Source organism: Haliotis rubra, unplaced genomic scaffold (assembly GCF_003918875.1).
Source record: "Haliotis rubra isolate DU_JTF1 unplaced genomic scaffold, ASM391887v1 Scf27, whole genome shotgun sequence".
NCBI classification, from domain to species: Eukaryota; Metazoa; Mollusca; class Gastropoda; order Lepetellida; family Haliotidae; genus Haliotis; species Haliotis rubra.
In genome coordinates, this window is record NW_025766780.1 from 2,939,004 (window position 1) to 2,995,853 (window position 56,850).

The 56,850-nt window shown below is 38.5% G+C and overlaps 3 protein-coding genes and 2 long non-coding RNA genes across 8 annotated transcripts; all 5 read left to right on the forward strand.

Annotated features, from left to right (window-relative positions):
• Positions 1–3,343: 3,343 nt before the first annotated feature.
• On the forward strand, positions 3,344–13,716 carry LOC124280576. 3 transcript variants are annotated; one of them, XM_046716551.1, is made up of 4 exons: positions 3,344–3,424; positions 11,510–11,571; positions 12,053–12,943; positions 13,174–13,716. In XM_046716551.1, exons 2-4 carry the CDS (start codon positions 11,517–11,519, stop codon positions 13,308–13,310), a joined length of 1,083 nt encoding a protein of 360 aa, XP_046572507.1. In that variant the 5' UTR covers positions 3,344–3,424; positions 11,510–11,516; the 3' UTR covers positions 13,311–13,716. The 3 variants fall into 3 exon arrangements, with proteins under 3 accessions (XP_046572507.1, XP_046572506.1, XP_046572508.1); XM_046716550.1 differs by lacking the exon at positions 3,344–3,424 and adding an exon at positions 7,004–7,141; XM_046716552.1 differs by lacking the exon at positions 3,344–3,424 and adding an exon at positions 10,639–10,730.
• Positions 13,717–22,499: 8,783 nt separating this feature from the next.
• Positions 22,500–26,953, forward strand: LOC124280585. Its single transcript, XR_006899717.1, has 2 exons — positions 22,500–22,892; positions 23,050–26,953. It is a non-coding gene; the product is annotated as an uncharacterized LOC124280585 (long non-coding RNA).
• Positions 26,954–27,152: 199 nt separating this feature from the next.
• On the forward strand, positions 27,153–33,908 carry LOC124280582. 2 transcript variants are annotated; one of them, XM_046716561.1, is made up of 6 exons: positions 27,153–29,778; positions 30,588–30,663; positions 32,030–32,079; positions 32,190–32,279; positions 32,531–32,561; positions 33,252–33,908. In XM_046716561.1, exons 2-6 carry the CDS (start codon positions 30,649–30,651, stop codon positions 33,363–33,365), a joined length of 300 nt encoding a protein of 99 aa, XP_046572517.1. In that variant the 5' UTR covers positions 27,153–29,778; positions 30,588–30,648; the 3' UTR covers positions 33,366–33,908. The 2 variants fall into 2 exon arrangements, with proteins under 2 accessions (XP_046572517.1, XP_046572516.1); XM_046716560.1 differs by lacking the exon at positions 32,190–32,279 and having other exon boundaries at positions 27,157–29,778.
• Positions 33,909–37,096: 3,188 nt separating this feature from the next.
• On the forward strand, positions 37,097–38,742 carry LOC124280589. The gene is made up of 3 exons (XR_006899720.1): positions 37,097–37,235; positions 37,553–37,641; positions 38,698–38,742. It is a non-coding gene; the product is annotated as an uncharacterized LOC124280589 (long non-coding RNA).
• Positions 38,743–43,054: 4,312 nt separating this feature from the next.
• On the forward strand, positions 43,055–54,393 carry LOC124280575. Its single transcript, XM_046716549.1, has 10 exons — positions 43,055–43,169; positions 45,289–45,354; positions 46,014–46,133; positions 46,705–46,944; positions 47,864–48,043; positions 48,391–48,519; positions 50,367–50,501; positions 51,563–51,700; positions 53,001–53,118; positions 53,672–54,393. The coding sequence occupies exons 1-10, from the start codon at positions 43,157–43,159 to the stop codon at positions 53,748–53,750; spliced, it is 1,218 nt and encodes a 405-aa protein (XP_046572505.1). The 5' UTR covers positions 43,055–43,156; the 3' UTR covers positions 53,751–54,393.
• Positions 54,394–56,850: the final 2,457 nt, after the last annotated feature.

Sequence of the window (56,850 nt, forward strand, 5' to 3'; positions counted from 1 at the left end):
ATCAAAAGTGCAATATTTTGTACTTGGGTTTACCTCCCTCGAAACGAAGCAGCCGGGATACCGAACCCAGTCAGAGCGGGTGGGTGTGCACTCAAGTGTAACGGCTGGTTCATTTGCAGATGCCGCCTTCACGGCTCATTGTGTGTGTAAATATAGAGATGTTGGGTTTTGTAAATACATGCTCATTTTTTGTGTATAACATTTTGCAATCAACAGACATCATAACATGTCATGTGTTCAAGTATCACACCTGCCTGTCTGTGTAATTACATAATGTGACAGAGACCAAACTCGGGCCATAAATCAATGCGTTTTGTTTATGGTGTATAGCCTGATTGGTGTTAAGTTCAAATTGCATGTGGTCAGTGATCGAAGTTGTGTATTGAATATTGTCCTTAGCAGACAGGCAGGCAGACACACAGGTGTCAATAAAACAAGACATTGAGTTTTGTCTGTGACAACGACATATCTATATCACAATTAGAAATTGTGTCAACGCTAAATAATGACATTGCTTCTGAGTATCGAACTGAGAAAGTGACTCGGTAAGAAGAACGTGTGGTGAAATAGACAAATGAAATTATATAAACAGTTTATTTACTGTCATAACATATAAAAAGCTCGCGCCTGTGAGATATCAACAAAACATTATGAAAATAGCTCACACCAAAGCCTTCACCGAGTATTCACCAGACAGCCCGCTTCTAAGTTGCGCGAACCTATTTCACTGCGCACATGCTATGAGCGCAACCCACTTGTTGAGGGGAAAAATTAGTGGGGGAAAATTAGTGAATCGTTTGAACTCCGATTTCGCGCGGTTTTTTTCATCGCGTTATTTTTCAACTTTATAACTTGAATTTGCATTTTTGATGATTTGTTTCGGTACGTCCATACCGAAAGGTATCAGAATCTTCAAAGTTGTGTTTTACGTTGCATGTGACCTTTAACTTACGCACTCTGGTAATACTCCATTTACACTTAAGTTGATCATCGCGTTTCTCTCGATGCAATAATTGCAACGTATCAACAGATGAGATTTCAATCACCACATAAATGAAACAACATCTCTTCAATTACATATGAGGCGCATATGGCGTACAATGTCAAAATCTCTTGGTTGTTGAACCTCTCCAAGTAAAGGAAGTGATAACTGATAATTTCTTACGGAACAAAATTAAGCGATGACATTGCGGGAGTAACTGGCTGCCCAACTCTTCAAAGTTTGATGTTTTGACTGGTGTACTAACATTGTTATGCTCATGTAAGAAATTTATTGTTATTTGTTAAGTATGGGTAATAACACGACCTTTCCCATTTTGTCAGCATTTCCAGGTCATATGTCAGCAACACTGACGTGTTCTGTCGTAGCGACAACACGTTGTAACTTGACTGACACTTTTACGTCACAAACTACGGCTAACCAGGGATTTCCGAAGAAATAAAAGTTGATGTCTCATATTGGGAGCCATATTCACTCGTTCTCTGATCCAATGGAAGAGGTCAAGAGCTGTCGACTCTATAACGTGATGGAATAACCTCACCATTGTGCAAAACCCCGAAAGAGGCCGACAAGAATATTTTGAAGGTATCTATGGCCTTACTTCAGGTTTTATTTGACATATTGATATGCTTTTGGTAACCGGACAATTCAGCAATAATGATCAACATTTTATCGTTAATTTAATCAGTTGAATTGTGAAATCTCCACCATCTCGATCATGCTGACGTATGATTGACGTCATCAAAGAAGATGCACTGTGACTGATGACGGATGTGAACCCAAAGTGACGCAAGTTGACCGAAGGAATTAGTTGTAAATAGAACACTGGAACACCCATGCCCAGTTCAAGAGACTGAACTGACAATTTGGATTTACCATCTTCAGTGAACAGTTTAAGTCTGTTGGATCAAAACGTCAATGGGACGTCATAGCGGAAAATAATTTGAAAGCTCTCCTGCATTTTCTGTGTTACAAAGACGTTGATATTAACATATTGTAGAGCTCTCGGAAAGTAACACATTTTTGCACTTGAAAAATGCAGCCATGCCTAGTGCTGACAATATATGACACCAAAAAATAACTTAAACGTTTAGTTGCTACTGGTGATTGCGTTTGTCTTATCCTCAGTGTACATAAACATGACGTTAGCGACAAACATTTAACGAAAAATGTAGTTATTGAGTTGAGTTGGGTTTTGCGTCACATCGGCATTATTCCAGCCGTATAGTGACGAGAACAAGTTTGCATTAATAAATATTAATAAGCATTGCCATGAAGGTGACATAATCCCACGCCGCAAATAATCAAATCAAACTTAAAAAGTAATGAAAGTGAGTTAGTTTAAGATGAAGTTAGATGTCAACAAAAGCATGACCAGTCACCCTGCACCTTCCCAAAATGATGCTTTGTGTCAAATATGAAGAAAATACAGTGAATAGTTTGTATGATGTATCTCTGATAAGGTGAACATGTACGTTAACAAACTGAAATCTTCAAAGTGTCGCCGTGACCTTGAAAATTATGTGAAGGTCACCAAGATCGACTGGGCCCTGCATCGTACCTAGATACAGTTTGGTGTCAAATATGAAGAAAATCCAGTGAACGGTTCTTGAGATACCTCGCTGACAAGGGTAAAACGTTAAAGTCCCATTGTGACCTTGAAGGTCAAGGTCACCAAACCTGACTGGGACCTTTCGCATACTGTGATAAACCTAGGTACCAAACACGAAAAGAATCTAGTTAACGGTTCTTAAGATATTCAAATTCGTACGTACGTACGAACGGACGGACGGACGGTCGGAGCCTAATACTATATCTCCCTCTTCTCGCTAAACTCGCGGCGGGGGATAAATATATATCTATATCTCACACATGTACTTTAGAAAGTTTGAGACTGATAAAGCATTACTTGAGACAAGCAGTATAATGAAGGTGTTGACGATGATGAGTTGGAGATTTTACGTGCGGTTTCCCGACATAATGCGTACTTCGCCATGGTACTGCCAGAATAGCATTGTCGTAGTGTTAACCGTCACTGTCACCACCACATCTTCTCATTTCCTTAAAACAGGAACACAGGAATACCTCTAAACATGTATCAACCAGAATGTTCAATACAGTAACCGCACTTACGTTATAGCAGTTACAAATTCTAAAACTGCTCATTTTACGGAAAAAGCACTGGCTGGAATGGAATACGACAGAAGGTATTACGCATTTCATTTAATCATATAACGTATGCAAACTTATTTGTAACTGATGAATCTGCCAAGAACATTATCAGCGTTTAGAGATATGTTGTCGTTCAACATTAGGACTCATTAGTCTGCGCATGACCGGAAATGTGTGAGCTGCCATTTGCTTCATCTCTCATAGCGAGTGCCTTACGTTTGAGTAGGCTTATTTCAAGAAACTCATCATAAGGTAGGAGGGTTTACAGATTAATATCATGTGCAATGTTTTTACTAATCGTCAGTCATAATCTTTACAAACGAAATCTCACACGGTGCAGATTAAATCTGATATCATATACAAATTTGACTTTCAATTAAATACTATAAAGTTGACAATGAATGAAACCATGATTTATTCAAATGGTGTAATAAGGTCTTTAGAAATTTATGTATTATCAATACTTGAAATGAAACACCCGCTCGGTTTTGGAAAATATTTATCAGTACTTGTACAACCATGAGGCAGATCTATAGCAAGCGGACAATCATATGGATTTATGAAATCACAGGACCTTTGCAGGATCATATCCACTTCACAAATACCCAGTGGAACAAACAAATCAAAAGCCAACTACAAAATAGCACAACAATGTGATTGTGATGTGTGTGTCGTTCATGAAATTGTCGCTTCTGTTAAAAAACAATGAAGACATTAACAAGATTTGTAAATAACAGTATCATAAACACATAGCCATGACACATGATAACTACAATTGTAGATTAAAAAGCAGATGTGTTTACACAGACATTACGTACAGCCTTAAGACGCCATGAGTCGAACATGAATACATCTTGTGACTGATCCCAAGACCACTTTTACTTTAAGATATTGATAACAATATTACCAACATTTGTTAGATATAGATATGGTATAATAATCATTTACTTGTGCAGTTATTTTATCAATCCAAACTAAATTCAACCACGTGGGCTTAAAACAGTCACTGACATAGGCCACCGAGCCACGTCCTTTTAAAGGCTAATAATGTTTTCACATAAACACACTGCTGTACATACCAGATGATGATTCTTCTTTTTGCACTACCATTTCAAGAAAAAGATTTATTAATAAGTTTACAATTTCTGTTTTAGAAGTGCGAGATTTATTGATCTTTCAAAATATTCTGATAGATATAACTAGTCTCGTTAAAGACTAGTTTCAAGAATTAGATGGTTGTTAACAATAGATCAAATTATGTCTCCACCATTTTCTCAGAAGTAATTGCTTCGTTGTATTTGTGCCCACCTCGACAATCGTTCTTATATTACATCAATACAGTATACACATATCTTTAATGTTCTAACCACTTCATGTATACACCTGGGCATTAATAAAGCACCATTAACCTTTTCAGTAGAAGTAAGAAAACATTACATGTCGTTGCTTATGCTTTGAAAACCAAATGCCGCTTTGCATTTTACTCTGATTTCACACACACACACACACACACACACACACACACACACACACACACACACACACACACACACACACACACACACACACACACACACACACACACACACACACACACACACACACACACACACACACAAAAATGGAAAGTAGGTAACAGTTTAATTGTAACTGGAGAGGAATACATAAAATGTACAATGCCAGGAAATGTTATTATGGAATTATTGTGTGTTTTAACATCTCTAACTCACTCCAAACCGTACTTATCTGACAAGAAGTTATGACATGAACAATATGTGATAAGTATGATAAACAGGTTGATGTGTGCATAAATCAACCTCTTTATTAATGCTGCTCCTCATAATACACATGCAGCTCTTACAGTAGCACATACCAAGCACATATGCTACATATCAGAAGCTCAAATGCTTACTGGCATAGCTTGCCATTGGTTAAAATATGAACAGACTTCTAATAAAAAGTACCTGATATTTATCATCCCTAAAAAAACGTTTATTCGGAGATTATTGGTTTTTTTTATTGAATCTAAATGATATCTTTGCCAAATGTATTTCAAATTAAAAAATTGAAAGGTGCCATGGTCATTTATAATATCTGAGATGTCTTTCGTCTTGGTTGTTTCTATTCCCAAAAGCTTCCTCCACTACAAAGACTGTTGTTAAAAAGATTAAAAAACAACAGGTTGTGACTTTTCAACAGAAAATTGGATATTTTTGGAAATGGGATAGCACCAAAAAGAAACTAGGAACCACTCTCACATGACAATGTGTCAGGAAGCAGGTCAATGACCGTACAGAAGTCAGATGGGTTTGCCATAACTGACATTACTTTGAATCATAATATAGCCATAATGATATATTGTTTGTTGTATATTTTACATATCGTTGTATATGCTTTAAAAAACCAAATTCCGCATGCTGAAATCGAAACTGTTGCACTCTGATTAAAAGGAAAGCGAAAACCCTAGCTGTCGCACAGTTCTCAAATTATTATTGTTTGTTTTCATGTATCTACCTTTGTCCAAACCGTACCTATCGTGCCATAATGTAATGACTGCATTTGTGCACAGGAAAGTAATGCTTCAGCATATAAATGACACATTTTCTTATCAGATTGGTAAATCTTCCAGCAAAATAACTCATATATCCAGGATCGAGCTGATTAAGCACACATTACTTCAAATCACAACAAAAAGATGAAACAACAAAGATACATATAATAATTAAACCCCAATGATGTAATTTCCTCACTAAGTACCAAGCTATGATGTTCGTCATGTACACAGCACGTGGTTTGATGTTAACCATGCTGTTACACAGAAAATAAGTTGTATATTTGTACATCAATGAGATAACTACTTGTCGCCACTTAACGGACAGTCTAGCAGCAAAGATGACTTGGCAGTAAATGTGAAAAACTGGGCAACTGGTCCCTACACAGCAAATAAACCCTGCACTGATATAGTAGAAAACATCAAGCACAAATAATTCCCTCCATAAACATTTTGTTACATAAAGGTCTCGCAATGCATTAAACGTAACAAAGCCCCTAAAAATAAAGTCCCCATCAGTAAGTGCTAAGTACTTAAAGCTGCTAAGTGTATTTATTATATCTTAAATGAAAGAAACAAAGTTGAATTTTTGTGATATTTTGTTTGCATATATCCTCACTCTTGGGTAATAATATTATAATGATTGTTGGCTATATATGTACCTCGCCATGTGTACAGGCATGTGTCTCATAGAGCTTAATTGTATTGGTTTTTGACTTAATAAAATCTGACACTCTTGACTTGACTTGCTCAAGACAGGATTTGTGGTTAGCCGCCGATACAGTTAACAGGTCTCTGCCTACACACTATTGTGAATGTTTGTGTGTTATATGGTCAGCTACGTATAACTATCTTTAGGCTTATATAGACAAATATATTGTTTCTTCACTTATTTATGCTGAACGTATTCAAAATATACTTCATCGTTTTGAAACGAATCCTTCCAACATGGTGACTGCAAAGACCAACACGGGTTGGATTTTATCACATCATATTTAGAGGTTCCAATCGTCCCTGGTATGGTGATCTACCTTCAGTTGTTGGCGATCTATAGCCCAATTTTATGTAATGTCCTAAATAGTATATAACTTTACGTTACATGCTAGGTTTAAATCTGTAACTGATATATACTTGTTGTTTCACTGTCTTTTGGCAACAGATTTTATAAAATATAATTATAAAGTATTTACTGTTTAAGTCACGATATGGCTGAAATATTGCTTAAGTGACACCACTTCCAGATTACTGATTCAAACAAGGATGTTGACATCACGTGATACAAGTTCTGCAGTCGACGGGTCACAATATGGCGACAAACCTTCGTGTGCAGAGTGGGCTTGGCTTCATACACTTGTAAAACATCATCGCCATTCATGTAAACACCAGGGTGAAAACCTAAACATTTGATATATCTTCAGGTAAGGAACCCTGACGTTTTGTTAACTAAATGTGTAGGTATCCGGCATGATAACCGCCATATCATTCTTCGATCTGACACACACAGGTATTATTATCGTCCATGTATACACGTTTAGGCTGCGGAACAACATTAATCGAGCAATAGTATTTTTAAACTGACCTGATCGTGAAAACCCTCGCTCAGTATTCATAACCGTGAAAATGTCGTTTACAGTGCGGTCAATAAAACAATAACCTCATTCCAAAGTCACAATTTGACACACCTCCTGACGAAAACAGTATACAGGTTCGGCGGACGATAATTATATCAATAGCATTTACCTGTAAAGCGCAAGATTAGCACTAATTATTGTTTTGTGTTTGATATGAATCAATGATACAAAAGTTTTACGTTTTCGGTGGCAGTCATGGTTTTCTTTCTGAAGTATAGATTACTTCATCGTATGTGAATTATTTGGAAATACTACATCAATACCCTAGTCCACTTTGTACACAGGTGTCAATCATGTGGATGCTTGTGATGTGTCACTTCACTCAGGCAGTCAGTCGCTTTAACTGTCGATGTGAGGATGTGTAGAGAGCTTTTCCTGTTTTGAGATGGATAACGTCAGCAAAAGAATTTGTTTAGTTTTGTGATTTTTATTCACATCCATGAACATCATTTTACAAACACAGAAAGGGATTGATATTGCAAACATTGTGATCGAATTATATTGTCCATGTATTATGTACTTCAACAAAAGAAAGCCAGTGTTTTTGTCAATAAATTATTCATTTGGTAAAACTATATGTTTTGAACAGATTCTATTTGACTTCACATCACAAAGCTGATAACGGTAGGTTATTTACAGTAACATGTTACACAAATCATGCACATGTTGTGGACAAACTGAATATATTGTTTCACTTGGATAATTATTTAACCCATGATAAAACGTTGTCAGCCGTGGCTTGAACATTTGTAAAAGAAATTGAATAACTCATTATCACCATATGTTCAAACATGCAGTTGAACCCACTGACCATATGTTCAAGCATGCAGTTGAACCCACTGTATCAACTACATTTACTGTGTGCATTTCTGAGTATCATTTCATACAACTATGAAAACCACTTGAAAACATGTTATTGTCATCATGGTGACTGATTCATGTAATCAAAATTAGAGTTCTGTCAGCAACAACTAAGTGTATCCTTTAAGTGTACAATGATGATGAATGTAATATATGTGTACATGTCTTTGATTACTTCAATAGTTAACTATATGCCCCACATATCATATGAACAAACATCCTTCTTGAGCAAATCTCGTATTGCCCCCGTAGTACATATGTGTTCCAGAATAGCAATAGTTGTATGGATAATTTCTGGATAGTTGTATGGATACAATAGATGCAGTCTTAGAATCGTCTGTCTCTTTACCAATTTCCTGGGTAGTGGCGTAAAAAAATCTGTCGAATGAGAGTTCTGTTTCATATGTGAGTGTGGGTCCTGGTACGATGCTCATATGACAATGTTATCAACCAAACATGACCTCCAGAGTGGGCACATATGGGATACATCTGTGATAATATTAATATATGGTGTTTAGTTTTTAAACCATAATAAGTAAGATGAATTATGTAAATATGTACTAAAGTAATAAGTATATGTTACACTACATTTGTCAGTGGACTAATGTGAACATGTTGACCAATAGATACTGTACTGTTAAGTACACAGTTAACATCTGTAGGATATACGCCAACTCAATGAATTACGTATGTATTCAACGTATTTGTCTCCGTCCCTCTCTTTCTCTCTCTCTGTCTCTGTCTCTGTCTCTCTCTCTCTCTCTCTCTCTCTCTCTCTCTCTCTCTCTCTCTCTCTCTCTCTCTCTCTCTCTCTCTCTCTCTCTCTCTCTCTCTCTCTCTCTCTCTCTCTCTCTTACACACACGCTGTACTTACTTGAACACTGAATATCCAAATACTTTTCATCTCAGAACGAAATAAGCCAGCCAGTAGCTTCGAGAATTTAAGGAGTGCCCTACTTGACCCTGTTTAAAATTCATGCCCCCTAAAAGCGCGATATCAAGCGTGTCTGCACAGTTATTTAAAGTATTTCAGATGCTATAGAAATGTAATCGCCACCACACAAAGATCCCGCAGCTAGTACGACTGACGGCTTCTGTATGGTTTACGTTCACTTCAAATACTCATAGTAAACATTGCAGATCAGCTACGCGTAACATATGCACCATATAGCGTCATAATTGTTGAACATCAATATCTTTAGTGCAAGGTGTAATAAACTTGAGATGATTTGTCGTTACACTATGGAATTGCCATGTATGCACGTTAACCATACCATGAAGTATATTTTATAATGTTCACTTTAATTTATTTTGGTCAGACACGATTAATTTTAAAGGGTATTCCTTGGTATTTCCATCGCCATGACAATCGAGAAGTCACATGCCAAGGGTCTGTTACAGCTTTTGGAGAGAAATACTAGAAAGTTCAACGTAGATGCAAGAAAATACATGGTCTTCATTACCTATCGAAGCAGATTCCATTTGGCATGAAGCGAATAACATAGCGGTGGAAATTAAATGAATGCATCACTGAAAATAAGTGATGGTACCAGGTGTTGGCCTAAAGGGTAATTCCACCATTCACACAATCTGCTGTAACCGTTTGTTGAAATATGCAGAAAGGGAACTTCTAAAGCGGACAAGACCATCAATCGTAATTACAAATAGCTCTTTATGTCACGAGATACCCACGATTAAAACTCCAAGTCAAGTCGTAACAAGCCACGGTTAATCATGCTTGAATAAGAAATAATTCTATATTTCATAATTCTGGAGGAAATCGCCTTTGATTCAAAGAGTAAAAGACTTCTAAACATTCCCACCCACTGGTGACAGATCAAACATATTTCCCACACGCGTTTCATTCACCAACAGGAAGTAGCACCTCAGCACCTTTCACTTCTACACAGCAACCAAAGTTCAAAATCAGTAAGTGCACTTTCGTGGCCCTGGACTTCTGCTACCCCAAGTGATCGGTTAGCCTACAGGCTACACGACAGAAGTACTGTTGTACAGTATGGGCTTAAACATATAGTACACATATTGTTGTAAGTTTGTGAACGGCGTGTGCTCCTGACAGCACAGGATATACTTATCCATTTTGCAAAAACCTGGCGTTATCACTGATTGTGTATGATCATTCACATACTTTTCGCGCTATTTTGTGATTCCCAATGAAATCTGTTTCGTCCGGTGGTTAAATATCATGTACTTGGAATAAACATTGTACACTGCACGTCAGAAAGTCAGTGATGTGGCAAGTCAATTTACATGTAGTTCCAAATGAAACATGTTTAATTGATGACATAACGACATCGGGGAAGGTAACCTGCACACAGGGATTGTATGTCTCTCTCATGGCAATCTGTCGGTTTGAACGTTGACTAAGGGAGGCTACTCTTACCCTAACCTATGTGACATCACGTTTGTTTGAATACTGGTCTCCTGTCCTAAGCTGGTCACAGGTTTACAAATTGTGGAGTCAGACGTACACACAGCGACAACATAAACCATGGTATCAAATCGGACATATTTTGGCTGAATTCAGCGGTCCAAATCTGGCAAAGGACTAGTCGCAGAGGTCTTCCATCAAATCCCGCTCGGCTAGTCTGTATCCTCACTAAATCACTTCTAAATTCGTATATCGAAAGCCTTCAACATTTGTATCAGCTATGGCCTAGTAAGACACGTATATCCAGTATATTAGACTATTGTTTTGATCGACTCGATCGCCGGTTGACACAATCACCTACACAGGCTTCCATGCCGCCAGCACAGTATCTTTGCCTCAGGCAGCCGCCATGTTGCGATTTGCCATATCTTACACTATCAAGTCAAGAAATTGTATATATTTTTCAGCTGTTTTAGTTTTGACGAGTAGATAAAATGGGTATTTTTTTAGGAAACATCCAAAAACGCTAAAACCTATTTCTGTTTGCGTAGTCATCGAAGCAGTCCGGGGAGCTACAGCGACACAGTCACAGTTATGTATAGATATGAGTCTTCCTGCACCTCAGTATCGCAGCTGTAGTAGAATAACTATAGAAGTATGCCACTATGTATTTGGTCCACCGAAAGGCTTGAAACATGAGAAATGCCCGTGATAATTGATATGCAAATTATCCTAATGCGCCTGAGTGTGGATACTGAAAGTAGTCCCTACTTGACCTTTCATATTTGCATCTCTTTCTGCTTATGACCCCAACATATGTCGCTTTATCCTTTTGCTTTATCGCAGTATAAAAACGTATGCTTATAAATATATACCTTATACTTATATGCCTTGTGCTTCAGGTAAAGCATGGCCCTACCAGAGGATGTAGACGATGCCGACAGAAATCAGGAAGCAGTGACTGGTGAGTTAGGCTACAACGTTATTTCATTATCCCGAACTTCCTTACAAAGATAACAAAATATCCATGGAGGAATTTGTTTTGTAATATGACCACCGCCTGCTTGGAGAGAGTGAATGAGTGAGCAAGTGATTAGGGTTTCACGCCGCCAGTAGCATTTTCCCCAGCACTATGCCGGCAGGGGACACCAGTATTGGGCTTCACACATAGTACTATCCACGTAGGGAATCGAACCCGGACCTTCGTCGTGACGAGTATTAATACCCAGTGCGATGTTCTTTATTAACAAAATGAAATTAACAAAACATGATAGGATCTCTGAAGGCTAAATACAATATTATCTCATGAGTTAAAATGAGCAGTGTGTCAGTCCTATATCGACGAGTTTGAATACTGATATAAGTATAAAGTACTTAATAAATGACATTTAATTCATGCTGATTACATTATCTTCCTTTCATTTACTGATATGATGTTTGTGTAGGTAATGGCACTGCTGGAGGAGCCCGAGATGGCCGTCACCCTATATCGACCACGGATGCATTTGCTGGTGAGCTGCCTGAAGGCAGTAATGCTCACACACTTTCTTGTCAGGCTGTACTAGGTTTAATTGGTCAGAGAGTAACATCTGTCACTGGTTCAGAGGACCTGGACGTATTCAGCAAGAACTCAGTCGCGCAACAACTGGGAAGCCTTAGCATTTCTACACAGGGAGCTATTACACAAAATGTTGAGAAGGACAATGAGAACGAGCATGCTAATGAAGTGGCATCAACTGTCAGAGCTAGAGAATGTTTTGCAAGTTCGACAGAAAACCCAGATGAAGCTCTAACCGCTCCGTCACTTTCACTTGACAGTTTGAAATCGAGCTTGCCTCCGGCCTCAGTACAGAGAGATACTATTGTAGTGAGGAAAGGTATGGAGGATGATTCCAAGGTCAAGGGTGCATGTGCCACAACGGAAAGAGGATTTCAGTGTGACATGAGCTACTTTGGTGAAACCAAACAGCATCAACAGCACCAACATCACCAAGACTTGACATCTGGCTATGTTAGCGAATGTACACAAACGCAAACGAACGGCAGGTTGACCAACAGCCATTGTCGGTCCAGGGAGAGCAGGGTGAACACTATTTCTTGTCGTTCAAAAGAGAGCAAGCCAAAGAAATCCAGAGAACGATGTACATCAAATTCTGAGTTCCTACAACTGTCAGCAGAAGGGGTTAAAGAGCTCTTGCTAATGTCAGGCACCCAACGTAAAGCGGTGCATAAGGACTATCACAGTTTTGTGTGGAGACTCCAGTCATTCAAAGACTTCAGTTGTGTTTACGGTGTGAAGAAGGATATCCTAGCCCTTGCAGGGTTCTTTTACTCAGGTACTAAACACCATAACCAAGTGTCGTATTTCCATTTGAATGCCGGATATAATGAATGTTTTACCCTTTCAGTAATTTTGCCATTACGATTACACCATCACATGCATATGAGCAACTAAATACCAAACACATTGATTCCAAAACACAAATCCAAGAGAATAGACAGTAGATTATCAGCCACGATGTAAATACAAATATAATGACCGATCTCTTTTCCTTCTGGATTGCAGGGTTTGGAACAGTAACATGCTATCACTGTGGGTGTTCCCCGAGGATCTGGACAGAAGGATCTGATCCCAAACATCTGCACTGGCAATGGGCCCCAAAATGTAGATTCATCCGTCCCTTTGCGAAGAGGTTCTCGTGAGATAGTTGATATCCAAACTGCTGACTATGGATGGATGCCATACAGTTTGTTTCAGACAGGAAAACAAGTATATAACTCTTTAGGGTCCATATATGGGGTTCCATGCCATTGTGAAACGACATTTACATTTCAAAAGGATACCACCTAATGATGGCAAGAATATCATAGATATTTACAATAGATATAAACTTGATTATTCCGCTTATGTGTTCTGTTACTGCTGTAATATTCTAGCTTCACTGTATGCGAACAACAATGTTTGTGAATATTGAGGAATCGTATTGCACTGTAGCTTTAACAAGATATGTTACATTTTATCTGCATGAACATTAGCCTATGGATTTGTAAGCTCGATATTCGTAATATATTCCTGTTCATTTAGCCGCAATAAATTTATTAAATTGTTTCTGTTTTTATGTTGCTATATTTTACGGGCGTGATAGTGCTTAGTCTACCAATTCGGTTACAAGCCTAATTGCATCGCTTGCAAACACATGATTACAGCCTATATATCTGGAACGAAGAGCATGGCTTTACTTTTCCTCGAAACATATCGGATACATGCATGAGCAGCAGTTCATATATTCAAATTTTTACACTCGTTCGTTTATTTGTTAGTCTGTATTACGTTCATCCGTTACTCAGAGCCACAAACTAATGCACATTTTAATGTAAGTGAGTGAGTTTAGTTTTACGCCGCACTCAGCAATATTCCAGCTATATGGCAGCTGTCTGTAAATAATCCAGCATATCTGGCCGAGGTCCAGGGACTGTCGACCTTCCCATTCAAGAAGCAGTTCTCTCGAAATTAATATGAGCAGAATAACAATGTAGCAAACCTCTACCTTCAGTGACAATAATGTAAGGCGAATTACAGTGTGGCAAATCTCTACCTTTAATAGATGGATGTATGTTTGACCTGAGGTGACAGTAATGTAAGGAGAATTACACTGTAGCAAACCTCTACCTTCAGTAGATGGACGTATGTTTGACCTGAGGTGACAGTAATGTAAGGAGAATTACAGTGTAGTAAACCTCTACCTTCTGTAGATGGATGTATGTTTGACCTGAGATGACAGTAATGTAGAGAGAATTACAGTGTGGCAAACCTCTAATTTTAATAGATGGAGTTTGTTTGACCTGAGGTGACAGTAATGTAAGGAGAATGACAGTGTGGCAAACCTCTACCTTCAGTAGATGGATGTATGTTTAACCTGAGGTGACAGTAATGTAAGGAGAATTACAGTGTGGCAAACCTCTACCTTCAGTAGATGGATGCATGTTTGACCTGAGGTGACAGTAATGTACAGACGTAATGTAAGGAGAATTACATGGTGGCTTCCCTCTACCTTCAGTAGATGGATGTATGTTTGCAGTGTAGCAAACCTCTACCTTCTGTAGATGGATGTATGTTTGACCTGATATAACAGTAATGTAGAAACGTAATGTAAGGGGAATTAGCCCTGTGGCTTCCCTCTACCTTCTGTAGATGGATGTATGTTTGACCTGAGATGACAGTAATGTAGAGAGAATAACAGTGTGGCAAATCTCTACCTTAAATAGATGGATGTATGTTTGACCTGAGGTGACAGTAATGTACTGAGAATTACAGTGTGGCAAATCTCTACCTTTAATAGATGGATGTATGTTTAACCTGAAGTGACAGTAATGTAAGGAGAATTACAGTGTGGCTTCCCTCTACCTTCAGTAGATGGATGTATGTTTGACCCGAGGTGACAGTAATGTAAGGCGAATTAAAGTGTAGATGGATGTATGTTTGACCTGAGATGACAGTAATGTAAGGAGAATAACAGTGTGGCAAACCTCTACCTTTAATAGATGGATGTATGTTTGACCTGAGGTGACAGTAATGTAAGGCGAATTACAGTGTGGCAATTCTCTACCTTTAATAGATGGATGTATGTTGGACCTGAGGTGACAGTAATGTAAGGAGAATTATCCTGTGGCTTCCCTCTACCTTCAGTAGATGGATGTATGTTTGACCTGAGATGACAGTAATGTAGAGAGAATAACAGTGTGGCAAACCTCTACCTTTAATAGATGGAGTTTGTTTGACCTGAGGTGACAGTAATGTAAGGAGAATTACATTGTGGCAAATCTCTACCTTTAATAGATTGATGTATGTTTGACCTGAGATGACAGTAATGTAGAGAAAATTACAGTGTGGCAACCTCTACCTTTAATAAATGGAGTTTGTTTGACCTGAGGTTACAGTAATGTAAGGAGAATTACTCTGTGGCTTCCCTCTACCTTCAGTAGATGGATATATGTTTGACCTGAGGTGACAGTAATGTAAGGAAAATTATACTGTGGCTTCCCTCTCCATTCAGTAGATGGATGTACGTTTGACCTGAGGTGACAGTAATGTAGAGAGAATTACAGTGTACCAAACCTCTACCTTCAGTAGATGTATGTATGTTTGACCTGAGGTGACAGTACTGTAAGGAGAATTACATGGTGGCTTCCCTCTACCTTCAGTAGATGGATGTATGTTTGACCCGAGGTGACAGTAATGTAAGGAGAGTTACAGTGTGGCTTCCCTCTACCTTCAGTATGTGGATGTATGTTTGACCTGAGATGACAGTAATGTAGAGAGAATTACAGTGTAGCAAACCTCTACCTTTAATAGATGGAGTTTGTTTGACCTGAGGTGACAGTAATGTACTGAGAATGACAGTGTGGCAAACCTCTACCTTCAGTAGATGGATGTATGTTTAACCTGAGGTGACAGTAATGTAAGGAGAATTACAGTGTGGCTTCCCCCTACCTTCAGTAGATGGACATATGTTTGACCTGAGGTGACAGTAATGTAAGGAGAATTATCCTGTGGCTTCCCTCTACCTTCAGTAGATGGATGTATGTTTGACCTGAGATGACAGTAATGTAGAGAGAATAACAGTGTGGCAAACCTCTACCTTTAATAGATGGAGTTTGTTTGGCCTGAGGTGACAGTAATGTAAGGAGAATTACATTGTGGCAAATCTCTACCTTTAATAGATGGATGTATGTTTGACCTGAGGTGACAGTAATGTAAGGAGAATTACACTGTAGCAAACCTCTACCTTCAGTAGATGGACGTATGTTTGACCTGAGGTGACAGTAATGTAAGGAAAATTATACTGTGGCTTCCCTCTCCATTCAGTAGATGTATGTATGTTTGACCTGAGGTGACAGTACTGTAAGGAGAATTACATGGTGGCTTCCCTCTACCTTCAGTAGATGGATGTATGTTTGACCTGAGGTGACAGTAATGTAAGGAGAGTTACAGTGTGGCTTCCCTCTACCTTCAGTATGTGGATGTATGTTTGACCTGAGATGACAGTAATGTAGAGAGAATTACAGTGTAGCAAACCTCTACCTTTAATAGATGGAGTTTGTTTGACCTGAGGTGACAGTAATGTACTGAGAATGACAGTGTGGCAAACCTCTACCTTCAGTAGATGGATGTATGTTTAACCTGAGGTGACAGTAATGTAAGGAGAATTACAGTGTGGCTTCTCTACCTTCAGTAGATGGACATATGTTTGACCTGAGGTGACAGTAATGTAAGGAGAATTATACTGTGGCTTCCCTCTCCATTCAGTAGATGGATGTACGTTTGACCTGAGGTGACAGTAATGTAGAGAGAATTACAGTGTGGCAAACCTCTACCTTCAGTAGATGTATGTATGTTTGACCTGAGGTGACAGTACTGTAAGGAGAATTACATGGTGGCTTCCCTCTACCTTCAGTAGATGGATGTATGTTTGACCCGAGGTGACAGTAATAGAAGGAGAGTTACAGTGTGGCTTCCCTCTACCTTCAGTATGTGGATGTATGTTTGACCTGAAGTGACAGTAAGGTAAGGAGACTTACATGGTGGCTTCCCTCTACCTTCAGTAGATGGATGTATGTTTGACCTGAGGTGACAGTAATGTGAGGCGAATTACAGTGTGGCAAATCTCTACCTTTAATAGATGGATGTATGTTTAACCTGAGGTGACAGTAATGTAAGGAGAATTACAGTGTACCAAACCTCTACCTTCTGTAGATGGATGTATGTTTGACCTGAGATGACAGTAATGTAGAGAGAATTACAGTGTAGCAAACCTCTACCTTTAATAGATGGAGTTTGTTTGACCTGAGGTGACAGTAATGTACTGAGAATGACAGTGTGGCAAATCTCTACCTTCAGTAGATGTATGTATGTTTAACCTGAGGTGACAGTAATGTAAGGAGAATTACAGTGTGGCTTCCCTCTACCTTCAGTAGATGGATGTATGTTTGACCTGAAGTGACAGTAATGTAAGGCGAATTACAGTGTGGCAAATCTCTACCTTTAATAGATGGATGCATGTTTGACCTGAGGTGACAGTAATCTAAGTAGAATTACCCCGTGGCTTCCCTCTACCTTCAGTAGATGGATGTATGTTTGACCTGAGGTGACAGTAATGTAAGAAGAACTATACTGTGGCTTCCCTCTACCTTCAGTAGATAAACGCAGCCGATTTTTAGTTTAAATCAATGTTTTTGAAAGAGGTGGAAGGATGAGTAATGTTATGCATCACATAGTATAAAACAGTTATTTGAAAACGTCGGTACACCCACACCCACACTACCCTACCCACCTCTCCCTCATTGAGATATATCAACGGGTACTGTTCGGTTTGAACTGGTTACTAATGCCTACATACTTGTCTCTGCTACAGACACCGTCTTACAGACAAAGCCTTACAGAAAACTGTTGGAAGATTAAAGAAAACAGATAAATGCTGTACGTGTTATAATATATTCTACACTTACTTGTATATCTCACGTTAATCCAAACACCATGCTTTGCATCATTAAATAATAAGCATCAGCTCTAAGTTTTGTGTGAGTATTCACAGTCACGTCCTGATTGTATTACACATGGGATCACTAGAGCGAGGCAACCAACGAGAAAGCTCCGTCTCTAGTGTAAGGAAATACCAGCTGTATCGACATGTCTTCCTGCACACTACTCTCGTTAGGTCATGCCTATCTGCATTAGGTCGGTGTGTACCGGCATAGAAAGATCATTGCATATCGCTACAATAAAAAACAAACAAACTTGCAGCTGCGTCGTGAGATCTCGGTGTAGAATACGTCATACGTTATGGTTACACACAAACTGACATGGTCAAAGTCTGTGACATGATATCAAATTCTGATCACAAGGAATTAACGCAACATAAAAATCAATACATTATTATGAGTATTAGTTGTGTCTGGATTTAAGACTGTTTGAAATGGGGTAGTTTATCCAAATCAGTATTATTTTGTTTGGTATTCAATATTCAAGATTTAAGTAGGACATGAAATGATACGTTGTACATTTAACGTCGTGATATAATTAGATTACTAAGATCATTTCCACCTCAGATAACCAGACACAAGCCACATCCTTCCTATAGCAGTGCATGGTAAATTAAGCGCAGCGTAACGTATCTTGATTCGTTCTCAACTTTAACAACAGAGTTTGACTTGTACACGTCTCTAAAGCAATAAATATTAGCTTCAATGATGATGTCCAGAAAAACATAGAAGAACTAGTTGTATCTATGAAACAGTGGCGTCACGTGACTTTCTGTCCTATCTGAAAATATTCAAATTTAGTAACGACCCGGATACTACTTTCCGTAAGCTCTGTGCCCATTCTTATCGGTATGTTATTGAAACAAATCTTGTCAAATATGAAAGCGCGTCCGAGTGGTAGTTGCGTCTTGAGTGGTTATGAGGCTACCTGACCAAATCTATGGTAACAACTGGACACAAATAAACTGATCCAAAAAGCTGTAACTTGCTTATGGGGTTCAGGATTAATCACGAAATAACTGTTAGTAAAACGCAGCAGCAGGTACGCTTCGCTTCATATACAATGGCTGGTTGTGAAGTGTTGGAAAGCCCAATTTACATCCTTGTTGAGACCAACAGTCTCAATTTCAGGACATTTCGAGGATCTAGAACGCATCTCTTTGTTGTCGAGAGGATATAGTTTTAGTCACAGCTTAAATATCTTTTTATTTCTGGAGATGTTGAATCCAAACGAATATTCTGTTCACGTGTTTCAAATTAAGCATTTTATAGCAGGTCATAAAGAAAGTCCTGTGAACGGTTTGGGCTGATACCACTGTGTAGTATTTGTATCAATACTGTTATGTGCTGAAACTAAAGCAGTAGTTAACCGGGAATCAGTCCGTAGAATAAACAATTCTGTTTCGAAATTTATACACATAAGATAGTGTTACACATTGAATAACACTACCACATAACAGTACTTAGATTGATGTGAAGTGTCATCACACAGATTACTGACTGCGTGTGTTAAAAAATAATCAACAAATACATGAATTGTTCCATTCATTATGCTTTGTTTATATCACATCTTACTTCATGTTTACTCAGGTAAAGAGCGAGTTAGTAAATTGGTTTATCGTCGCTTTGAACAGTACATGCGTTGTAGTTATAGCATAGCGAGACACCTTAATGTCGAGGAATAATTCAAGTGGATCTACTTCAGGCGTTTACACTAACGCCTCTTGAACACTGCTATATAGAAAAATACATTTTCCGAGAAACGTAGGGAAAGTGAGTGACTTTATATATTTCCAAAGGACTATTTAAAGAAAATGCACATGATGAAAGATGAAAATCGATATATTTTTTCATTACATAATTCGGAGAAAAATATGAGTTATTATGAGGAAATGTTGTGTCTGTCCTTTTTTTGTTTGCGTTAGGGAGGTTGTGGATGCAAAGGGTTCGCCTATCAAGCAGATAATCTAAGTGCTAAGTACTACTCGTATGTTTAGACGTTGTAACAAGCATGAGTGATTGTCTATAGCTGTGGTAAAACACACCATCATCGACCTATGCTATGCCTATTCTGACACTGCTATATCACACTAAGGGTTGAAGCAGACGACACACAAGGAAACGAAACTTTGTCACCATGGTATGTAAGGAGCAGTCGAACCCTGTGCTGACACCAGCTTCTGATTGGTTGGTCAGGTTGGTCACGGTCTCACTTATATTATTACGGTGAGGTCTGCGTTACCGTGTCTCTGAACACATCAAGGGTCGAACTTTTCAAAATGGCCAACAACCCGGCTATAACAGGAGAATGTGACGGTAGGCACACTGCATTGATTATATTTTGTACACACTTGACAGCTTGCTAGATTTGTCTTTGTCATTTTCATGTGAAAGTAAATATTTCATGACTGCGTAGTAACGCTAATGTCATGGCAACGATTCAACTTTTTATTTGGTTAATCGGGCGGCGATTTAAGGCTATGATCTAAGTATACATATGCATCTCACGAGATGTATGCACAATGACGGGGTATGAAGACCGTATGATGTGGTCGTTGTATACACGATGCAGGACGAGATTTGGTATATTTTAGTCGCAGATAGCAACTCCTTAGCTTCAATACTAATACTGCAATGAAATCATTAAAAGCTCGTATAGTCGACAGACAAGTGTTAAACCAATGCACTACACTCCATGTCAGTAGTATTCAATACACTTTCTATTCACGTGATTGTTGTTGTCAAAGGGGTATAACTCTTACGTAATGATCACAGGATATCTGAGTCATTTGCAAAGATGTGTTACGTGTCCTTGTTTATAGGCAAACATAAATAGCTGGCTAGGTTCACCCAATATTGTGATCATGACGTGTGCAGAAAATGAAGTTATTACAAATTCTTCGTTTTGCAAGACTGACTGACTGAGTTTGGTTTTGCGCCGCTTTTAGCAATATTCCAGCAACATCACGGCGGGGACACCAGAAATGGGCGATTTGCAAGACCTCCAAACAAAATATGTTAGCACACCAAGTCAATATATTTTTAATGTAGCATGACCAGTCAGTATCAGTTAGACGTTGCAAAGAAAGTAAACGGAAATAATATTATCAAGAAGCAGTCCAAACGCTAGAAAATAACATTCCGAAATATCACTTGCATGTGAAAATATAAACAAGAACAAGAAAAATACATTTTGAAATATGATTGGTTGGTTTGTTGTTTAATGCTGCACACCTGAATATTCAAGCTATATGGTGGCGGTCTGTAAATAATCAAGACTGGAACAGACAATCCAGTTTTCAACAGCATGAGCATCGATCTACGTAATTGGGACACGATGACATCAACCACGTCAGCGAGCCTGACCACCCGTTCCCTTTAGTCGCCTCTTAGCATGGGTTGCTTAAGACACATTCTAACTCGTATCTTCACGGGTCTTTGAAATAGTATATTGTGTCTATATAGTGTATATTGGATTAAACACTACCCACCATGGTATATTTCAACCAATTACCGACTATCACTGTTTCACCAACAGCCTTATCCATTATCTACAATACAAAGCCATGAGGATTAACAGGGCTGACATCTAATAATACATTCGTACAGAGCCAATTCCACTCAGGGTACATCCCAGTCTTTGAAATGGGATATTCCATTTTAGCGTCAAATGATGTCATCATGTAAAGCAATGTAAAACGTGTGCATTTATCTGTTTTGTGACTGCAGTGACAAACATGACAAGGGTTGCTTCCCTTTAATATTTACTGTCAAATTCCAGTAATCTGCTTTGTACCATAGGAAACACACATAATAGCCCTACATTGTACAACTTACAGAAATGGGAAAACAAACTGGTGAGGAAAAGGATTACATGTGCCAAACTGAGTCATCATCAATAAATGATTTATTCATGTACCTCTATGATTATTTTTTCCCTTCTTAATGCCCAACAAAAGTATGTTCGAACATCCATAAATGTTATAGTTTAAAGTAGTATGTCAATTTCTTAAAGCTCACCTCAGCGCATACTGGCTCCATGAAATATTGGCTTATGGCTTAACTGACCTTATGAAGATTGAGGAATACAATGTCTGAATGCATCTACAGCACACACCGCGCACGCATGACGTATCTACACTTTGAGTCACATACATGTTCAGTCAAATACGTCTGAGTAGAAATTTGATGTATCAAAATATAAGATTGGTTCCTAACTGAAGTTATGTCTAGCTTCGGAAAACTAGAACATATATCATCACTATATTGTAGATGACTGTGGAGTTGGAGGGATCTCCGAACTTTCTACTGGCAAAGTTGCGTCGCAGCTTCATCCAACTCCATCCTCTGATTTCTTCCAAGGGTTGGGTGATCCGATTCCAGAAGCAGATGCAGCAATATTGCTTCAAACAAGTGCAGTCACAACGATTGCAAGACGCCAAACCTCCTTGGCTGGAACTTCTGGGTTGGATGCTTTGAGTCAACTAACTGTGAGAGCTCAAAGAGGATGTCTCAGTTTTGAGCCAGGCGAAGTACCAGTTGCTGACGACAAGGACATACAGTTGACAGTGGCTGATATTCATGAGCAACAAGTCATGTCTGGAACCTGGCTTGACCATGACTTCCCACAGTACTGCACATTGTCATCAAGAGAGGCTTCATTTCCAGCAGTGGCCATGCTTGATGGTATCAGAATCAATAAAGCTGACTTTGCCAAGAATGGGTTCTTTTACAGAATCACAAATGGTCAGTAATTGGTAGAAATAAACTTCATAATCTATGTCTGTGTATCTTTAACGTATTTCAAGTATATCAGTTAAACTGTTTGCAGGGACCTTTATTCACAAGTAACTATCTGATGGTCGCTGTGAACTAATGCGAGGGGTATGTTCTCGATTTGCAGGACTTACATCAGTGACATGTTTCCACTGCGGGTGTTCTCCTAGACAGTGGCAGATGGGGATGCAACCTTGGACAGAACACATAATCCTGTCACCCCGATGCCGTGCCATCCCCCTGTAGACACACCATCACCAGATGTCGGGCACTCACATCATTTTCCACAACACAGTACGAACTAGCTCATCGAAGTTCCCATGCAGGTTCTCTCCGGTGTCAATAGAGTTTCGGAGCTGTCAGAAAGACTCACAGTTCGGTACCTGGAACTCATTCCTTTCTGTGCCACTTGTGCTTATATTAAGCATATTGTTTCCTCATCTGCATTAACGTTTTATAATAGATTTATATCATGTGGGGGTTGTAAGTAAATACCTTCGTTGACATGATTAAAAAGACCTAATATTCCCTGTGGGAAATCTACTGTGTATGTCCCACGCTGATAGTAAACACCTACTGGCTGAAATATGATACTAACCTTGGCATTTACCCAAATGATATAGAGCGATGTGACAGAGCAATCATGACTCATTACGACTTTGACCGGTTTATCAACATTAATATATATCTTATTTTGTCAGCTTATTAATGTAATGGAATAGAATCAGACTCAGTTTCTGTTAAATATTCAGATACAGAAGAAACGCTCATTGGAGCAAATTTGTAATGGCAAACTTAAGTTCATTGACTTATAGCAATACATCAAAAGTCACCGAGCGTAAAGGGAGACAACTTTCTAGTGTTCTGGTCAGCCTGCAGGTATCGGTTGCAAATGTTGTCAGCGTGGGGCATGATTATGTATCCTCAAATTGAGCAGCCTCGATTATTATTGCCCAGCTTTGGTCATGTTTTAGTGTTATGCACTTTTTGATATACATTTAATATATATGTATATGTTCAAACTGTTCACTCTCTAATTAGGACTGTTTCAGGATCTATCCATGACTTATTGTATCGTTAACAGGTTTACCCATTGATAAGAATGGCTTTTCATCATGACAGTTCATTTTGAAAAAGAAAATACTTCATACAACTGAATGATTTCAGTTTAATCATTTTGTATTAAGTGTCTCTCATGTTTACAATCTACTCAAGTCCTAGATCAGGGCCTGACATATATATGAAAGGTTACTGGGTATACGTTGTAAACAATTTTCCTGATACTTACTTTTGAAGCTCCATTTTGACTGTAGATATCAAGAACTATGATGGTGGAAGTTAGGGTTTTCAAATGTGTACATACGTCAATATATCTTATAACATTGATTCTCCACACTGACATTTATCCATAGCAATGTATATTATCAATGCTTTTAATTTTAGCATTTCCGATTGTTCTATATACAAAACATTTTCAACCCCCCAAAAAACCCCAACATAACAAAAATACTATGCAGTTTGCCCAAACATGGTTCGCCTAGTCAAGCAGTCATGTAAACCTGTTCATCACAGGGCGCGATAACTCTCCTTTAGAAATAGTGTTAGTTCATAGGTGAATGCGCACTGCTGCGTTGTATACATATACCGTCAAAGCAATATACATGCAAGTCTTCATAATTTCGGAATTAGCTGTTTCTCCATATACTTTACCCCAACTGAATGTTCCTATTATTTCGAGATGTGTGCCATCATGGGTGATATTATGGGGTTGAATATTATCTAAACTGTAATGCATTACAGAGATTTGTTCCAACAGCGTGCTCCATGCTTATGTAACAAGAATATGATATTTGTAGTCTCTTATTTTGGTAATATACTGTGACTATTGGTTCCATAACAACCCATACATTATCATCCTCGTCTCAGTTTCATCAGACAATAATTCAAGACATCTGCAGTTTTTAATGGAGATGTTTTAGCAATTCGATACACAATTGAACGGATTCCAAGTATTAACAATCAGATTTCAATACATAGTTTCTTTATACGTCTAAATTTAATATGTATTTAAATGTTATGCTCTAGTTTAAGCATAATGACTACTCAATCGTCATTTATGAATAGTGCAATACAATGCACATATAAAAAAGGTAGGAAAATAGAACTGTTGTATTTAATCTTATAGCATTCTGTCAGCAGATCCATTTACAAGCTAAAGAGGGGAAAATAGCAGTTAGGAATCACCATTATGGAACAGGAAACATAGAAGGCTAGGTCAAATGATAATCAAAATGAGTCGTTTTCTCTTGCAAACACCAGATCACTGGGAAATCAAACTTGATACAGCCCCTGCAAAGTAGTTAAATGTGACTCATTTGAATTTTACAACACTTAATGCCTTCATAGTTATAGAGAATGCAATTGAGAATTGTCATAAATGTTCTGTTTGAAATGAATAAGAAGAAAAATGAAATTGTGAAGCACCTTTGAATTTGTATTTATAATTGTGTTTTATCTTTTTTCATGATCATATATGAGATGTAATCAATGTAAGTGGCGACGAACAACCACCAGTCACCTATGCAATATGCTTGTTTGAAGGCCATTATTAGGAAAGCGATTCATTAGTACTGTTAGCCAAGACATTGGCATATTTTCTATATCCTTGGTGATATGCTTGGCTAGCCTATTCTGAAAGGTAAAGTCTCCACATTATGTCTCTTCCGGAATATTTATTCAGTTTTAGGTTACCCTAAAAGAACAGTAAATTGTGAAAAAAGTATCGTAACTTTTGATCAGTTAGGAAGCACATACTTTGCACATAAGAACATCAGGAGTTGAACCCGATCAATGTTACTTGTGCCACCGACCATCCTTTTTGTAGCATGTTGTGCTTGTTACACCCCTGGTTTATTATATGTAATAACAATTTTTAATATTAATATTCATTGGCAATAATAAAATTTTGATTAACTGTAATTGTTGTGGTTGTATTCTGGGATACCCATCCTGGAAAGATATTCATAATGTACTAGGACTGCACGGTATTACCGGTATACCGGTATATCGCAATACGCTTTTCAAACGATACGTATTGCAATATTTTTTCTAAGAACCGGTATATAGAGTAAAAAACATATCTTGATACAGCCCCTGCAAAGTAGTTAAATGTGACTCATTTGAATTTTACAACACTTAATGCCTTTATTGTCATAAATATTATTTTAAAATGAATAAGAAGAAAAATCCAGTTGTGAAGCACCTTTGAATTTGTATTTAAATATGTGTTTTATCTGATTTTTCATGATCATATTTGAGATGTAATCAATGTAAATGGCCAAACAATCACCAGTCACCCATGCAATATGCTTGTTAATATTCATTGGCAATAATAAAATTGAGATTAACTGTAATTATTGTGGTTGTATCCTAGGATACCAATCCTGGAAAGATGGACTGCACGGTATTACCGGTATACCGGTATATCGCAATACGCTTTTCAAGCGATACGTATTGCAATATATTTTCTGAGAACCGGTATATCGGGTAAAGAACATATCTGAAATTTTTGTGATTATCTCTATGATTTAAATTAAATTTTACACAGACTTTCATGCACAGCAAATGTTCTGTCTTTGTTTTGACAAAACGGCATATGTAATGCTACTGTATAAACAGAAAATAGAATCCCTGACTATGGAATCTAATTTTGAGATTGCTGTTATCAGAAACATAACATATAAGTTTATGGATTTGTAATGTGGGAAATAGAACTGACATGTACAATTATTGTCACTATTGTCAAACACGTAAGTTCCCAATATATCCCAATACGTATCGCAATATTGGTAGCTGAGTCGCAACATATACTACTGACACTTTGCTAAGGATCACAAAAAATCACAACTTTACTTGAAAGTAGATTCATAATTTGAAATTTAAAACTGGATAAATAATAGTATGGCAACCCCTCTTTAGACAAACAGTCATTTTAATCTAACCTTATGCACTTGATACATGAGTAAGCATAACATAGTTTTCATGGCACCAATCAACCATTTTGCAAATCATGCAACGAGTCATTGACAAGTGCACAACACCTGTCAGTAGCAGGAATGGGATCCACAAGGTGCAGTGACATACTGAAACCTAGGGTCCATGCTTACAATAAGCTTAGATATTTAAACCAAATTTAACCCTACATCATAGTTTTCTGTTGAATCCATGATTTGATCCTTAGCAAAGTGTGAATAGTATATTGCAATACAATTTATCCCTGCATTGTACACATTTCAGAGACAATTAAAATCTTGTGTGGGTGTACACATTTCGCAAACTGAATCCTTTATTCGTGCATATACACATAGAGAGAGGCGTTTAGAATCGGGTTTAGGAGAGTACAACAGGACAGTGTATATTTTCCATATGGCCTGGAGTCTTGTACTGCCTGGCTGTCTACAGAGACATGATGGCACACGACATTTAATGTCTGTCTCAGTTAAAGCTCTTAACTACATGATTTGTTTATTCTTGATCCAGATTCAAACATAACACCACATGGAGGACAGTGTGCGAAATAGTCTCCACATGGTGCTACCCAGTCGGGATTTCCTGAAAGTTACTAGCCCACAAAATAATACACTAGCCCGAAATATAACTGTAGAATACAAATGTTCACAAAAATACATGTAGATGGGAATAGGATATTGTCGGTATGACACGGGTTTCATCATTAAGCTGCTAATATGATGAGCATTTTCATTAGGCCAATGTCTTGCATGATTTAAAAGTGTTTTATAACTTAACAAGTCGGAGTGATGTATTTACAAAATGACCCCATGAGCATTTACTAGTCAGTCGGGCAAGTGACTGTGGTGATGAACTGGCCCGACTGGAGTTTTACTAGCCACGGGCTAGCGGGCCAGTGGCTATTTCGCACACTTTCAACGACGGATATCCTAGCAAAATGTATTAACTATTCAGTCGCCTTCCATCCCGACCAGTTTACTCACCACCATCTCACTGATGGTGTTGATATAAGTCATCATTTCTGGTATAGAGTTATCTCTCTTTGACCAAAGATTTATGCCTGGAAAGTCCAGTTGAAATTGCTCTCAAATCTATATGTTCCTATAGGGAATATATGATGACAGTGTCACTCGGCAACATATTCTTCAAGGTGCGATACTATCATAGGTTCTTCACCAGTTACCCTCCCAGATCAGTGTGGAGTCTCTACAGAAATTGACAAGGACATTGTTCCTGTTGTGTCAGACTTCAGTGGACAGGAAACATTTCTTCCCATTTACTGAATTGCTCAGTGATTGCAAAAGTGCATCCCTTTCTGGAAATGGACCAAATAAACACATATACATTTACAAACATTGTCGAGGGATCCACAGGACAAGTGTTCCTTCTCTCGCATATGTTATATAATATAAACCAATCTGTCACCCTTTTCTCCATACAGTCAATGACAATTCGTCGTGTCGACAGTGTCCATCTCGTGAATAATGCTCAAGACCGTGATCGCTTGTTTACTTCCAGTGAGCTGGTAACTTATTATACTTGTAACCATTCTGATACCCGTTTTTCTGACGCCACATTCAGGGCATATCCATCTCTATTCATAAATGAAATAATCTCTTCCTTATAACATAATCGATTCAGAATTATTGGGTCCATTTCTGAATAAATAGTGGTCTTAGTGCATATTCAGTAACCTAGTCACAACCTATGATATCCTAGTAACATACGATCACTTACAGTTTCTTACCAGTTCCCTAGAAGCATAAGATCTTCACCAACTCACAAAGAGTGAAAATGATTTTATTTAGACTGCTGGCAAAAGACCTATGTATGTCTTGAGAGTCTTTAAGACTTGTATATGTCTGTATTTGTATATGTCCGTAATACACGCTAATTAGTCCTAGAATCAGTAACAATGAAAGGTGTTTGCAAAAAGGAGCTTCTACAGCCCAGATACCTGTAACTAGGATGAGTTCTCTCTGGTTCTCTCTGGAGTCGAGAGAGACGATTTTGAGGAAACAGTTGAAAATGAAAATGTGCCCATACAACACAGCATATTGAACCATTCAAGTGTTCAGAAATGCACCCAGAGAGTATTGTCTTTCCTTTCAGTTTGGGACAGGACATTCTACTCAGCTTACACTAAATGTTGCGTGGTTTGCTACGTCTACAATGGAATAGACTCTGCATAAATAATGTTTGAAAGGTGATCGTACTCATTTGGCTTAAGGACAGTTACGGCAGTGCTACAGAGACGATTTCAACCCAGATCTGTCGTCTGTCACACATGATACACATAAAAACTGGAAGAAAAGAAGATACTGAATCAGAATGTAAATGCACAGTGCAGGGTGATGCGGAAATAAGTTATAGGTATCACGCAGGTGACATGAACATGGCGTGTAGTGTTTTACACGCATTGTCTCAAGTGCTACAGAAGTAACTGCTGATAATTGCCCAGTATTCTGCTGTTGGTGGTTTTGGTGTAACCCGTTGGTTGTCCTGCTGCATGTCACTTACCGGATCCACTACTTGACAGTAACAACTGTCAACAATAGTCACCGGAAGTATCAAGCCGAAGCACATCCATCGACCTCCAACATGTGCCAATACAAACCCTTACGTTACATACAAAGTGTCTGATCTTTCATGTAAGGTATCACGTCTCACATTACATAAATTAGCACAGTCTGAACAGTCCATTGAAGAGGGGCACTATTTTCCCCAATACTCCTTCCGGGTCAACACTAATGGGAGGTAACTTTCGAGGACTCGCTTGATTGTAGCAATGCCGGCCTGAGAGTCTGGGGCAATTCGGTTAGAAAAGGTAGGAGGCATGTTTTGTTCATAATCTCATCTTGTGAGGACCGGAGGATCCAGGTTGTTAACCGGTTGATTCGAAGAGTTGGTTTTAGTGTTGCTGGCATGACTACATGCAAAGTTTGTGAGTCGTGTAGTCCAATCATGAAAAGTGACCAACAAAACCTTGTGTTAAGTATAAAATGTAGAAATATACCTATATCTACTTCATGAAAACTGCCTATGTTGCAATGGAACGATTATTAAAAACTGCTGAAACTACCCAATTTCTCAATACAACTTTTGATGATAATTGATAGAAAAAACAAGGAAAAGGAATCGACACACTTCTCTTAGTCTTATGCAAGGTGAGTACCGTTACGTGCTGCTCACTGATCATATGGAGTGATGTAAGGATGAATACGACGTTAGTGCAATTATATGATCAGTTCAAAGGTAGAATTATATATCTATTCTTTAGTGCTTGCGTTATGCCATGCATTAGCATAATACTATATGGGCTTCCAAACAAATCGTCAGTCAGGGAGGAAACTGCTTCAAGGAATCCTGCAATTAATTAGATTACCTAATTCACGAGTGTATTAAAATGTTTAACATTGATGTTATATACACTCATTGGTTGTAAAGAACGTTTTTGTGGGAGCAAAAGAACAGCGAAGGTGTATATTATTTTGGTGCAATCAAACCAGAAACTGAGGAAGAGTAAGGCACATGACTGCATGTTTACATTGGCTTAGTCAACTCACAATTACATGTAATATTATAGTATGTTATATTTTTTTATATACATGGCATGATCTTGATATGCATTTACAGGCAATAATGGAGAGGGAAGAAGGAGATGTGGGCGAGGTCCAACCTCCAAATATAGTTAACAATGCACAAGCCACAGGTAAACATGAATATTATCTTTTGTTAATAGCTAGTTTTGCCATAGTATACAGTATAGAGTATATTTTGGTACAGGGGTCAATGACCCACGTACACAATTTGAAAGCATACATTAATTGAATAGCAAGGTGACAAGAAATTCAGTCAGTAATTATTCAAATAATGTCCTTTCACACAGTGATTCCACAATAAATTTTGACAATTGTTGAGTGGGATAAGTTTAAATGAATACAAACGATGTGTTAATTTGCAATAAAACATGCCTAAATTAAAACATTACCTTGCTTAAATACATATACTCGGATAGAGCATAGTTGTTCCCCTTGATAGGATCTTTTGGGGTTGATTTCTCCAGCAGTTCCACAGCACAAATGTATGCATCACCTATTCATAGCATGAATAACAGAGGATAACTATGTTTGGTAATCTATTTTGTTTCATTTATCTCTTGATATTCCAAGTTGTTAGATCCACAGGCTTGTTGCTAGCAGAGGAAACCATATATCTTAGTGTATGGGGAGCATATGATACTGATACTGACAGCAGCTTACAATGTCCTCTTGTCATGAGAATAAACAACACGGAACAAATGCTTTTTGCTATTACGACTTTTCTCCCTTCAAGCATGTTCCCAGACAAGAAAAACTTGAATTAGCGATTGGAAGACCACAGTTGGAAAGATATTTTTCTATTTGATATATCCTTACTACAAATGTAGTTGGCAAAGTGACGGGTTTAGAAATAAAAATCCTTTGTCGAGTGTTATTATTGGGGCGTCTCATGAAAATATCGTTCATTTTCTCATCTTTGTTGTATCTCATTTGTGTATAAATTGTCATTGTTTGAAGTGTATTTATTTAATTGTGATGGTCACCATCCGTACTTGGCATGGATGCATATGTAGGCCATCCGCCTTTGCAGCTTAGGTTACAAAACAGAAACCTTTCTTTAATTGCACATTACCTTTTGGTCGTGCCTTGAACTATGTAAAAATGTATCAAAAACCTGTATTGGGTGTTTTTTTCCAAAATGTTACCATCCATCATTCGACCAAGTCCTGCTATATGCAACGTTTTCAGTCTTCATGTCCAATTCATTTGACTTTGAAATACATCTATCAACATTTAATCATAACAAGTCACAAGATCACAAGATCACAAGAACACCTGATCCAAGTTCCACATATGGGGACGCTGGACAAAGCCAATATCCGACAAATATATAAGTAGCTTTAATACAAAAGAACTTGCACTTTAAAGTGAGTGAGTGAGTGAGTTACTATTTAACGTCACATCGGCAATATCTCAGCCATCTTTAAAACGAGCATTGATTTAGTGTATACATGGCTGCAATATGCATTCATACAGATGAGGCAACGGGAATGGATCCAGCACACGCCCCTGGAACAGCTGCTTTTGTGAGTGAAAGTTTGTATTTACACCTTTAACATTACGAGTTTCACATACTCATAGTATAACACTTATATAATTTATACGATTGTTGATTGTCATTAATATTTCTTTAAAGGTCCGCACCCTACAGACAGAGACAGTTAAAATATCTTCAAAGCCGATACACTTCAATGATGACAGTGAAGTACCTGGATATATCTAGCATGTATGATATATGTGACTTTGTCTGAGACTGTGTCCTTGTGTAACACAAACACATAAAGTTATAGTTTTGTTATTAAATTTAATTGTAATACGTTATACAGTTGTACTAACACTTATGCTATATAGTCTTTTAAATCAACCTGTATCTTTGTGTGACACAACTTAAATACATGCAATAATTAATATGCTATAAGTGATTGTCGAAACGACACCCGGCATGTTGATATATTTTCATTCTCTATTAATTTTCAGGTTGAGACTTACCAAACTGAAGGCAGATCAGGTAAAAGAACTCACAATGAATAACTACCAGCTCTCTTAATTATAGTTTTCTACCTTACACAAAGCCGTAATTAAAGTTTAAAGGCACGCTATCACACCACACTTCTCTAAAAATATGTAATGCTTTTCTCTCAAAAATACTAACCATCAGCCCTCAGGGAAGCTACCATATAATTTATCCAAAACAATTTATGTTTTTAAATTACAATATTAAATTAAGAAGTTCGAATGAATTAATGCATCGTTGCATTAAATCGATTCTCGCATCCTCTACCGGCAGAACATTATTTCAAGCGAACCCCATAGATGTCCCTTGGAGCGTCCTCCACACAACTTGTGACTGAAACCTGTTCGGTAAACGACAACACCGCGTACGACAGTCGATGTACGGAGCAATTGTTTAGATTCCATATATGGCAACTGTTCTCAGTTTGAAAGCTGTTCACCTGGAAGTTTCAATTATTGATTTCAGGCAAGTCGTAAGGGATAAAAAGTCTTATAATTGCATAAATAGGAAACTAAAGTGAGTGCATATGCCCCAATATATATATATTATAGGCCAAAATATTGTCGAAAATGTGTGACATCGTGCCTTTAACTATGAACTTTTCATTATGTTGTTTGATTATTTTATTTATTATTTTATTTATTGAGTATTTTACTGTGATACTAAGACCTGAATGTTCCCCAGATGACAGTGCACTTGGTGCCTCCGCCATCGACTCCTCAACAAGTTCTCAAGGGCCTGGAATGGTACATGTTTTCCAACCTACGAGCGAGGACTACGATCGTTGCATGGCACTGACAATTCTTTCCATAGCTGCATATATCTATAGATGTGTGAGGAGGAGGGTTGAAATACCCTGGCAGCCCCCTTATGGCAACGATGACAATGTTCAAGCAAATGATGATGCATTACAGGAAGAAACTGGATACTGGTCCCTTGGCGAGGATTTCAATCCTTTCCAAGACGAGTAGTTATTGAAATGACACGAAATGCCTGTATATAATGGCTCGAGGCACACACACACACACACGCACGCACGCACGCACGCACACACACACACACACACACACACACACACACACACGGAAATGGAAAGTAGGTAACAGTTTATTTGTAACTGGAGAGGAATACATAAAATGTACAATGCCAGGAAATGTTATTATGGAATTATTGTGTGTTTTAACATCTCTAACTCACTCCAAACCGTACTTATCTGACAAGAAGTTATGACATGAACAATATGTGATAAGTATGATAAACAGGTTGATGTGTGCATAAATCAACCTCTTTATTAATGCTGCTCCTCATAATACACATGCAGCTCTTACTGTAGCACATACCAAGCACATATGCTACATATCAGAAGCTCAAATGCTTACTGGCATAGCTTGCCATTGGTTAAAATATGAACAGAATTCCAATAAAAAGTACCTGATATTTATCATCCCTAAAAAAACGTTTATTCGGAGATTATTGTTTTTTTTATTGAATCTAAATGATATCTTTGCCAAATGTATTTCAAATTAAAAAATTGAAAGGTGCCATGGTCATTTATAATATCTGAGATGTCTTTCGTCTTGGTTGTTTCTATTCCCAAAAGCTTCCTCCACTACAAAGACTGTTGTTAAAAAGATTAAAAAACAACAGGTTGTGACTTTTCAACAGAAAATTGGATATTTTTGGAAATGAGATAGCACCAAAAAGAAACTAGGAACCACTCTCACATGACAATGTGTCAGGAAGCAGGTCAATGACGTTACAGAAGTCAGAGGGGTGTGCCATAACTGACATTACTTTGAATCATAATATAGCCATAATGATATATTGTTTGTTGTATATTTTACATATCGTTGTATATGCTTTAAAAAACCAAATTCCGCATGCTAAAATGGAAACTGTTGCACTCTGATTAAAAGGAAAGCGAAAACCCTAGCTGTCGCACAGTTCTCAAATTATTATTGTTTGTTTTCATGTATCTACCTTTGTCCAAACCGTACCTATCGTGCCATAATGTAATGACTGCATTTTTGCACAGGAAAGTAATGCTTCAGCATATAAATGACACATTTTCTTATCAGATTGGTAAATCCTCCAGCAAAATAACTCAAATATGCAGGATCGAGCTGATTAAGCACACATTACTTCAAATCACAACAAAAAGATGAAACAACAAAGATACATATAATAATTAAACCCCAATGATGTAATTTCCTCACTAAGTACCAAGCTATGATGTTCGTCACGTACACAGCACGTGGTTTGATGTTAACCATGCTGTTACACAGAAAATAAGTTGTATATTTGTACATCAATGAGATAACTACTTGTCGCCACTTAACGGACAGTCTAGCAGCAAAGATGACTTGGCAGTAAATGTGAAAAACTGGGCAAAAACTGGGCAACTGGTCCCTAAATCTGCAAGTGCCTATGAAGTTGGTGTGATTGTTCTGTTCTCTTTTCTTTACAGCTCAAACATCAATAATGAAAAGATGAAAATTCCATTCAAGTTTTAAACTCCTCAGAGGTGTTCATATTTTCGACAAAAGTATCAGAATCACAACAAAATAGGACATTTAAAACACATAGACCCCATCAGTTTGAAGTTACCTGCCAATTACTCTTGTAGTATGCTCTTTAGAGGAATGTACTTCATATTGTGTATGAGAGTATGTCACAAGAGATTGGGCATATATTAACAATTGGCGTTTGCGTTGCTAGTAATGATTTGGAACAAAATATGTTCATGATACGATTCATAGACTATATGCTATTTGATTAAAATTCCTATGCTTTATCAAATATGAAACCCTCAAATTAATTTCTATACGGAGACTCGGAGGCTCGGTCTAGTGGGCAGTCGAATAGATTTGATAGAAGTCGTCAAAAAATCCAATTTCTTAACTTCAGCCAAGCAGTTAGTGAAAATCCTAATTACACAAAGACACGGTCTTCGTTTCATCCTTTGAATACAATATCAAGATCTAGGTTGCTTTTTCGAGATACGTTTGATTGTGGAGCACACTCAGCTATTACGTCCAGGCTGACATGTACGAAATTGCACTGGGGAAGCATCCGCGTCCATATTTTGATAGTATTATCTAAGCCATAAATTATGATTTGGTCTTGTAAAGTAATGATACATAACCCGTAGTAGTATCAGCACGAACATTAGGTGAACAAAAACATGATTACTTTGCCAGTTTAAATAAGGCATGTTTCTCAGTTCTGTCGGCTGGTGCAGAAACTATGTTGTGATTACAGAGAAAATGTCCACATGAAAGTTGTTTGCATTTATATCTATGGCAAATTAATAATTCATGAACAGCGTAAATTACAACAATATATACTAGTTCTACTGTTTCAAAGATCACTTTTGTCTCTGTTTCCTGTATAATTTGTGCTGTTCTTACTAAATAAGATTATGTAACGAATTATTCCATGACATACATATTCCATTGTTACATGTACTTGAATGAATCCGCGAAAAGCGAAATTATCCTATGCATATACAATAAGATCACCCATGTCTGGTCTCGGTCACTGTCTTCCCTTTCCTGTGGGATAATGTAACTAATTCTAAACAAAGAAGGCATTTCTTCTAATGGGTATCTAAAGGATAATATGGAGTCTTTTGTCACTTGTCATTCTCGATGGTCCCTGTAATAACGCATTCTTTGGGATAGTCCCCTACTGGATAGTGTGAAGTTTGATGGGAAGTTTAATGTAGACCTAAGCAATAGTCTATCATTGACCCCTCTGTCTGTTTGGTTACAACACGGGTGGCCGCCGGGCCAGATACCATGTATCTCACACATTGAGATTCACATGGTCACCTGCAAGGCTAATAAGAACAACAACCCCATTCCACAACAGAGAGAGAGAGAGAGAGAGAGAGAGAGAGAGAGAGAGAGAGAGAGAGAGAGAGAGAGAGAGAGAGAGAGAGAGAGAGAGAGAGAGAGAGAGAGAGAGAGAGAGAGAGAGAGAGAGAGAGAGAGAGAGAGAGAGTGGGTGGAGGATATCTGTTATCATATTTGCTGACCTCTATCTCTGTTCAGATAGGAGTATAGATTATATTACATTATGTGTCGTGGAAACAATGTCGAACAGATACGGCAGTGTATCATGAGCATAGTGTATATACTGGTATATACTGACCTGTATTACTAGTAAATCCAGGGTCTTAAAACATCATGGCGCCAAACAAACACGATACAATAAGGAGTGTCTGAATACCCTTTCTTGGTCGATGAATGCAGGGGAGGCCTATTTCCGTGGCGGAAGATATGCTGCAGTTTCTGTTACATGTCACCGGGGCATGCATGTGGAGTGCTCTGACTGGCCAATTTCAAATGGATATGATTACGTCAGACATGTGCACAGCAATCGCGGTAGTTACTGGTAACTGGGAGAGGTATACATAATACAGAAAAATATAATTGTGATAGTCACGCATGCCTTTGCGTTTTACATGGTCATCGACCAACAGGGTCGTAGCAAACAAAGCCCGGGCTTACACATTATTGTTGCAAGTCCACAGCATTATCTAAATTATCTAAAGCTATGCAACCTATCGGACTTACACGAAAAAATTGGCTTGCTACGCGCCTGTCAATGTGTGAACGCGGCTTGACGCCTCTTTCTAAAGTGTTTCAGTTCTACCACGGCCGGGTACGTTCTGTGCAGTGTGGTGGACATGACATACCAATGACTTTAACTAGTGTGTTCCCAACCACCACTTCATAAACAATATTACAACTTATAATTGTAAATGATTAACTCAATAGTGAATAATACCCTGTAATGAGGGTAGGTTTTACTTCTACTATTTGTTGTGTGGATACTGATAGCAAGCAAGTTACTAGGCAACCGATTTCAACTGATGTTGATTCATCCATACTAGCTTTTATTTCAGTTAATAATGTAAATAACATGAAACGAACATCGACAGAAATTATAGAATACTTTAATATCATTATTCCATTCAGACAAACCGATACAGCCAAGATGAAATATCTGGAACTTTTAAGAAGAGCTAAGGAGTTAGACTTTGGGAACAGAAGGACTTTTTCAAGAGGTATTTAAAACTATTCATGTCTATGTGTTCATATATGTTATTATCATAAATCTGTAATAATGCGTTACAAAACACAATACAATAACATTAATATAAAATAGAATGGATGGCGAAAAACCTCCCTTGAATAGTATTTTACGGTATGAAAGTAATGTAGCGAGAAGCCCGGATCTGGGCTTATCTGATTTACTGAAACTGTTGAGGTCTGAGAAGTGCATCTGAACTGAACTTTATTTCAAGTCAGGCCGCAGACAGCGGCATATGAGGTTACATATGTGTTACAAATATATATAGTATATATATATAGTTATATATAAGCGAGTTTTCTAAGAATACCTATCTTATTGCTATTGAATAATGTATACATTTTATGAAAATTTGGTCTTGTATAAAAATATGGCTTTAAATATTTAACTCTTGCATTTATAAAGTGAGAACAAATAAATAAATAATGAAATCCATCGCCAATGTCGCTACCGTTACACAGTTTACATAATCTATCACGTTTTGGAATATTGCTCCAACGGCCTGTTTCAATCGGTCAGTTATGATTTGCTGTTTCATAACGTAACACTGCCCTTGAACACTTATCATTTAAAATATACAAATATTTACTTAACCTTAAATCTGAGTTGGATACGGAGCTATATAAGATACCTTTTGATGAATGTTCTACCGTAGATAGCCACACTTGCTTATACGCATCTTCTAGTTTACATTTAACTGTATGTTTTAGTTAATTCAGGTTTTCAAAATTTCCAGATATAACTAAGTCCAATTTCGTCAAACGTATGTTTAATATACATTATCCATTTATGCTTAGTTTTTCCAAAATGCGTGTCGTTAAAAAGTAATTTAAAGATAAGTAAGGATAATTTGGAAGATTTACCTGTTAAAAGTCGACCCCAAAACGAAATAATTTTCAATTTCACATCAATTGCAAGTGGGTTTCTACCAAACTCCTCATACAACATAATCTTTGGGGTGCTTTTTCTTAACAGTGCTAATTGTTTAAGAAAGTTTAAATGTTCTTTTTCCAATAATGATGTATTTTAGAATCCCCAAACCTCACAACTATATAGAAGAATCGGCAACACAATGGAATCAAATACGTTTCCGAAATTGTAATTCGTATGTTAGATGCAGTTTCCGACCTTTGCTAACAATAAAATACATTGCTTTTGTGGCTTTTTCAACAGCTGTTTCTTTTGTTAATGTAAATCTTCTGCTTTTTTGGAAAGCTACGACCAAATATGTGTATTTTTTAACATTGTCCAGAACGTTATTTCCAATTTTAAATGGGATTTTGTAATCTTTCTTTGAACAGCCAAATATTAAAACTTTTGTTTTAGCAATATTGACATTAAGTTTCCATGTGGAACAATAGGCATGAAAAGAATCCAACATTTGCTGAAGATCGTTGGGATTTGAAGCCAAGAGAACTGCATCATCCGCATATAATAATACAAACATTTTGATGATATCTTCTAACCTATCATTAAAATCTTCAAGTTTAAGCTGCACACCTTTACAGAAATCTTTATCAAAATACATTTCAATATCACTGCGATCTTTCCTCCTTCGTCATAATGACATACCGTGATATGACTGGCCTACTTGATAACACACTAGTTACAGGCAACTGGTTGCAGTTGCAGAAAGCAACCTAGGTCTAAGGCGTGAGTCTACGCCAGATAAATCAGCGCTTTACAGTCACGGAAGTGTTATCTCCCCTGACCAAATTTCCAAATCAATGCTACGGACATCGGGGTAATCGCTCGACACCGTATATTTATACCGCAGCGTATTAGCAATGTATTTTTACAGCACATTCAATGCAGTGGATGTAATGGGGAGCTTGAACATGTATCAGACTGTAATGTGTCTAAATATATTTTATCTTCTTCCCACATTCCCTTTGGATTCTCCTGATTGTAGTTATATTAAATACTCAACGCCTTTCAAAGTGGAAATCTTTGATGCGAATTATCCTGCAAACAACATCTAACCCAGGCTATCCACATTGCTCCTCTCAATGTCTTCTCGACCTCAGTGGCTGAGTATAGTTTTGTGCCGTTTTTAGCAATATTCCGGCGAAATCACGCAGGGGCCCCTAGAAAAGGGCTTCACCCGTATATTCATGTGGGGAATCTACCCCCCACACCCTCGGCGTGACGAACAACGCTCTCATCACGAAGTTACCCCAACGTTTGTTCTTGAACTCAATGTGTGAGTTGTGAGACATCTCCTCTAATTTGTAAGGGGCGGTGGGGTAGCCTAGTGGTTAAAACGTTCGCTCATTACGCCGAAGAGCCGGGTTCGATTCCCCACATGGGTACAATGTGTGAAGCCCAGTTCTTGTGTTCTCCGCCGTGATATTGCTAAAGGTGGCGTAAACCAAATTCATTCATAGGTCGTAAAGTCTTTTGTGCCATCATGGCTGACATATCATAGTGAGTGAGTGAGTATGTTTTTAGCATTCGCATTTAGTTTAGATCAATCCTACAAACATATATCCTTTACTCTCCAAAACGTAGAGCCGAACAATTTCTATTTCAGAGACCGCCTATATACGGTATACGCGTGTTTGTAAACGTTTCCTGAAAAATCTGTGCGACTGATTGGAAAAATGTATTGCAAATTTTACTTGGAGAAAAAGGTGAGAGAAAGAGAGTGAGAAAGAGAGGGAGGGAGAAAGAGGGAAACAGACAGATAGACAGAGAGAGAGACACAGAGAGAGTATATTGACCTTTCATGCTATACAGAGGTGAGTGAGCGAGTTTAGTTTTACGCCGCACTCGGCAGTATTTCAGCTAAATAATCGAGTCTGGACCAGCCAATCCGGTGATCAACAGCATGACCATCGATCTAAGCAGTAGGGATACGATGACATGTGTCAACCAAGTCGGCGAGCCTGACCACCCGATTCCGTTAGTCGCCTCTTACGACAAGCATGGGTTACTGAAGATAAATTCTAACCCGGATCTTCACGGGTCACTATACAGAGGTTCCTCGCCTCTGCAGTCAAAGGGAAATAATTCAAAGTAAACATATTTACCTATGTGAATATGTGAAACCTTTGTCGAAATAGTTTGTATTTTCTTTAATTTAAAGGGAACAGCGTTAATGTCTGAATGGTTTTCGTGCTGGTAATGTCGGAAGAAGTTCTATGTTAACCCACAAAGTATAAGGTGTAAAAGTAAACAGCAGCAACAGACACTTTTTCTAAAATGTTTATTATTAACATATATAATTAATGGCACATTCCTTAAAACACTGACACAGCTTTATCAATGTATCTTGAACATCTTACACATATAAATGCATTCAATTTGCCTTCCACAATACGTCTATACCAAAATAGTCTATAGTCTGTAGTCCAAGTTCTGACTGAAACCAAGCTGATCTTGTTATCGCCTCATTAAAGTATGCATTGTATTCTCACAGCAGAAAGGGGCGATTGGGTATCCTAGAGGTTAAAGTATCCACTCGTCACGCCGAAGACTCGGGTTCGATTCCCCACATGGGTACAATGTGTGAAGCCCATTTCTGGTGTCCCCCGCCGTGGTATTGCTGGCATATTGCTAAAAACGGCGTAAAACCAAACTCACTCACTCACCGGGGGCTCACAGCAGAAAGTGAAATTCTTAATTAATGGAATATCAGGGTTGCTGCACCGGTTCTGGAATTTTCTGTTCCGGTTTGTTTTAGCAGAAACTGCATTGGGTTTCTTATTGCTCGCTCCAACTGAACAATGAACACAGATTCCACATTTTTTTAAAGTAACTGTTAGCGAACTACGGGATATCAGGTCACAGGGGAATCTGACATCGTCCACATTGTCGTAACGCTCTATATATCGAGGTGTCGTGGCAAAGGATTGTTTCCGCGGAAATATACACGCTTCAAGCCGAATTCGCCAGTTTCTTCTCCAGGTTACACTACACTAAATGAAAATCGCATGCTCCCTGAGCGAAAACCGTCTGCTGAAGATATAGAGACATGTGACAGCTGTGATTGGATGAAATAGTGTAAGAATTTTATATATTTTTTAAAAGCACATCCATTATGTAATTTTTATCACCATGACTTATGCTTATTGTGTGTACAGATATGTTCCAGTAGGTGACATTTGGTGCGGAACTGGGGTTGATGTGTTCAGCTTCGTGTTTGGAAATTTAGCCGGAATTTGTGTTTTTATTGTAGTTTAAAGGCCAGACTGTACTAATGTGTACATGAAATGGCTGTTGACAGCCTGGATGATTAAAAAAAATATATAACGTTACTATAGAAGTCTGTGTAACCTCCAGGAGCACAAAGCGTACATACGCATGTGTTGAGGTTATCTCCCTTGTCTGATGATCGCGTAAAACACGAACAATGCTTGGCGGCTCTATTCCGGACCGAACCGGTATTTCAGATGCAATCTTTACATTCAACGCCACCTTACCAGCAATGTAAGAAGCAACTTGAAACAGTAGAATGAATCAATCCAAACTATCGATCCCGAAGCTGAATGTTTTTTCTAGCGTATGTTGTCACATTTTCCAGAAAATTGTAGGTCCCATGTTAGATAAATATTCAGAAAGAAATGCAAGTAGCTCCCTGGCCAGCTGACAGCGGTAACGTTAACAGGAACAGATAACCGGGTTCTTGTAAGCCATTCTGTATTTAATGATTAAGTCTTCGTGAATTTGTTTGTCAACAATCCCCGACCATCTTCCTATCAATCGATTAAATGCAAAGCTAAACGTATACTGCCTGTTGCATTTTATAAATAATGCATCAAGTTTGTTTGTATCGTTTTGAAATAGATAAACCTAAATACGAATGAAGTGATTCGGGCTTGTTAATAGGTTGTTCAGCATTCAGCAATAGTGCAGGTGTAGGTCGGCGGCCTGTAGATGATCATGTCGGGATCAGATGAACCAGTGATTGATATCAATGATCCACTCTGATGGGGCAGGATATCAACTGACGTCAGTTGACTGTATGCTCATGGTGTCTGAGCCTGATCACCTGTCTCATGCTGTGGCCTCTAACGGCAAGCATACCCGGAACTCCTCCTGGGGAAGAGTTGATAGACGACAGGAGACGCCAGTTGACTGTATACTCATGGTGTCTGAGCCTGATCACCAGTCTCATGCTGTGGCCTCTAACGGCAAGCATACCCGGAACTCCTCCTGGGGAAGAGTTGATAGACGACAGGAGACGTCAGTTGACTGTATGCTCATGGTGTCTGAGCCTGATCACCTGTCTCATTCAGCCGCCCCTAACGGCAAGCAGAACTCCTTTTGGAGAAGTTGACTATATGGCCATCGTGTCGAGCATATACATTCAAGGCTTCAAGAGGGATAATTGTCAAGGATGTGCTCGTGTCGGAATTGAATATCTACTTAAACTGTTGCCTGCACTTCAGTGTAGTGACGCAAACGTTTTACGCACTGTCCACTCATCATTATTCACGACCCAGACACAGGATAAACCAGCAGTCCATATTTGTCCTTGAGGAAAGATGAGTCTAAACGGTATGTACGTCTTGTTAAATGTATTGAAGTGCAACGTTGCATTGATAGTACATTGCCATTGGTTACATATCTTACTTTTGAATGTCCCTTGTCATCCTCCAGTTTTTAACATTTTGGACTATATATTTTTAACTGTTTCGTTTCCAAGATGTGGTGTCATGTACTGTGTTGTGTTTGGGATTTCCGTTTTATACAGCAGTCTCAGTAACGAAAAACGTAGCATGATTGAGATGGTTAGCATAATACAGCAGATCTGGTGGGTGTGATTATGGTGATGTAGCACTGTCATATTTTTGTATGACTGTCAATACACAAAAGCGACAAATTAACAAAATGTGTACTTACAAAAAAACTGATATTTGGTGTATGCTCTGGAAACTTAGGCATAAGAGAACTTATATACACTGCTGAATGGTGAACACACCATTTACAACTGAAGAACCTTTACCATTGCGATACCTGCTATTGATGTGTGGTGTCTTCGGTCGGATGTGTAGGGCAAGTCTACGTCCTGATGGGGTGGGTATTAAGCATAAGGAGCTGTTAAAGCATGATTTGTAAATGTGTCTGGTTTCACGTAGATATGACTAATTGTCGTTATTAGACACTGACTTTGATGAAGATTGGATGGAGATAGGAATTGACCTAGCTGTGTCATCATGACCAGAAGTATAGATTGCTGCTCATGCAATCATCCACTAGAAATATGTAGCAGTTCATGTTACGAATGGGGTATTGTAATCTCTATATAATCAGATACCTAATCTTTACAACCTTCATGTAGTCAATTGTCATAAAGGACTGTGTACTGAACAACCCAGTCGGATCATCAAGGTAGGTGTTAAATTACTATCAGATAGCGATCGATAAAACAGGTGATACTAGGTTACTAATACAAATATACTATCATTCATCACTTTGCCATTATTTGACATGGTTTTAAAGAAACGAAATGTATATAGTAATGTTAAACTATCTGTAGCCACCATGCCTCGAAGAGGGTAGATTGATGTTTACTGAACATCAAACATGAGGATTTGCAAATAATGAGTCAGTGAGTGAGTTCAGTTTTACGCCACACTCAGCAATATTCCAGCTATATGGCGATCTGTAAATAATCGAGTCTGTACCAGACAATCCAGTGATCGACAGCATTAGCATCGATCTGCGCAATTGGGAATCGATGACATGTGTCAACCAAGTCAGCGAGCCTGACCACCCTATCCCTTCAGTCGCCTCTTACGACAAGCAGGGGTTACTGAAGACCAGTTCTAACCCGGATCTTCACGGGTCGCAAAAAATGAAACCTTATGTGATACGATAGATTTATATCAACAAAAGTTAAGTCCGTTGAGCCAGTGTTTCACGGTGACAGTCGATAATTTAAGCAGGGGTATGTGACCTTTAGTGATTTTAGTGATTCACTATTCGCAGGGCGGAAATGGGTGAATGGGATGCTCAACCACCTACTTCCGACTATTACAACAAACGAAATGCAGAATCCGGTTTTTATTCAAGTTCGTCTCTATTCCGGAAAAAGATGAATTTTAAACACTTCTACACTGTCGTTTCTAATATTGATTATTTGGGAGTTACACGTGTCAGTTATTGCATGGAATATGCGAGATGAAACGTTCTTGTACAACGCCACCTGTCATCTAGTGTCCTGAGACACAGTTAACGAATTTATCGTAATGAGCTGTCTGTGTGACCGCAAAAACCGCAAATGTCTTTAAGAAAAGTTTAATTCTAGTACAAAACATTATCGCTGACTGGCAGTTTTTCTCATATTCTAAATGACATACAGTAATCGTTAAACCCTCTATGTAGGCTGTAGGTCAGCTTTTTCGCAGGCTTGGTGTGGATGGTAAGGATGGTGAGAGGTTAAAATCATACATGAATATTAAATGCAGAGAGTGATGTTCGACTTTAAGCAAGAAGACACGCTTACAAAGATACTAATTCTGTTGAATAGTAGTATCTTACACCAAGTAAATGCCGTTTAAAGTTGTATATATTTACTGACGTTGTTACGTGACTATCTATACAATAGTTTGCAGAATTCTTGGACTTAAAGTAAGTAACATAAGGAATATCAATTTTCATTGTTTTTAATCAGATCCGTCAACGATCACGGGCTTGTGTTTGGTTTTACTGGGCTTCCACTCCTGGACCACAGGAATTGGTGAGATAAAATCCGGTTACGCAAATATGCGATTACGCTCTGTAATTTACTAAAATATCAAAATGATAAAAATTGTGAATTGAATACATATGAAAACTATGAGGACGAATGTCACTCTTGAATCTTGATGAACTTCATTATATACATGTATGTGTTGAAACACACACACACACATACTCGCGCGCAGACACGCACACACGCGCGCTCGCAAGTTTATAATGAACAATCATATAGGAAAAGTACATGTCGTTTTATCATTTTAACAATATCTGATATTGTACACCGAGCACACTAGTATATGGAAGGCCTTGGGTTACAAGGTACGCTTTGACAAATGCTTGCAAAAACACCGTCAAAACGTCATGTTTACTCAATGAGATCACTTCATTTATACTAAATGCATTTGTATGTTTTAGTTATGTCATTCATGTGATAAAACACTTGCTTGAAGGTCCCTGTTAAAAACACAATGGGGCGGTGGGGTAGCCTAGTGGTTAAAACCCCAGCTCGTTCGGCCGAAGGCCCGGGTTCGATTCCCCGTATAGGTACAATGTGTGAAGCCCATTGCTGGAATATTGCTAAAAGCGGCGTAAAAACAAACTTACTCATTCATTCACTTAATACACAATGTTATAGACATTTCACATTTCCTTTTACAGCTGGAGAATGCCATTGTAGCACCCCAGAGGCATGTACCGTGTTTCCCTCCTCCCCCTGTAGCCTGCCCGGGGGTGAGGACCGATGTCAAGAGGGATGGTTTGGTCAATACTGCCAGAAACGTAAATATCAATAATCGATCGCCTAGTGTGTATATCCTATTCACGGATTTAACGGACAATTTACTGATGATGTAGCTATAGTCTACTGGATAGAGCGTCCACAGAGAGCTGAATGTTGGCGGTTTGATCCTGGTGGCATCATACGAACATATGCTAAAAGGTGATACTTGCCTGGCGCTAGGAATTATGGGGATAAAACAAGGACCCGTCCTCTCAGAGATGGTCAACCATGTCCGAAAGGGTATCTATACTAAACTAGAACTTGGGTCAGTACTTTAACATGGACGTTAGTCCATACTAACATGCATCAACACACACATGTGCATGCACGTTGTAAAATAAGTGCAATAATTATCCTTCCTTGAAACACAAAAGTCGATGAGTTAGTCAGGATGGTTAATTGGACAGATTTAGCAGGTGGTAGCTCAGGTCGTCTGGTGATCGGATGGACAGGCCCTGACTACTTGGTTATATAGTCTTCTTTGAACATATTCTATCCACAAAATGCTAGATTCTTTAGAAATCAGAAAAAACGTTCATATCCTCAACTGAATGTGTTTACCTTTATCAGGAAATGTGGCGTTGAGGAAGCCTACCACACAGAGTTCTGTGTGGTTCGAACAAGAAGAAACAGCTCAGCCTCTGAATCTCACATCATCCTATGCGGTTGATGGAATAGTTTCAACTCTGTTCATCGACAGTCCGTGTTCTCATACTGACAGGGGCGACAGGAGGCCATACTGGAAAGTGTTTCTCGGTGCCAGCACCAACCAGACGCTCCTTCACATGCGATTGTATCTCCGGGAGATTTGTGAGTACCCCTTTACGTTGGTGCTCATCAATATAATGTTTTTACAATCTACATGATTCACTACAAAAACAGAGTACTTGTAGTCCCTCAGAACGATAGCAATAAAACAGATATATAACATTTACGACGATGGAAGTAAAGAACAAGAGTCATATCATGCTAAGACTGTCGTACAAGAGATGCTGAATGGTTTCATTCTTCTTACTCTATGAATCGTATTCACACAGTGAGTTCATCTAAACAGGTAGACGTACAAGTAGAACCGACCTCAGACGTTGACATTATTCATACAGGCGAATGTCGTAATATCATTAAAATGTCTAATATACATTGATTTTTATGGAATGTCTATTGGATGCTGGCCACACATCTCTTAATACTAGAGAGAGTAACGCTTACAGTGAAACGACCGTAACATTCAGCAGCATATGGTACAAATATGGTATTATTCGTATGGCTATGCCAAGGCATGAAACTGTTATACTTTAGCAGATGAACAATACAGGAAATCACGTACCACTATACAAGATCTCGTGATCTCATTTCTATCGAAAACATTATTCACACAAAAGATATCTTTTCCAACCAGTAACAGATGCTTGCAATATATCGTCAAAACCAAATGTTTTAAAATGGTGCCTCTTAAATGTGTATCTCTTTTCTTTGTGTGGATATAATAAAGGGAACCGGAACGACAGAGTTGACTCACGATCAGGATCGATAGTATATATATCTTGTATAAACTAACATTTATTTGTTGTTACTGCGGTTAACCTTTGTGATTCAAATCGAATATTGAGTATACATGAGCGTGACATTCTCTGTGGCACTGTTGACTCACGAGAACATCAAAACAAGCACACGTGTAATTCCTGATTCGTGTAAATTCACGCCGATCTGATCATATGCACTGTAACAGGGAGAGGACGCAATAACGGCATGAAGATATTCGTCGGCGACCAGATCTGCTACAGCTGGCCGGCAACTAGAGAACCTCCCCCAATAGCGAATGTGACATGTCGACGTCCACTGACTGGAAACACCGTCACTATTCGTACACCACGGGAGTATCTCACCCTATGTGAGGTGGAGATATTTGGTATGTGTTGATGCAGCCTCACCCAGAAAACCATACACCAGTCCAAAACGTGCATATATAGAATACTTTCGAGGTAACGTCTGTGTCTAGGTATGTCACCGCTTGATGGGTTTGACTGTTACGTCACTGGAATATGGCATTTACGGATAAATGACAAGTTGATGTATTATGAACTGCCTTGGATCGAGTAATAATTACCTTTGGCTCTTGTTTAATATAACGTCATTTTGATGGGTGACATAAAAGAAGATTTCGTTTGAATTCAAAGTCTCCCACCCAACGTAACAATAACGTTTCGTGCAAAGAAATCACTTAGAACGGTAGTAGGTAACTATGGTCATCTCCAGTTTGCAGTGATGGTTGGTTTGGGGACAATTGCGACAAACAGTGCCATTGTGCAGACGTGTGTGACAAGATCACAGGTCGCTGCCCGAGTACGTGTGATTCCGGATTCTCTGGTTCCACCTGCCAGACACGTGAGTGTGGGGAGCAAATGTTTTGTTGTTTTGTTCTATGGTCGGAAATACACACGCTAGGTCACAGCGGCCATTTGATATCCAACTTCCAACACGTCATTAGTGACATTAGAAGCAACGTTTCAGATGAAGTAACAGGTAGAGGTACAAGTAGAACCGACCTCAGACGTTGACATTATTCATACAGGCGAATGTCGTAATATCATTAAAATGGCTAATATACATTAATTTTTATGGAATGTCTATTGGATGCTGGCCACACATCTCTTAATACTAGAGAGAGTAACGCTTACAGTGAAACGACCGTAACATTCAGCAGCATATGGTACAAATATGGTATTGTTCGTATGGCTATGCCAAGGCATGAAACTGTTATACTTTAGCAGATGAACAATACAGGAAATCACGTACCACTATACAAGATCTCGTGATCCCATTTCTATCGAAAACATTATTCACACAAAAGATATCTTTTCCAAGCAGTAACAGATGCTTGCAATATATCGTCAAAACCAAATGTTTTAAAATGGTGCCTCTTAAATGTATATCTCTTTTCTTTGTGTGGATATAATAAAGGGAACCGGAACGAAAGAGTTGACTCACGATCAGGATCGATAGTATATATATCTTGTATAAACTAACATTTATTTGTTGTTACTGCGGTTAACCTTTGTGATTCAAATCGAATATTGAGTATACATGAGCGTGGCATTCTCTGTGAAACTGTTGACTCACGAGAATATCAAAACAAGCACACGTGTAATTCCTCATTCGTATAACTTCACGCTGATCTGATGATATCCTCTGTAACAGGGAGAGGACGCAATAACGGCATGAAGATATTCGTCGGCGACCAGATCTGCTACAGCTGGCCGGCAACTAGAGAACCTCCCCCTATAGCGAATGTGACATGTCGACGTCCACTGACTGGAAACACCGTCACTATTCGTACACCACGGGAGTATCTCACCCTATGTGAGGTGGAGATATTTGGTATGTGTTGATGCAGCCTTACCCAGAAAACCATACACCAGTCCAAAACGTGCATATATAGATTACTTTCGAGGTAACGTCTGTGTCTAGGTATGTCACCGCTTGATGGGTTTGACAGACACGTCACTGGAATATGGCATTTACGGATAAATGACAAGTTGATGTATTATGGACTGCCTTGGATCGAGTAATAATTACCTTTGGCTCTTGTTTAATATAACGTCATTTTGATGGGTGACATAAAAGAAGATTTCGTTTGAATTCAAAGTCTCCCACCCAACGTAACAATAACGTTTCGTGCAAAGAAATCACTTACAACGGTAGTAGGTAACTTTGGTCATCTCCAGTTTGCAGTGATGGTTGGTTTGGGGACGATTGCGACAAACAGTGTCATTGTGCAGACGTGTGTGACAAGATCACAGGTCGCTGCCCGAGTACGTGTGATTCCGGATTCTCTGGTTCCACCTGCCAGACACGTGAGTGTGGGGAGCAAATGTTTTGTTGTTTTGTTCTATGGTCGGAAATACACACGCTAGGTCACAGCGGCCATCTGATATCCAACTTCCAACACGTCATTAGTGACATTAGAAGCAACGTTTCAGATGAAACCTGCTATCTTAGGATGAGCACGTCATTGGCCATATACCTCAGACAAAGTGTCATGGATATGGAAGATCCTACAAATAGAATTCGGGAGCCAGAGTTTGCTCAAGATAATGGAATACACGTTACTTCTTATTGTAGACCCTTTTTCTATTCTCTAATACAATTCTTACAAGACGTGTATTATCACAGGGTACGTGTGTGTATGACACTGAACTGATAGTAAATTGTTATACATGTATTCTGTTTAGCATGCGATGACGGTCTCTTTGGCAACCAATGTCAATATAAGTGCGGCCAGTGCAAGTCCAACCTTCCCTGCAACAAAGTCAGTGCGATCTGTGAAGACGGATGCAACCCTGGATTTGAGGAGCCATATTGTGTTGGTGAGGATCTTGGGAGACGGTTGCTTGTAGAGGTCAACCTCCACATAGTGTCTTTATCTAGTGCAATACTTACTGGGATAGGATTTGGCTGATTGGTTATTTGTTTAATCATGCACTCAGCAATGGCTGGACCCGGAACACCAGGAATATACACGGTATGAATACATTGGCGAAATGTTCCATTTGAAAACAAATTGTAAGTTGTTTTTCGGACAAAATGTAGTTTTGAAGGAACCACACTAGGATCGATAGTGTATTCCTGTATATATCTGAGATAGTTGTTACATATATACATACTAGTATATGGAATTCAGAAGGTGTGTGTTGTTTTCTGAGGATGGACTACTTTACATCACCTGCACACCCGAAACGCACATGCAACAAGTTTTGTAAGATTATTTTTGATTTTGTCAAAATATCAAATATCTCGTCAGATGGCAGTGCTCACCCGGGCTGTAACTTGAGGTGGTGCGTCACACAGACATTGTAAATTTATGAATAATGGTTTCTGTTCAGGATATCGTTATTTTTTTAAGTTAGTAATTATGTTTTCATGAGATAATCGAGACGAGGTATGTTAATGTTGATAAGTGTCCGAACGCCATTACACGAGGATACTCTAACGAAGCAGAAACATCATCGTGGATGGAGAGAATAACGCTCGTTTTGGCTGCTTTCTGCTGATAGCAGTATGCCATCAATACAACGACGGGGTACCCAGAAATAGGTATTTAACACCTATTTTCTCCATCTTGTAACTGCACCCAGAACCATAGATATGACAAACGTTCTCACAACTAGGTTACCTTAGTAGTGAAATATATTCACCGATTTGTACGTCACGGGCGGTGAGAATGTGATGTCCGGTGTATGTCGCTTGATACCCATCTGAACAGGATGAAAATAAAATGAGACGAAGGATATAAATCTGGAATCACAAATTGTGACCAGATGATTAATAGATACAATGGATTCAATTAGAGATAATTCCTTCATATGCCATGCTGAAATGTTATATATTTCATTGTTGTAGGACTATATCGAACTTCTCATTATTTCAGATGAATGTGTGGACGGAATGTATGGATCCAACTGCACATCACGATGTGGTCACTGCAAAGATTACCAGTTCTGTAACAAACTCAACGGAGTTTGCGCTGAGGGGTGTGTCAATAATTACAAGGCACCCCTCTGCCAAGGTGAGAGCAGGAAGCACAGTGCTAGTAATGTACGTTTGAAGTAACCATGACTGAGTTTCCAATTAGTAGAAATGGCACACTTAAAATGAGTATGTTTGGATAGTACTGTAATAGTTCAGTAACCGGAGTAGAAGCGTTGATATTGTATGATCAAATAGATCCTCAGTGTATGTTTACAAGAAAATGTTGCGGTCATCTGTTCCCTTCATCTGCGGAACCAGATATTCTCCAGTTTCACTGATTTCGAAGCAATTATAAACATCGGGTTCATCGAAAACACTTGTATCTAGAACGTCAATTTACAAAACTATTAAACTATTGGGTAACATTACACTCTTTCAATACATTGTAGCTGTATGTACGACCTTTCTCTCACCTGCATATTGTTGGTACACCTTTCCTTGTTACTTATTGTTGGTACACCTTTCAGTGTTACTTATTGTTGGTACACCTTTCAGTGTTACTTACTATTGGTACACCTTTCATTGTTACTTATTGTTGGTACACCTTTCATTGTTACTTATTGTTGGTACACCTTTCAGTGTTACTTATTGTACGTACACCTTTCATTGTTACTTATTGTTGGTACACCTTTCAGTGTTACTTATTGTTGGTACACCTTTCAGTGTTACTTATTGTTGGTACACCTTTCAGTGTTACTTATTGTTGGTACACCTTTCAGTGTTACTTATTGTTGGTACACCTTTCAGTGTTACTTATTGTTGGTACACCTTTCAGTGTTACTTTCATTGTTACTATTGGTACACCTTTCAGTGTTACTTATTGTTGGTACACCTTTCATTGTTACTTATTGTTGGTACACCTTTCAGTGTTACTTATTGTACGTACACCTTTCATTGTTACTTATTGTTGGTACACCTTTCATTGTTACTTATTGTTGGTACACCTTTCATTGTTACTAAGGTATCTGTCTGTACACATGCCAGTCTCGCTGACCTGGCGGACACTTACTTGTCATCGTATCCTTATTGTGTAGATAGATGCGCATGTTCTTGATCACAGGAGTGACAGCCAACATCCCGCTGGAATCTAGCTGAGTGCGGCGTTAAACAACAAACAATCAGACCAAACAACTTCTGCTGGTAGTTAGGAAGGGGCTTGGATTTTGTGTTGGAGGATGCAGCTCATGAATGTTGTGAGCCAATTTTTCTTTGTGAAGCACACCTTGCAAAATGAATAACAAAACACTCATCTAATCCCACACTCCACCCCTCTCCACCCAGACTCATGATATCAAATGATCGGTTCCACCTTAATATTAAGTTGACTGGTGTTTCAGTAGAGGTTGAACGTTGTGATAACGCAAGTAATCTGGCCTCTCAGCGTACTGCATTGGGAGCAGCGTTAGGAGTGGCCGTACTGATAATTGTTCTGGCTGGATCCCTGTACATCGTACGGTGAGTACACTCGTCTACTATGATATGCAATGCACTCCTTTAGTTATATCTGGCTTGTCAGCTTAACGGTAGGTTTGACGTGAGATAGGTTTACACATTTACCGCTTTGTGAAGCCTACAAGTAGGGTATTGTGCATGCAAACCTGAAACTTTATTGAAGCGAATCGTGTTTTCAAATCTGTGATGAAAAGGATTTAGGCATGTCTGAGTGTGAGTGAGTGAGTTTAGTTTTACACCGATTTTAGCAATATTCCAGCAATATCTCTGCGGGGAACACCAGAAGTGGGCTTCATACATTGTACCCATGTGGGGAATCGAACACGGATCTTCGCCGTGAGGAGCGAAGGCTTTATCGACTAGGCTACCTCGCCGCTCCTTAGGCATGCCTGAGGGAAGCAGGGTTAATGCCTGAGGGAAGCAGGGTTATTTATCCTGCTTTATCCTGAATTGGTCACCCGTCCTCCCTGTGTTAAGCTGGTCCGACTGTATATGTGTGAAGCGATCGAAATTAAGCTGGAAGTGTTACTATTATGCAGTTACTCTCATTTTACAGGTTGAAGATGTACAAGAAAGCTTTAGAACTGGAACGTGGCACCATGTCCTCGACACCTATCTGGATCAGGGAGCAGTAGAATAACATGAAGATGTGATTTGATCATGAATCCAACACGTTTCATCATCCGAAAACTTAAAACTAAACGTTTGCATTTGATACCCTTGACAATGTCGATTTAACCTAGTTTTCATTAGATTGTTGTATTGTAAAATAGTATATTGATGCGGTCTGTTTTTATATATTGATCTACTAGTACAAGTGTAGATGACTTGCCGATCTACAGTATATGTTCCATAACGCTTTGTCGTACTTGGCGTTTAAGGGAATTCATACCAAACTGACTGCTGCTCTACCTACACTATAGATGAAACATGAGGGGTGATATATATTACTATAAGCGACCCTTTTGTTAATCTAAGTTAACAGGAAACATCGTTGCATAATTACAAATATGCCATTCAGATTCCCCGTCTTCAAGATTACGATAATTACATATATGACATTCAGATCTGAAATTTACGTTAGAATGTGACTTGATCATATGTTCTTACAATCATTCATACTTTGAGCATAACCCGATAAGGATGATTATGACATGGACATCGCTGACAAGAGAATTAGTACTGCTGTTTGCCGGAGTTCCCCATTCTCCAAGATTGCATGTTTTCACGAGTTTAATTTACATGTATTTGTCTTCACGTTCAATAAAGCAGCTGACAATAAAAGACACTTGGTATTTATGTGCTTCCCCTTTTTAATCACGTGTATATTTCCCCGTCCTGTCTCCATGTATCCAAGCCTCGTTGAGACTCAGATCAGATATAGTTCCATGATCGCAACATAAGTGGTCCTCGACGTCTGGAAGGAGGATCCAACCAACAAGGAGGCCGGGAGGCGGATTCATCCAGCCAGGACGTCGGGAGGGAGATCCATCCTGCCAGGACGTCGGGAGGGAGATCCATCCTGCCAGGACGTCGGGAGGGAGATCCATCCTGCCAGGACGTCGGGAGGCGGATCCAACCAACTTGGACGTCGGGAAGCGGATTCGACCAACTGGGACGACGTTAATGCCGCGAATATGTAAAGGGCGCCAATAATCAAGAACTGAATAGTATACAACATACTTACAGCATACTTACATCCACGTCCATGCCTGCACATAAACTCCATAACTTCAGCATATTCGGAATGACTTCCAAGCAGATACCGCTGCATTTAACATATTTTGATCAAATGTCAAATATCTGGGCGGCGTAGAGCGTTGCCATATTTTAACAACACAATAAGTAATTACAACAGAATTTTACATGACATTTAAGTATGTTCGTTTTTGATTGTTACTAAAAAATTCGAAGTGAAAAATTTTCAATAACCACTTCTGAGAGCCGGTTCACTGCGCGTAATGTCAAAACACTACGCAAGTGTAATGAGTGCATATTTAAAACGCGTTTTATTCATGGTGCATATGTCATGGTAGAATGGAGATAATCCTACTGAGTTTACGTTAGCGTGAGGTTTTAAATGAAAAATTTAGCAGTGTTCAACCAAGTGTAATCACTTCCAAAATGTAAACACAATAGGATTATCTCCTAAATAACCTCGCTTGGCAATGGTACCATTACCAACAAACACAGCAACACAAGACATCGGTGAATAAATGATGAGTTTATTAACCAGCCACCGAATAAACGCGATATAATCTTCTCTGGAATATAAGTTTTAGCACGTTACAGTCATTTATGGAAGTACATATATACCAGGAAAAGCAAAGCTCTAAAAGAATTGCAAAAGATACATTAGTCACGATAGGTTTAAAGATACACAAACTAATTATGGAATTAGTAATTATTATTGAATGGAGCATCTCCGACACACTCCTATACATTACCCGAGTGGGCAGTCACACAGCTTCTTTGACAGGCATTTAGAAGATGACAAACTGGTTCGTCGAGTTTTTAGGCCCTGGATTGTCTAACCACCCCTGAGTGATTTCTCCATGGGTCAGTGTGAGCCGTGGAGTCACTGACCCGTAAAATCTGTTTGGGAGAGGCTATTGAAGATCATGGGGGTCTCAAGATGCTTACTAATGAGATTAGATTAATTAAAGGGGTTTATCAATTAAGATATGTCCAAGTGATCTGACAATAAAGAGATTAAAAGCAGTAAGCTTATTTTCAAACACTTAGTAATAAGATTAATGAAAGTTATTCTTCTAATCAGGAAATGCAAGTCAATTAAGTAACTAAATACATGGAGAGGCTAGTTGGAGTATAGATGAACATAAATAGAATTTCGAGTGTAGAGTACTTGTTTGCTATATGAGAGATGTTTAGGCAATTCCTAACAGACTACGTTCAGTATAAAAACCATGTGTCTTGACTTGACCAGTACTTTGATTAATTACGGCGAATGCAATAGTTAAGTTGTCTTTCCTCCCTAGCCTTCATGGCGGAAGATCCCCCACTTCGACACAATGAATGCGGACATCTATGTCGTCAGTATATGATAAAATATATTTATGTATAATTTAGAATAATGATATATATATGCTTTATATATATATGTGTGTGTGGTGATAAGTTGCAGATGGTTGTGCAACTAACTATAATATAAGTACAAATATATGATAAAATATATTTTTATATATTTGTGAATGTTATATGTGTGTGAGATATAAAGGATGACCAGAAATTATTGAGAATTTTAGGAATATGTTTAATTGGATTTCTAGTGTAAACAACCTTGACCAGCTATCAAGTGCTTGGTTTCATTCAAGAGAGGCAACCCCGTTAATCCTTTTTCATTAGTTTGTGAAGAGTTATCCCTCTTTGTTTACTTGCTAGCAGACGACATTTTCAGTGATCCTCAGTATGGATGATTTAGAGAAGAGGAAGTTGAATTTAGAGTATTATAACAAGGACATCAGATCAGCTAAAGTGATTTCAAGTAGAACAGGCATCCCTTTGTCCACAATATGAACAGTGAGCGGTACACAGATATTCTCGAGGGACATTTACTTCCATCTACTCACGTGTTCTATGGAAAATTTTGGATTTTCCAGCAGGAAAAACGACCCAAAACATCGTTCAAAGCATTCACAGGCCTGCTTTCGGACCCAAAACATGACATTATTAGATTGGCCAAGCTATAGCCCTGACCTAAATCCAATAGAAAAT

Bases quoted from the DNA above. Each gene is read 5' to 3' on its own strand.
- LOC124280576 (XM_046716551.1), top strand. From the start codon at position 11,517: ATGGCCCTACCAGAGGATGTAGACGATGCCGACAGAAATCAGGAAGCA. The intron at 11,572-12,052 runs GTGAGTTAGGCT...ATGTTTGTGTAG, and splicing joins AAATCAGGAAGCAGTGACTG to GTAATGGCACTGCTGGAGGA. The intron at 12,944-13,173 runs GTACTAAACACC...TCTGGATTGCAG, and splicing joins TGCAGGGTTCTTTTACTCAG to GGTTTGGAACAGTAACATGC.
- LOC124280575 (XM_046716549.1), top strand. The intron at 46,134-46,704 runs GTAAATATCAAT...TACCTTTATCAG, and splicing joins TGGTCAATACTGCCAGAAAC to GAAATGTGGCGTTGAGGAAG. The intron at 51,701-53,000 runs GTGAGAGCAGGA...CTGGTGTTTCAG, and splicing joins CAAGGCACCCCTCTGCCAAG to TAGAGGTTGAACGTTGTGAT.
- LOC124280582 (XM_046716560.1), top strand. From the start codon at position 30,594: ATGGAGAGGGAAGAAGGAGATGTGGGCGAGGTCCAACCTCCAAATATA. The intron at 30,664-32,029 runs GTAAACATGAAT...GCATTCATACAG, and splicing joins TAACAATGCACAAGCCACAG to ATGAGGCAACGGGAATGGAT. The intron at 32,080-32,530 runs GTGAGTGAAAGT...ATTAATTTTCAG, and splicing joins CCCCTGGAACAGCTGCTTTT to GTTGAGACTTACCAAACTGA.